Below are 70,283 nucleotides of genomic sequence, written 5' to 3'. Positions count from 1 at the left end.
AGCTCACAGCAATCTCCAACTCCTGGGCTTGAACGAGTCTACTGCCTCAGCCTCCCAAGTAGCTGGGACCACAGACGCCCGCCACAACGCCCGGCTATTTTTTGGTTGCAGCTGTTATTGTCGTTTGGCGGGCCCGGGCTGGATTTGAACCCGCCACCTTAGGTGTATGTGGCTGACGCCTTAGCCGCTTGAGCCACAGGCACCGAGCCCAAAGGCTTAAATCTTAAAAAAACATTATAATTTTAGGAGAAATTATGCTACTATATCAACTTAGTGCTCTGTGGGATCTCTCTATTCGTCTGCAAATCAGATGGCAGATAAAGAGTTAATATATATATATACAAAAAGCTCTGGCTGCTAAGCATCAGAACAAAAAAGATCAGAAGCTAGCTTAGACAACTCACAGAAGAACACATTCAAATGGTGAATAAATGTAAAAAGATGTTCCGTCTCCCTAGGAGTCAGGGAAATGCAAATTAAACAACAATGAGATATCACTTTGCTCACATCAGACTAGCAAATCAGTTACATGATAACACCTACTCCAGACTGGGAAGGGCTGCTTTTCCCCACACCACCAGCAGCTGTGACCTTGTTGGAGAGCAATCTGGCAGCATATATCAAAATAAAACAACTCTCTCTATATTCTTTCACCCGACAATCCCACACATGGGAATCCATCCCATAGAAATAAAAACACTATATACGTGGATGTGAATGTTCATATCAACAGTGGTCATGATTACAGTGGGGGGAAAACGTAACTGCTAATAGGTAGAAGAACGATCGAATACATCGTGGTCCATTGCACGTATCATGGCATAGTACGTGCCCATTAAACAAGAAAAACTTAAACCTCTACTGACTTGAAATTTATAAACGGTGGTTCTATTTTTATCAGAGCTAGGGAGAGAAAGCCACATACATATGTATATATTTAGCTATGACCATGAGCATGGTGAACTCCATAGCATATCATCACTCTGCTAGCAACCTTACCTGGGAAGAGGAGAGTCAGGGGGTACCCAGGGAGAGAAGAGGAGGAAAAGGGACGTTAAGAGAAAAAGCCATAACTTCCAGGGAGGACAATTATTGTTGTGTTTGAAAAGGGCAAACATTTATCTCTATGTAAATCTATTCGCTAAAGCTTGTTCATCGTAATATTTGAATCCTCTATATTCATTACTTGAGTTTTTTGACTGCTTCCATAGATTTCTATAGCTGTATTAACGTTTCCCACCAAGTTGTGGATTTGTTTTCTCTTGTAATTCTATCCGTGTCAATAGTCCATATTTGGATCCTATGTTACCAGGCACAAACAAGCATAAAGACTAAACATATTAATAGGGAGCTTGAATATTTTATTATCACTATGAAATACTCTTCTTTGTCTTTCCAAATAATAGCGACTGATTTTTGCTTTAAAATCGATTAAAATCTATCTTGCCTAATGCTACCCTTGCTTGCTCCCCTGCTTTCTTTTGCTGGCATTTGTGTGGTATAACTTTTTCCGTCTCTGTATTTTCCATCTTTCAGACTCTATTACCCTAGTTTCGCTGTCTCATAAAACAGCATACAGCTTGACTTTTTTAGCTGTTTTATTTTTTTTAAGTTTTTATTAATTATTATTATTCAACATCTAGAGTTAATAGCCCTATCTTCTCACTAAATGAAACGAGGCTCTTAGGATGCACGTGCTTCTCTCGCCTAGCTCCTTCCCTTGTTTCCTACCTCTATCCCATGTTATCGTCTCAGATTTTAGTTTGTCATTATAAGCAAAGATATGGATTTAGACCTAAAAATAAGTTTTCCTGGTTCTTTCCCTTGCTCACCTGTGCATCTTATATCTTACATTTTCTCCCCAGATTCATCTTCCCCTTACTAGAATATATCTTCTGCACCAGTGTTTTCTTAACCAGGGGTCATATGGCCGCCCTTCCCAATGTGGTGGGGTTTTGTATCGTCACAGAGAGGAGAAATGCTACTGGCGTTTAATGGATAGTGGCCAAGGACACTAAGAAAACTGCTGTGTGGGGATCAGGTCTCACAACAAAGTGTTCCCTCCCAAATGGCAGTAGTTCCCTGCTGAGAAATTCTATTCCATGTGGACAATGTGCTACAAACTTTTGGAATCTCTTCGTGTCTTAAAATATCTTTATGATGCCCTCACATTTGCCTGATAGTTTGGTTAAAGAATCTCAAATTCACACATGTTACATCAGATCACTTTGACGATATTTTCTTGTCTGATATCAATCTTATTTTTATTTCATCCTGCATACGTTTTTTTCACTTTAAAGACATTCAGAGTTGTCTCTTTATTTTTAAAGTTCTAAAATTACACTGTGATATACTTAGATGTTGGTATTTTTACGTCCTTCCTATAAATACTCTCCCCTAAATATTTCCTCTCAATATGAGTATTTCTTAAGTTCTAAGAAACTGTCTTAAATTATTGCCTTGTTTTAGGGACTGTGCTTCCTCAGTTTTCTTCTCTCTTTCCATAATTGACAGCAAGCAGATAGTGTAACTTTGGAATCTGTCTTTCACATCTCTTAACACTTTGTTCATTCTCCTCCCCTACTTATTATTTTGCACTGTATCCTGGGAGAATCCCTTTGTTTGATCTTCTGTGTCACTAATTAGCTCTTCAGTTCATTTTGCTGTTCAACCCATCTTTTGAGATTTTTATTTCAAAAATCGAATTTCTTAATTTGCAAAACATGTGAGTATTTTTTTAAATGGATGCAATCAGCTCTGTAATTTTTCTGAGACATATAATGATACTGAACCCACAGTTTGGTTCTGTTTGCTCTCTTAACTCTATTTCCTCAGGTGTAAGTTCTTCGGTTTGTTGAATATGATGTTATTTCACATGTTGGATGTCTCAAACATTTGGTGACTTTTGGCTGCTCTTACATTTTAATTTAAGATTTCTTGTCAGTCCATCTGTGAGTGCTTTGCTGACCATAGTTTAACTCCAGGGAGAGTAAAAAGACAGAAATTTGTTTGCTGTTTTTGGAGGCTCCTGTTTCTGAACCCAACTATCAGGACACACCTCTTCCTTTTCAGTATTAGCATCCAGACTCACTGCTGTCATCTGGGGGAGACACTTGTCTAACTTACTATTAAGCCAAAGCAGGGCTGCTTCTCTTGGACCACTTTAAATTAATCATGTCGCCACCCTTGGAATGGCTCCCATTATTTATTGCTCTCTTTTGTGTCTTTTAGGCCATGTTTATTTCTCTTTAATCTCATCTCTTACAGTTTCTAAACCAACAGGGGCAAGCCTTCCTAATCTCTCATTTGGTTTCAGAACACACATACTCATTTCTGTTATTTCTAGATATTTGGGGTGGGGCAAGGCCCCTGCAGGTATTCCACCTGCCATCCTGACCCACTCATCCATAGATCACGTTAGTGAGGGGAAAAATTCATAGTAGCTGCCACTTACTGAGACCCTATTCTGTTTGGGGACAGGTGTGACCCTGCTATGAGTTAGAGTCCTTCTTTCCTTTCCAGCAGAATCTAAAACAAATCCAGGCCTGCCCTTGTGGGAAAGCAGCCACAGCAGAAATACTGAGCTTGTATGAAGAGCATGGCAGAGGGGGAAAAGCAGAGGCTCTGGAGTCAGAGGGACCGTTTGCTGGCTGCATCCCCTGAGCAGTGACTGTCATAGCAGCAGCAGCCCTGGTACTCTATCAAGTAACAGGCATGTATTGAGCATCTGCGATGCCCCAGGCGCAATCCCTCACACAGCCTAGGGGTAGGATAATTATGAAAAACCAGGCCAGAAGGGTAAGCCTTAGCCTCATCACCTATTAAACACTAGTGACAATACCTAACTCAACTTTTTGGCAATTAGCATTAACAAATATGATGCTAGGCATGTAGGGCACATAAATAGCTATTTGCTGAAGAGGCAAAAACAAAATAGTGTACGTAAAAATGCCTGGCACAGATTAGTAGGCACCTGCTAAGTGGAAGCATATTACCACTATTAGCATTGTCCTTATTAGTATTCGCTGAGATAATGACACTCAAGGATTTTACATTCTTGGTTTCAACTATGACTATGCAAGAACTCCAGCACCCCTTCCACCTCCAGATCTGTGACATGGACTGATTTATAACTTTGCTAAGGCATGAATTTGAACTACAAGTTGAAAGGCTGGTGAGTAGGAGTGGAAATGTGCCCAGCATCTGTCTCCCAAAATGGCTTTATGTTTTTATTTAATATATGGGGCCAGTTAACTCTCAGCACTACCCTGAAAGACAGAAGTCATTACCTCAGTTTTATAGGATGATAAGCCTGAAGAAGTGACAAGCTATGGTCACAGGGCAGTGGTTTAGGAATCTGGGCCAAGCAGTTAGGTGGTTGTGATTCTTTCTGACTCCAGAAACAAACTCTTTGAGCCTCAGTGTTTTTCTTTGTTAAATGGGCTTGATAGTGCCTATTTTGTCAATGCTGTTGGAATTCTACTCATCACTCATCCTTCAATGCCTGGTACAAATGCACAGTGGCTACTGCCAAGCATTTGAACCCTTCAGGCTGACCTGTCACCACAGGCTACACCTTCCTCTGTTCCTTTATTCACCAAAGGCATCACACATTGCTTGGAATCAGCCAGTAACATGTGTATCTGCTTCCATAACCAGATGGAGAGAGACTTAAGAGAAGTACATGAAGCCACAATGAGGTGGCTTCCCAAAATCTTAGGCTGCCCTCTGAAAATTAAGTGATTTTTAAAAAATGGAATGGAGGCCGGGCTCAGTGGCTCATGCCTATAATCCTAGCATTTTGGGAGGCCAAGGTAGGTGGACTGCCTGAGCTCACAGGTTCGAGACCAGCCTGAGCAAGAACGAGAACCCATCTCTAAAAAAACAAATTAAAAAGAAATGGCTGGGTGTTGTGGTGGCTGCCTGTAGTCCTAGCTATTGAGAGGCTGAGGCTAGAGAATCGCTTGAGCCCAGGAGTTGGAGGTTACTGTAAGCAGTGACACCACGGCACTCTACTCAGGATGACAAAGTGAAAGTCTGTCTCAAAAAATAAAATAAAAAATAAAATGGAGGGTGGCACCTGTGGCTCAGAGGGTAGGGCCCCAGCCTCAGCCAAACTGCAACAAAAAGTAGCTGGGCATTGTGGGCGCCTGTAGTCCCAGCTACTTGGGAGGCTGAGGCAAAAGAATTGCTTAAGCCCAGGAGTTGGAAGTTGCTGTGAGCTGTGATGCCACAGCACTCTACCCAGAGCAATAAAATGAGACTCTGTCTCTAAACAAATAAATAAATTAATTAAATAGAATGGAAACGGAGATATAGAATCTCACCTATGTTGATTGAGTAACAACTCCAGCTCCAAACTCACCTTTTCATACCCTGCACTGTAGTGCCCGAGCTGACATTTTTGAAAACGGAACGTCTGCTTGGCTGACATCTGCCTCTTCGTCTCTGCTGCTGGGGATGCTCAGGGGAGCTGCAGGTCTGGGAGAGGAAAAGGACTTGCTCCGTCCATCCTGTTTGCCATCTGTGGGATTCCTCTGAGCATCCCTTACTCACCTGGGCAGCAGCAGTATCTTTCTGTGACACCAGCCGAGTCCAGTTTTTTCAATACTTGCCGACCATTTTCTAAGTCTTAATAATTCCTTTGTTCCTTTCATCCCTAGAGGTGGTAGATGCTTCCTGCAGACACTACCCCCATGAGAACTTAGAGTTCTTTTGATCCTTTTTTCGGTACCCACTTAACGTCTTTAAACTCAGTTAACAACTCTTTATAGTGATGTGTGTCTGTTCAAATAACTAGTGTGGCTTTTTCTCTCCTGACTAGACCCTGACTGACACGTCCCCTTGAAGGGGTTAGAACATCTCCGAGGACAAGATGCGACTGTACACCTAAATAAAGACATAAAATCTGCAAAGAAAGAGAGTGCCCTTCAAAAGTGGATTAGTACATCATAGAAGCATGGGCTAGGGAGAGTCAGAAGCATAAGTCTCACCAGGACATCTTCAGCAGTGACAACAGAACAAAGCATCAACACCTGTAGCCTGGATGACTATAATGACCTCTTTCATGGGCTGACGGCATGGGTCCCCCAAAATTAGTATATTGAAACCTAATCCCTAACATGATTGTATTAGGAGGTGGGGGAGGTGGTTAGGTTAAAAGGGTGGGGCTCTCACCATCAATGCCCTTATAAAGGAGACTCCGGAAAGTTCCTTTGTACCTTGTGCCGTATGAGGAAACAGCAAGGAGATGGCCATCTCAGAACCAGCAAGGTGGCCCTTGCTAGACACCGAATCTGATGGCACCTTGATCTTGAACTTTCCATTCTCCAGAACTGTGAAAAATGAACACGTACTCTGTATATGTACCGCGTATGCAACCCAGTCTATGGCATTTTGTTAACACAGCCTGAAAAGTCTAAGACAACCTCTGCTGGAGGACAGGACCAGTATCTGCAACCAGTTGGGTTTCTTGGTTCTTGAAGCACAGGAGCACTTTGGTGGTCAGGCATGGTCTGGATGAGCAAAGCAAGCTGTTCATCTTGCATAGCTTTGGGGAAGAATTTGTTTTGAGATTGGCACTGGTTACCAAATAGAGTGTGTAGACACCTGCCTTAGAAACACACACACATGTGTGTTTCAGTGAACCTGCGGTAATGGGCTGATTTTCAAAGCACAGACTGTCACTGATTGGTTGGTTTCAGGGACAGAGTAAGTGAGATGAGCTGCCATCATCAACTTAAACCATGAATAAGTTTAAGAACAATTCTGATGGCTACTTATTTTTTTTTTTTGAGACGGAGCCTCAAGCTGTCCCCCTGGGTAGAGTGCCATGGCATCACAGCTCACAGCAACCTCCAACTCCTGGGCTCAAGCGAGTCTCCTGCCTCCGCCTCCCAAGTAGCTGGGACTACAGGCGCCCGCCACAACGCCCAGCCACTTTTTGGTTGCAGCCATCATTGTTGTTTGGCGGGCCCGGGCTGGGGATTTGAACCTGCCACCTTAGGTGTATGTGGCTGGCGCCTTAGCCGCTTGAGCCACAGGTGCCGAGCCTGATGGTTACTTATTAATGGGATCACTGAACAATCCATCCTTTCCTGTGAAGGTGGAGGCTTCTTAATATTCATATCCTACTTCCATCTTTGAATCCCACTAGCTGTTCTCAACACAGTCTGGTCACAGCAACTAACTAGAGCTTTTTCAAAACTCAAATCAGATCACGTCATTCCCCTGCTTACAGTACTCCCATGAATTCCTGTTATACATTAAAAAAAAACCCTGAAACTCTTCAAAGAGGGGCTCACAAGGCTGGCATTAGCTGGCTTCTCCCTACCCACCTCTTCTCTTTGCTTCTGTGATCCAACCACCCAGCTCAAGTCATGATCTTTTATTTTAATCTCCCATGTGCTGTTCCTTCTACTTGAAACGCCCTTCCCTTCACCCTTAGAAAACTCCCATTCATCCATCAGGTTTCAAAATAATCATCACCTCTTCAGAGAGGGCCTTCAGGACTATGCTATCTCCTGCTTTGGCTGCTGGAATGTGGGGAGGTAAGCCTAATAGTTCCCCTAGAACATGTATCACAGTTTATAATCACATTTATTTGTTTATATGCTGTCTGTCTCCCCAGTGTTGCTCTGAATGCATTGAGGACAGGGATCATGTTTGTTTTGCTCACCAGCATATAGCCATCGGCTACCATACATTGAATTAGCTAGCATAGAACAGACATTTGTGGAAAGAATAGATAAACTATTGCACAGAGCTCTTCCTACAAAGACAGGAGCCTCTCCATATGGTCACCTCCGCCAGCCAGCCCTCCATGGCCAAGCCCTCTGGCAAGAGTGGGCCTTCACCTCTTCTATATTGGCTCCCTCTGTTTTTCAACAAATGAGTAGTTGCTCTGGACAAACCAGACTGATTCAATAAAACTCAAGAATGTTCTTTGTTCTATTTATTTCTAAATAGAGGTAAAAACACGTCCGCCTGCCCTTGGTATCCAGACTTGGAATTCTTCTCTCCTTCTGTTACTGGTAGCATAGTTCTCAGAATCAGTACTCTCTTAATTAATTGAAGTTTCATAGGATGTTTAAATGTTTGGGGTCATTACTGCTGAATGGTTCATTAATAATTAGTCCAGAACCAATCAAAGATGAGTTGGATTTGTGATTTTTAAAATTTGCTCTTGAAGCCAAAGTGCCAGTTCCTTCCATATGTGAACAAGAGCACGAGGAGAAGGCGTATGTCCAAATGAACACACTGGACTTCAGGAAAGCATAATGTATATTCCACATATTACCTTGAATTCAAATTGTCATGAAAACCAAAAGAATAGTGTCTGTCCATGTTGATGTGTAATGAAAATGAATCCCCACTCTTGGAGAAAAGCTCTTTGAAGCAAAACCAAACAAAAAGTGTTTTTTACCTCTATTTAAAAATAAATAGAACAAAGAAAAGGTGTCCACTGTAGCAAAGGAAGTGTAGACCAGTGAAGGAACCCCGAGCCCCAAACAGGCTCTGAGCCCCAGGACCCAGCTGTAGTTGGGGAGGATGAAGGCCAGGGCTAGTGTGACAGAGGGGCCCTGGGTTGGCAAGGCTGTCTTACTGTCCCCACCCCAGCAACCACACAACTATATACATGTACACACATGCACACATCTGTATGGGCCACTGCTAACAACCCCTATTAACTGAATGCCTACTCTGAGGTAGAGCCTTTACTCAATTTACCTCAAGTAACCCCTTCACTGGCCCCATGAGTTAGTTCCCACGGTTTTCCTTATTTTACAGATTAAGATAATAATTTTCAGAGAGATGAAGCAAATTGCCCCCTGGACCCATAATAAGGATGACAATATTCAGCCAGCACAATCCATACTGGATTGGTAAAATATTGAAATTCTTCCCTATTAGTGGTAAATCATATTTGCTTCAGACCTCTGAGTGTCATCCCCATTTCCCTGGCAGCCCTGACCTCTTCCTTTGCCTCTAACCACTTCACCTGCCCACATTCCAGTAACTAAAGACTAAGGCCTTGGCTTACTGTGGGGAGGCGGATGGGGAGTGTTTAGGGCCAATGCTTCGAGGGCTGGCTGTTCTAATCCATAAGAGCTCATTATGTCTCATTGGTCGCTACATATTTTACATTTATTAATTAGGACTGTTTGTTTCTATTGTAACCAAGGTTTTACTGCCACACAGATCCTGGGGCCAAGCTGACCGCTAGCTGGGGGCTCATCTCCGATTCAGACAGACGCAGTGAGTTCTAAGACCAGTCACCCAGAGGAGTCTATAGCCTCCTTGAACTTGAATACAAAAAGCAGCTAAATCCCCACCTAGCTTGGTTAATTACCATTTTCTAAGAAATTACCCAGGCACTGCTCTGTGTCTGCTGTGAGCCGACTGAGGAGACTTGCCAGGGGGCGCGCCAAGCCCAAAGAAATGACCCCAGACACAGAAGGTCAGTACCAGCTTGGTCAAGCCGCTCACTCGAGATGTGTAAGTTATTTTCTTCAGCTTCCTCTTGTGAAAAATCGGAGGAATTAATAATTATTACTAATTCAGGTGGTTGGAATGAAGGTTAAATTAGCTGCAGTATGTAAAGTCCCTAGAAGTAAATAAATTGATATCAAATCCTTAAAACAATCATTGCCCCCCACCCCAATGTTATATTGGTAAGCGGTAGCCATAGTTTTCATTCACCATGTGTGCTAAAAAATTTTCAAATCTCGTTGACTCTGCTTACCAAATGCCCTCTTGCTTCACACCACACAGACAGACAGACAGACAGACAGACAGACACACACACACACACACACACACACACACACACACACACACACACACGCTTTTTTCTTTTGACTATGATCTCCTGTGCCAGCAGAGGGCGCTAGTCTCCCGCCGGCCTCCTGCGCACGCCCTGCTGGGGGGTCCCAGCCAACAGCTGCCCACGGTCTCTGAGTCCTCCGCCCCTTTCTTGGGGTTTTCGCTCACACAAATACATGATAACCCCCCAGTTCCTGGAAGAATGATCTTCTCAAATTAAGTTATCGTGAATTATGTGAGCCCCCAGCCTGCAAGAGCTGATGCTAGACTGGCTGTCTGCCTCCTGCCCTTTTCTTCCCGCTTAGAGAACCAAGTCATCATGAATTTTCTTAATGATGCTCTATTCGCCTGTTGTAGCCATTTTTCTTCTCTTTCTATCTGAGGCAGAGAGTTGTCTTAAGGGAGACGGCACGGTGTTGCAGAAAGGACAGCGGCCTTGAAATTAGAACTGGAGGTGAATACCGGTTTCACCGCTCAACCAAATAACGCTGGGAAACTCCCTGTACCTCAATTTCTTTATTTGTAAAATAACAATAGCAACAGTCAGTACTTCATAAGGATCAAATGGGAGATGATGTAAAGATTTTAGCACATAGTTATCTGTATCCAGGCTTAATAAGTGTGGATTGAAGAATGACATGTCCAGATGTCAGGTGAGATAAAGACATGCACTTTGAAATCAAGACTGACTGGGGTACCAGCCAGGCTGTGCAGTCTTAATGCTCTGTTTTGCATCTCTAAACCTCAATCTTCCTCACCTTAAAAATGGGCATTCTACTATACCATAGGAAGTTGACAGTTTTAAGTGTGATAATGTATGTAATAGACTCCAAAATAAATCCTGGCACATGGTGGACCCACAATAACTGCTAGTTCGATTTCCTTTAGCAGATTCATACAAGTTTTGACATTTATGAGCTACCATATATAATTCCTTCCAGTGAGGTGAAAGAGATTGTATTTTGGGTTTAATTGTGTCAGAGGGGCCATGCTTAATTTATACATGTTTAGAAAGATTCAAACATATGTCAAGTTCACAGGACCTTTTTGTTTATTCAACGATGCAATAAATATTGACCACACAATACACTGTAAGTGCTGGAGATACAGCTATGAACAAGACAGGCAACATGCTTTTCATCATGAAGCTTACAACTGATGTGGAAGTCAGAAAACGAAAAGTAATAATGTGACATCCAATGCCAGAAAGAAGATTAGAGCAGGTTAAAGGAACAGAATGGGATGGAGGGGCTGGATTATAGGAGATAGAGTGGTCAGGAAAGACTTGTCTGAGGACATATCAGAGCACGACCTGAACACAGTGAAGAAATAGGACATGGGATGATCAGGGGAAGAACATTCCAGAAGAGGGAACAGCAAGTACAAAGGCACAGAGATAGAAGGAAGCTGTATGTTTGAAGAATGAGAAATTTGACTATAAGACTCAAGCAGTGAGCTAGAGGGACAGTGGGAACAGAGCAAGTCCAAGAAGTAAAGTGTGAGATGATTTAGGGTCCTACAGACCATGGTAAAGGTGTTTATTTCTATGTTGCTCACTACTCTAACATTCTAACCTATTACAGCTCATAGGGATGCTGATGGGAATGACAGAAGCATGGATGTCACAGGGAGAAGCAATGTAATTGCAGAAGCAATGTTTCTGAGTAGGTGACAGGAGATGAAATCTAGGGTAACCTGCAGAGTTTTGCCCTTACACAGGAGCAGGGTCCTGATGCAGGTGGACTGGTGGATTTGGAGATGAGAAGATGAGATCGTTTTCTCCTTGCTTTTTTCTTTCTTTCTTTTTTTTTTTTGTTCACATTCAAAGAAATAAATGAGGTCCTCAATTAAAAGTGAAGAGTTGAAGGCAGGAGGAAAGAAGATGCAGGATAGTCTCTGGGCAGGTGAGAGTGAACTGACCAGGGAAACAGTAGGATGGCACCATGCTGGGAAGGACCCATCTAAACCAGAAGTGTTCTGTATTTTTCTCCAGTCTCTTTCACTTGCCGGGCACCCATATGGCATTGTTGGTGAGCTGGGTTTGAGCAGAATTGGGATTCTCCGGGTGAATAATTGGCGAGAAGGGGGCATGGTAGTTGAGGATGGATACAAGGGAGTGATTGCAGTGAAGACCAGCGTTCTAAGCTGGTAAGGAAGGAAGGGAGGTCCCAAAGGGGATGACAGAGTTTACAAATGTGTACAGTCAAGCGGATTAGAGAACTAGGAGGGGTATTTCGATGTGTTCTAGTTTCAGATGTGATTTTAGGGGAACTAATTATAGATAGTTCACTGGCGCGATAAATACTTATGGAAAGCCTAGTATAATTTAAAATTTTTTAAATTTACTTTTTACCAGAAAGTTATGTGCCAAGCACAGTGCTAAGCATTCTGTATTTGCTGTAACTCATTTAATTCTCACAACAGTCCACCAAGGCTGGTACTGTTATTCTCCCCACTGTAAAGATGAGGTGACGAAGGCTAAGAGAGGCCTGATAACTAACCCAAGGACACACAGCTTGTAAGCAGCAGACAGGCCTATCTGATTACAAAGCTGAGGGTCTTCACCACTGTGCTCTACTATGTGCTAGACCAGTGGTTCTTAACCTTCCTAATGCTGCAGCCCTTTAATACAGTTCCTGTGAGTCTCGACCCACCGGTTCAGAACCTCTGTGCTAGATGTTTGTGTTGGGTTTGTATAATCATGAAATTCATTGCAGGTACTCCTCCTATTTGATCTCAGATGGAAAACAGGGTGTCTGACCTCAGTTGCAGCTAGAATGGAGGTAGAGGGAGCTGGAACTTTGCATTAGTGTGTAGTCTTTGTGGAGCAGTCAACCAAAATGCCTGCCTTCCTTAGCTAAGGCAGACATGTTACCAGAGCTTGGCCCATTAGACTCTTTCCAGGGACTCTACTTTGATCAAAGAAAGCTCTCATCAAGAAAGTGGAGAAAAGGATGGAACTAACTCATTTTGACTACCCAAACTCCCAGTGTCTCTGCTCTTTGTCTTTTTCTAAGCCTGATTCTTCAGCTTCAGTCACCTCTAGCCTGCCAATAAAATCTTTTTCTGAAGAAGTTAGCCAGAATTGGTTCCTAAGACTTCCAATCAAAGCATCTGCACTGGCATATCAAGAAAAAAAAGGCAAAGTATTATAAAGCTTACGTGGATGGATTTATCCATTCCTTGGATAAATTCCTTGCATTTAGCAGGGCCAGAACTAGGATAAGGCAAGTGAAGCATGGGGGCACAAAATGTAAGGACGCTGTCACTCCCGGTGATGTATGAGTGCAGGGTTGCTGCTAAGAAACAGACCCTCCCCCCCCCCCAAAAAGTTAGTGACTTAAAGAACAAAGAAGATTATTTCTCTTTCATATAAAAGCATGAGGTGAGTATCCCAGGTCAGCAGGGGGCTTTCTGCTCCATTCCATCATTTGGTGCCTCCTGCACTGTGGCTCTGTCTCCCAATAGGTCACCATCATCACAAGGTCAAGTCTGGGTCCAGCCGGTGAGAGGGGAAAGCGCAAACTCTGCCAGACCTTTAGCAACGTTAGCCATCGCTAAGCCTCAACCTCCCTCAGCATCACTTTACTCACCGGTAAAACAGGACTAACGTGAGTTATTATGAAAGTTGAGAGATGCAAAAATCAAGAAACACAAAATCTGCACAGATGGAAACAAATGAGGCCCACCCTGCAACAGTGATGCTGTCCACTGTGTTTCTTGGGAGTGAAATGATGGACCATAACACAATCTGTCTCAAAACTTTAGTAGTGACCTACATAATAATCATCCTAAAATGTTCTGAGGATCAGATGAAACAACATGTGTAAAACTGCTTCCAAGACTGTGAAGTGCCATGTAAGTGGCAGTCATGAATGAGTCTCTTTGCTGACTTATCAGTTCTTTATCTGAAAAAAGGACAACAAAATACCTACCTTCCGGGATTGTTGTAAGGATATTCAAGACAAAAGGATTAAAGTATAAACTTGGGAATCGAGCAGGCATAGCTTGGCGTCTTGTTCTGCCCATCCCCAGCTATATGATTTGTGACTCTGTCTGAGCCTCAGTTTCCTTATCTGTAACATGGGGATCAGCACACTAACTACATCACAGGGCTGCTGTGAGCATTAAGAGAGATAGCAGGAGCGAGTCTGGCGCTGCGCCCGGTCTTGTTCCGCTCGGCAGGTGCAGTGACGAATGCCACATCCCACGGCTCCCTACCAACAGTGCAGCTGAGTTGTACCCTTCTGCCTCTGCTCAGCGCCCACAGGCAGCCCTGGGTGCCGGTATAATTAGCTCCATCGCGGTGGTGAGCAGCGCGGCCGCTCACAGCCTCTGACACGACTGTCACCTCCCACTCAGTCCCCCAAACCACAGTTATACCCAACGCTGAGTGTGCGTTCAGTACCGGCGAGGCACAGAGTGGAGTGAAACCAGAGGACAGCTTAGTCCTCACAACCTGATTTGGCACAAGGAACCAAAGCCTTTTCCTTCACTCTCGGACTGAGCGCTCCCCCCTCCCTAAAAAAAAAAAAAAAAAAGTTTGGAGTTTAAAAAAAAAATCCGTCTCTAGTGTCTGCTGGGAAATCACGTTCCTCCAGACGCTAAGCCCGCGGGGAAATGCATCTGTTTCTTTAAGAGGCCTCTACTGGGGGGCGGGGTCCGCCGGCGTTTTTCCCCTTACTGGCAGTTGGGCCCGCCCTTTCTTAAATGACAGATAGACAATCCAATTGAAGAAATAAAATTCAGCGTGACGGCGAAACGGAGCAATCAGAGCCCGGGCCGGCCTGCGCGGGGCGGGGTCCCAGGAAGGCGGGGCAGGCGGAGGCTGCAGGAGCTGCTGAGGCGAGACCCCGGCGCGGGAGCTGGGCCTAGGTCAGCACCCTGGTGAGTGAGGGGCACTCCAGCGGTCCGGGCTCGCCCGGTGGTCGAGAAGGACTGGACCGAGGGAGGCAGGGAGGAGAGGCCGGGCTGGGGGTTGCGGCCTGCATCTGCCCCAGGAGCTCAGGGGCTGGAGAGGCGGGCCTGAGCTGGACCGCGCGGGTTCCTCTGGCTCCCGAGGGGTCGCGGCCCAGCAGAGTCCGCAGGGCGCGTGGGGAGACCGGGTCCTGGACCCAGAAGGGGCTTCCGGTGGGGGAATAGGGTGGGCCAGGCGGTGAGACGCGGGGGCTGGGCCGGGCAGCGGTCGGAGGGAGAAGGGAGGGAGAAGGGAAGAGAGTGGGTGGGAGAAGGAGGATGGGAGGGGATGGGAGAGGACTTGAAAGGAACACTGAGAGCTTTGGGGGAGGGGTGGCACACGGCCTAAGCCCGGAGGTCGAGCTTGCCCTGGCCCACCCTCTCGCCCCGACGATCCGTCGTCGCCGCTTACCTCCCAGTTCAGGCCTGTGGCTTCCTGCCTGTCACTTGCAGTGTGTTAACTGGTCTACCCACAAGCGCTGGGGCAGGTCTTCTGTCCACCTCGCTCCCTGCCGGGAGAAATCTTTTCAAAAGGCAGATCATATCTGGACACTAGGGTAGGAAACTGGCTGGCTTTCCACCCCTTGCAGAGTCAGCCCCAGATCATCACTCGGGCCCTGGAGATCCCAAGGACCTCTCCAAGTCTCAGTCTACTAATCCCACTTGCTCAGTGTTCTCCACACATTGGCCTCTTTTTGTTCTTTCTACATCCCAAGATTTTGCCTTCTTCGAGGCTTTTCACTTAGGCTCTCCCTGGGCTGCCCATCAGCCCTGGCTTAGTTTGGTCAACTCCTCTTCATCCTTAAAATCTTTGCTGTGGTGTCACATCCACAGGGGAGGCATCCCTGGTCTCTGAACCCTTGACCAAGTCAGTTCTCCACTTTCATCACCCTATGTTCCTCTTCACAGTACTTGCACAACTACAGTTTCACATTTATTTACCAAAGTATTAATTCCTGTCTATCCATCCCACTAGATAGTAAGATCCACAGGGAAGAAGGTAGTGGATGACTTTGCTCCTTACTGTGTCTCCCCCATCTCACACAGGGCCAAGTACTACAAATATCTACTAAGTAAAGGAATGAAGGCTTTGGATTTGGCAAGAGAAAGGGGATGCGAATAGTGGTTGCTAATGTCCTACCTGTGGGGAAGGGAAACCAACATTTGGAAAACCAACATTTGGAATACCTTTTATATGCCAAGCTCTATTCTAGATGATGTCCAATAGAAATATTATGAGTCATATATGTAACATATATGTAATGTTCTAGTAGCCACATTTTTTGAAAGGCGAAATTACTTGGAATATATTTTATTTAACCCTATATATTCCAAAATTATTATAACATGTAATCAATATTAAAATGTTACTAATGGGACATTTTACATTTCTTTTTTGTACTAAGTTTTTGAAATCTGGTATGCATTTTACAGTGAGAACAGCCCATCTCCCTTAACAGTTGCCAGTTTTCAGGTGCTCAGTAGCCACATGTGGCCTGGGACTGTGGTATTGGGCTGCAGGTATTGTGTATACCTGCTGGTGTTTGATTCCTTCTAGAGTTTTTTTTTCAGATAACTGTTGTTATCTGCATTATTACTTATAATAATAGTGATGCGCCCCTAAGATGTTACTTGCCAGGGATTATCCTAGAATCTGTTCATTTTCAATCTGATCTTTTTGTACTTCATGTATCCACTCCGGGCCAAGGAAGTTTGGGGATGCAGGAAGTGAAGACCAAACTTGTTAAAAACAGTCACATGGGTATGCACAGATACTAGCTTGTTCCATGCTGAGATAACCTGTCTGGATATACAGTATCACCTGCCGAGGTGGCTCAGGAAAAGCATGTTTGATGCCATTGAAAAAAAAATCTGCAAGGCAAGACCTTCTTTGACTCAGTCACCATACCTCAGCCCAGCCTGCACTAACTCAGCCTGATCCCAGGGCTTGGTAGAAAAACTTATACACACTGCTGCATCTCAAAAATGTGGCAAACACTAGGTTTGAGTTTACAGTCTGGTATTTAGTTCCCCATTGCTCACTGGTGAGGCCATTTGATTGGAGAGTATAAATCACAGCCTTCATCTTCAGGATACATACAATATACTCGGAAAGACAAGACCAGAGCACATAAATGACTAGATGTTGAGCAAGGCATCATGTGGTGTGATGAGAAACCAGAGTCATTGGTATGCCAGAGGCTGCATAGTGGCTGTCGTGGTCAAGTTGCATTTGTTCTATTTTTTTTTTTTTTTTGAGACAGACTCTCAAGCTTTCACCCTGGGTAGAGTGCTGTGGCGTTATAGCTCAGAGTAACCTCCAACTCAGGCTCAAGCGATCCTCTTGCCTCGAGATCTGCACCCAGGTTCTTCTATTTTTAGTAGAGATGGGATCTTACTTTTGCTCAGGCTGGTCTCAAACTCATGAGCTCAAGCAGTCCACCCACCTGGGCCTCCCAGAGTGTTGGGATTACAGGTATGAGCCATTGTGCCTGGCCAAGTTGCATATGTTCTAGAAAATGTTGAATTTGAACTCTACTCCTCTGGGCAGTTTGCCTGGTCCCCATATGGAGGCTTGGTTTATTTACTTACCTGCCTGGCTGCTGAAGGCATTTGAATTTATAACCCCATTAGGCATGCTGATTTAATTTGAGTCACTAGAAAAGATTTGCTGAGCACGTGTTATGTGCCAGGCATTGTTGGCCGCTGCTGTGGAACTGACTATAAAATTTTCGAAGGTTCTTCCTCTAGGAAATTGTAATAAATAATAATATTACAACTCATAAATGCTTTGCCTTTTATATCGACTTTTCTCACCAATTGCCTTCATATATGTTCTCTCATTTTATAATCAATATACAAAATATATAGCTCAGTAGGTAGGGCTTTTCGGGTTGGGGAAACGTGGTTACAGTGTTTTTGTGATTTTTACAAGTTCACACAGTTAGGTTTCTGTATTATGCTTAATGCTTTATTGTCCCACTTAATGTTCACAACAACTTTTTAGGATAGGGTTGGTTCCAGTTCCCACCTTACAGAGATAAGGAAATTGTTAGAACTGGGATACAAATTCAGGTCTTTCCTACTCTAGAACACAAGCTCCTAACTGTTAAGCTATGCTGCTCACTAGAAGGTCAAAGTTGGAAGATATCTCAACAACATCCAGCACAACCCTGGTGTAGATCAGGACCTGGGTGTAGAGAGGCTTGTGTTGTGACAAAGCTGTGCCACAAGGGAAGGACTAAACCAGAGGGGGGCCTCGGCCTTCTTTTGTCCCTAACAGTGGCATGACCTTGCCAGCTTCTCTGGACCTCAGTTCCTTTATTTATATAGTTGGAGGGCTTGCCCTAATTTTACACTGAGAAGAACAATGCCGTGTTATTAAGGTCAGTACTGAGAGAGTCAGGCCCATAGCCCGAGCTTTCCCTCATAACCCGGGACTCTTCGCAGGACACAGCACTGCCTCCCCACGCAGGCTCCACCTCCCTTTGCAGCCAGGGTAGTCTCTGGTAGGCTTCTGAGTAGAGAGGGACAGTTTTCTAAGTTCATCTGTATTTCCCATCTCAGTTTCTGTTTGCTTCATTTCCCAGAACTGAGGCAAGTGGCCTGTAAACACTAACCCTTTCTAAACCCATCTTCTCTGTTAATTATTGTAGTTAGGGATTTGGAGAGTTCTAGGCCATCGATAATCCTCTATGAGGACTGTTTCTGTTCTCTTTTCAAGGCCCTGGAGGATACTTTAGGTCACTTTAGATATGGAATTCTATGGACTTAGCTGTGTGCCGGGCACAGTGCTGCAAACTGGGGAGAAAGTAGTAGGTTGAGCAGTAGACACAGGCTTCGTGAGTCTGCCCTCAGAGTCCATGAGCTAAGGGTTTCAACCACCACCCGTTAAAATCTTCTGTGGGAGGAGCTTTTAGATGGCTTGGGGTGGACATTGATGATGCTCAGCTGAGTTAAGAACCACTGTTGTCGAGCCTGCTTCTCAGACTTTAGCATCCCTCTGAACCACCTGAGATTTGCTTGACTGCAGGTTCTGATTTGGTGGGGTCTGGCTGTGAAAGTGCTTCCACATTACTTCGGCAGGCTCCCTCATGCCAGTGGTGCTGGTGTGCAGATCACACTTTAAGTAGCCAGGGGAGAGACTGCGCACAGAATTGTAAATCAGTAGGCATGTGTACGAAGGTACGTGTGGGAGACTGGGAGCACAGAGGAGGGTACAGTTAATTTTACCTGAGGTGAAAGGATTAGGAAGGCCACATAGAAAAGTGATTGTCTTAGCTGGGCTTTAAAGGTTGAGTAGAAGTTTGACCGCTGGACAAGGAGAAGGGACTAATCACACAGCAAAAGTACAGACTTGGGAGACCATGGTTTTCAGGGAACAGGTGGTCTGGTGAGAGCATAACATTTACAGGGGTGAGTCTGAAAGCCATGGTTGAATGCTCTCTTGAGGAGTCTAAGCACTATTCTTTAAGTTTAGAAACACAATGGAAGGTGTCTACCCAGGGTAAGAAAAGACCCAGGCTGGTCTTAGGATTGAGATAAACAAACTCATACAGTTCCTCCACCCCCACACCCATCCTCACCACACTTTTCCTCCATGTAAGTTAGTGGCTGTTAACCATGTTTGGGTGATGTGTCCAACACATTTCAACAAAAAGGAGAAGCCTCAGCTGCTGTTAGCATGGTGGTCCTTGCCAGGGTTTCTAGCAATAAATGTAAGAACCTGAATCTCTGCCAGCTGAATACACCTTCTTCTTTTATCTCAGAACTTCATTGTCATTCAGTGGACTGACCTAAGGAAGTTGAGTCATTTCTTAGATGAGAAGAGTTCAAAGAGGGAAGCCCCTAGTGAGATTGTGTTCTTGATTAGAACGAAGGTGTGACCTATAGTTGGCTTCCTAGTGAGGGATGCATTCTATTGCAGGAGACACAAACTTTCTCATGCCTCCTCCCTGAATCAGAAGCAAAAGAACAGAACAAAAAGCACACATCATCCTTATTTTTAAGGGAATGGGGAGAGGGAGGGAAGCTGGAAACCTGGCACTTTCTATCCAGAATTCCTTCCTAATGGGAGAGGATCATCTTTCACTTCCTTAAAATGGGCTCTCTGACCCTGCTGTCAGAATTGGCTCCTGAAGCAGTCACTAAAACTCCATGGGGCATTTTGTAAGGTGCTGGTTTTATAAGCACACCTTCCAGAAACCACTTGGAGATGGCGCCACTGGAGACACTGATGTTGCTATTTCTCTCTCCCCTGCCCAGCTCCGTATTTGAAAAGCTCAGCTTTCATGCTTGTGCCTAATAGTAGAATTATCTTCTTCATACTACTGTGTGCCCTTCTTCTGTTTTGTGGCATTTGGAATTTTCTAAATCATATTGTAAAGATATCTGTGATGCTTTAAAGTGGGCAGGAGGGAGAAGAGTGGAGAGTTTTGGATCCGGAAGGGGCGCCTGTAAGCCTAGATGAGGAACTCTAGCTCCCTTATCCTGGCTGTTTGCTATTGAACTACGGTAGGGTAGAGCCAAGAGGCTATTTATAACCCTGAGAATTTTGCAATGTTATTGAATTGCTTCGACCTAATTTCCACTTCCTTTCTAAAATGAAAATGAAGAGAGTAAGCAAATACGTGGTGGAAGGGTTCCCTCCAAAGAGATCCATTATCCTGGAAATATTAACTAAAGAATATTATTACTTTCCCATCCCTGGTTCATAGGAGTGGGACAAGTCATAGCCTTTGGATTTAAGCAAACACAGGCACTTGCTGAGCCATAACTGTACGTCAGATGTTGTGCTAGGTTATGAGACAATAGGGTTATACCTTCCCTGGAGGAGGAGCTAAGAAGAGAGATGTGTAAATGTGTAACTGTAATAGAGTAACTGTAATAAAGTATGACAAGATCCTTTATAGTGTCATGAGCAGCACGCTGTGAGAACACGGAGCCCCCTATTCTATTTAGTTTTTCCAGGGAAAGGTAGAGAAAGCTAAAAATGGTACAGAGAAATGACACCTTAGCTAGGCTTTGAAACTGGAATAGGCGCTCTTCTGACAGTCTATGAAAGGGAGAGAATGTGCACAGGTACAGAAGAATTGGAAGAACTCGGTGTGCCTCAGAAAAATAATAAGCAGTCCAGGGAGGCATCTGGCTGGACTGGGAAGGACTGAATGCTACACAAGAAAAGTGGACCATTTTTTTATTTCTAATTTGTCACAAACCAGTACTTCTGTAAAATACAATAACAATGACTAGAAAAATGAAGGGGTCCTATTTTCTGTTACATTAGTGAGCTCTTGTTACACAGATCTCTTAGCTTCGGTGTGCTTTAGCTTCAGATACGTAAACCCACAATCTCCTCAGAGCATCTGCTGTGGGCCAGGTGCCGAGCTACTTGCTTTCATGTGGCTTTCTAATAACACCAGACAACCTGGGATTAAATTCTGGCTGTGCCACTTACCAGCTACGTGACAGTGAGCATGCTGCTTAACTTCTCTGTGCCTCCATTTTCTTCTCTGGAAAGCAGGGATAAGTAAGATACCACACTGCCTTGTTGTGTGGATTAGATGAATTAATATATGTAAAGCCCTTAGAATAGTGCCTTAGCATTATGTAATTGTTAGCTGATGTCATCATTGTTGTCATATCATCAAAGTATTGTGTAGGGAAAGAGAAATAATTTTGGACTTCCAAAAGCCTCACCTTGAGACAGTTCTGAGACAGGTATAGAAAGAGGTGCAAGGAGGACAAGTGTCTTGGTCCATCTGAACTTTAGTCACTTCACCTGCAAAATAGGAGTATTCTTTGAAGTTTCTTTTTTTTTTTTTTTTTTAAGAGACAGAGTCTTACTTTATGGCCCTCAGTAGAGTGCCATAGTGTCACAGCTCACAGCAACCTTCAACTCTTGGGCTTAAGTGATTCTCTTGCCTCAGCCTCTGAGGTAGCTGGGATTACAGGCGTCTGCCAAAACACACGGCTATTTTTTTGTTGCAGTTTGACCGGGGCCACCCTCAGTATAAGGGGCCAACACCCTACCCACTGAGCCACATGCGCTGCCCCTATTTTTGGAGTTCCTATGAGCATCAACTATAATGCTACAGAAGTGACTAATCAACTGTGAAGCGGCAGTCTATACATTACTATCAGATGCAATGTGATCGCGAAGTCACTACATAACCAGTCTGTTTTAAACAGACCAGACTTACCCAAGTGGGTTTTCCGCTGCTTAATTCAGCCATGGTTAGTGAAGTACTGACTTGATACCATCATCTTATGCCAGTGACACTGCTGTCCTGACCTCTGTTTTAGGGTCCCCTTAGAACTTGGTATCAGTTTTAGTCTTAGACTTTTTAATTGCAATGAACAGAAACACAGGCTAGCTTAATTTAAAGGACTTTGATTGGGTTGGAGGGAATTTTAAATACCCCAAACATGGGAAGTGCCACCATGTAATCTGGAAAGTCATCGGGCAGTGACTTTTCCCATCTCTTTCTGCGATTTTGTGGTTTCTGGCCTCAGTTCATCTATGTATTTCTAGATTCTTCCTGCAGAATCACTTCCTCTGCAAGGCTCTTAGGTTTTACTTCTGTATATCTTTGGCTTATGAGTGGCTTTGGCTGGCCATGCTGCCTACTCTGAGGCCCACTATGACCATTCTGCTCTAGGGCCCCTTATCACCCAGCTCCCTTAGACTATGCCTTTCAAGTGCAACAAAAAAGTCCAGCTAACTTTAAATGTCCATTTTGGTCTCTTCAGCAACGGCAGAGTTGGGAGAATGTCATTCAATATAAATACGCCTACTGGGTTTTTTGGGAAGGGAGAGAGTTGTTAAGAATGGGGGCTCATTTTGTCTCTCACATAGTCTTGGTGATTGCAAATCTCCATGCTTTAAAATGGTGTCAATTTTTGGAACACCCAAGAGTCATTCAGGGTTAGCTTTTCTTTCTTTCTTTTTTGAGACAGTCTCGCTATATTGCCCTCAGTGCCATGGTGTGACAGCTCACAGAAACCTCAAACTCTTAGGCTTAAGAGAGTCTCTTGCCTCAGCCTCCCAAGTAGCTGGGACTACAGGCACCCGCCACAGCACCCAGCTATTTTTTGTTGCAGTGGTCATTGTTGTTTAGCTGGCCTGGGCCAAGTTTGAACTCGCCAGCCTTAGGTGTATGTGGCCAGTGCCCTACCCACTGAGCTACGGGCGCTGCCAGGGTTAGCTTTAATAACTAGATAACCAACCTAAAAGTGTCCCGTGGGATCAGAAGGAAGCCATTAACTAGAAACCAATGAGTTTTACCTTATACTATTTAAGATAGTATTCAGAAAGGCGTTAACAAATATAAGGTTTGTTTTCTTAGCAGTACCATCAAAGTTAAAGGCAAAGCTGCTTTTGTGAGGACTTTAAAATAGGCACCCTCATTTGGATTTTTTAAGTTCCACTTAAGAATCATAGACTAGAGACTTAGGAGGTACCTGAGTCACTCAACATCTTTTAATATAAGAAAACTGAGATTTGGGTTTTACTCATCACAGTAGAGCTAGGTTTAGGCCCTGAGTCCTTTGGCTTTAAATCCAGTTGCTTTCTAAAGCTGGGGAAATCATGGCAGTCCGGTGCTCTTTCTCTGTACCTTTACTATCTACTTGTTTGAAAAATAAGAAGAAATCAAACTAAATAACAAATTGGTCTAAAAAGCCGTAGTGTACAATCTCGTGTATATGAAGTACAAAACCAGGCAGAGCTCATAGAGAGTGTTAGACAGAAGTTGCCTTTGGGACTGGGGTGGGGGTGGGGACTAACAAGAGGAGGCAAGAGGGAATTTCCTGGGGTGATGAAAAGGTTCTTGTTTTGGGTGTAGTTACAGGGAGATGTATGTGTGTTTCTATTTACACACATACATACACTTAAGTTCTATGCATTTTATTGTATGTAAATTATATCTCAGTTTTAAAAGTGACCTTACAATGGTGCAGTCATACCTCCTAATTACAGCAGATTCACCAATGAGGATAAGGGTGCCTTCCCTAGGCCTCCGGAGATTCATTACACCACCCCTGAAATCGGAACGCCCTGTCTTGCTCTGTCACTGGAACAGAACAGAAGTTATGCTCATGGGGCTGTTTCTTTTCAGAGGTTATACATGAAAACTTCTGTTTGGAGCTGTGGCTTGGTTTAGTTGCAACAGACAGAAATTCAGGCTAGCTCAGGGGAAAGCATAGAGCACTGGCCAAAGTCAGCTCCAAATCGTGTTTCCCCTTTACTACTTCCTGGCTGAGTGAACTTGGGCACTTAACGAAACACTGAGATGTAGTTTTGCCAGCTTCAAATGGAAGTGATAATCCTATTTTGACTACTTCATAGGTCAGCTGGGACGTGACAAAGGACACGACAAAGTGTAGTAAGTGAAAGCACTTTGAAAACCATTTCTTTTACATTGTCATGTTCTATCATGATATTTTTGACAGTTGACTTCTGAAGCCACCCACCCTGATTAGAAAATGGTCCTGGAAGATTCCCTCTTGCTGAGGCTTATGGGTTTATTGAGGGTGGGACTTTTACCCCTTTTCACCAAAGAGGTTTGTACATAGCAGACTGTGAGAATTGATATCTGTTTGGGGGGGCTAAAAAATTGATAGTACACATGATTAACAGCTTAGCAACAGCTACGCTCTGTGTGCCAGAGGGACAGGCAGTCTCCATTAGTGACGTGTGGATTGTGAGTGAGTAGCTAAAGCAGAAAGGTCTTTTTCTTTCTTTCTTTCTTCTTTTTTTTGAGACAGAGTCTCACTATGTCACCCTTGGTAGAATGCCATGGTGTCACAGCTCACAGCAACCTCCAACTTTTGGGCTTAAGCGATTCTCTTGCCTCAGCTTCCCAAGTAGCTAGGACTATAGGTGTCTGCCATAATGCCCAGCTATTTGTTGGTTGTAGTTATCGTTGTTTGGGAGGCCCGGGCTGGGTTAGAATCCGCCAGCTCTGGTGTATATGGCTGGCGCCTTAGCCACTGAGCTACAGGCACTGAGCCCAGAAAGGTCTTTTTCGTGAAGAAAGAGACCTCTCCTGAACCTGTAGGCAAGGAGTATCAACATACATTGAAATAATCCATCAGTTGAGTGACTTCCCTTGTCAGACCTTGGAGAGAGAATGCTTTAGCTACTGCTTGGAATACCACTAAACTATGAAGAGTTGCCTAGGATACCAGTCACATGGGCCCATCTTCCAGACTTGTTCAAATTGATTTATTTTCCTTTATTTTGGAGAAAGATGGGGGAGGGGTCAGAGCTACTTACAAAGCCTTGTTCTCCTATAGAGGAGCCTTTGTTAGATCTTTACCTTCCTACATTTGAACCCTTAGCAGCCCTTGCTCTTGGCAATAAGGACTAAAATAGCATTTCCTGTCCCAGTTCTCTTGGCCATTTTCTGAATGTCATCCCACACAGAGGAGGCTCAGCATTGTATCCTTTAAGGGAAAAGGAGTGGTAGCAATGAGTAGAGAGGAGGCAAGAGAGCATAGCTTGGCCCTGCTGACAGTGGGATCTTTCCACAGGACAGGAGTAGCCTGGCTCCTTCAGCTAACCACTCAGCCATGAAAAGGCTGTCTATTCCTGTCTGTCTCAGAGCATATGCTTCTCCCCTCCCAGGTCTTCAGATAGGAATTTACAGTAAATATGCTCATCTACCACCAAGCCCTCTTGACCTTTAAAGAGTCATGTTGGCAGATCTTGCTAGTGGCTGATCTGTAGATGATAGATAGGTTTTCCCATTTCTGCTCACTGATTTAATCTCAGTAGACAGAAGCCCAAGAAGAGGTTTTGTGTGATACGATCTAGAAAAATTCAAACCAAGTTTAGTCGTCCTTTGGTATACAAAGGGGATTGGTTCCAGGACCCCCACATGTAATCTGTCCTTAGGAAAAGTGGGCCCTCCACATATGCGGGTTTCGCATCCTGCAAATACCGTATTTTTTATCTGCATTTGGTTAAAAAATCTGTGAGTAAATGGACTTACACAGTTCAAATCCCTGTTGTTCAAGTGTCATCTGCAGTTCCTTGTTACTTTAAACAGGATCTGTCTTCAGACTCCAAAATATATAACAAGAGTGAAAAATGAAGGCATACTCTGCAACTTTTTTTCTTATTCTGATTTTTTCTCCTCAGGCAGCTGTGTCTGTGTCTTAGAGAAGTTTGGCCCATTGGGAACAATGCCACCACCATCAGACATCGTCAAAGTGGCCATTGAGTGGCCAGGTGCCAATGCCCAGCTCCTTGAAATTGACCAGGTACGCTTCTCTAATGAGAAGCAGTTTTCAAGGAGAGGGAGCTGGGGAGTGCATGGCAGGGGATATCTCAAGGGTTGGGGACTTTTGGCATCAAGAAGAGAACCAGCAACAGGAAGGCTCAGCTTTGGGTCTGGTCCACCTTAGGAAAGTTCAGTCACCATTGCTTGGGAGACGCTTCCTCTTCCTCTTCTATCAGGAAAGAGGTCTGTTCTCATTCCCCATGAGGTTCATTCTCATGTCCCATCTCTTGATCCTGCTGGTTAGAACCTTGGCATGAGTTGAATGTGGTTGCTAGTGAATAATCTCTTTTTCTTTCAGAAACGGCCCCTGGCATCCATCATTAAGGAAGTTTGTGATGGGTAAGTTGAAACAGATCTCATTTCCAACAGAGCAGCTCAGACAGAGAAGCATTGCTAGACCTTGAAGGAAATTCTGCAGGGGATCCCCAGTTAGGCAGGACCCCAGTATGGGGTTCTTGGGGACCATTGTCTGATGAAAGAATACAGTTGATGAGGCTGGCCCCAAGACCTGTAAATCTTCCTTTTTTCCTTTTAGTTCAGGAGTGCCCCACTGTGGTCCTGGTGGGATCTGAGCACTCCCTCAATTGTATGCACCTCATTTTGTGTGCAAATCTGTACAGAAGGCTGAGGTGATTTTTTTCAACATCTCAACCTAAAGCTTTGGGTTTTTTTTCTATTATACTTCAAACAGGCCTCAAGCAACTTTGGGAAATCATTTATTTGCAGTTTTTGGACAAGCTCAGAGGAGTGGCCAAATGTGATGTATTGTTTTTCTCTCACACAGGTGGTCATTGCCAAACCCAGAGTACTACACCCTCCGTTATGCAGATGGTCCCCAACTCTACATCACTGAACAGGTTAGTAGAGGGAGAAGCAGTCAGTACGGGCCTTGCTTGAAGTGAACATCTAAGTATTCATCTCACTTAGCATCCAGGTAGCTTCCATTTGTTGGATAAAGAGCTATTCACTAGGCAGATTAGGGCCCTTCAGCCCTTGTCCTCCTCTGGTGGCTGGGAAATGTGGCTTTTTTCTGAGAGCCCACCGTGCTTGAAGAGGATCTTAGAAGCCCTTTGCAGAGGGACAAAGAGTTTGTCTGAAGAGACTTAGTTATAACTACCTTTAAAATGATAAATTGGTTTTTTTGATTGAACTTGCTTATACTATTTTAACATTTTATCTGAATTGCTTTTTGTTTTTTGCTACCCAGACACGCAGTGACATTAAGAATGGAACGATCTTACAACTGGCTATCTCCCCGGTAGGTATTCTTCTTCTTCAGGAGTTTATTCATTTAACAAACATATATGAGCACCTACCGTGGCCCAGACTGTTCCAGAAACTAGGACTATGGAGATTACAAAGTCATTCTTGGTTCTAACAGCCTACCTGGGAGTAAACAAACGAATATAAGGGTCTGGAGAGAAAGTTGCTTAGGGAGCTGTAGGAACTTAGAAAAAGGACCATCTAACTCAGCCTGGGCATTTCTGGGAAGCCTTCCCAGAGAAGGGGATGCTTAGCTCAGATGTTAAAAGATAAACAAGAATTCGCTAAAGAAAGAAGAAAATGAAAGGTATTCCCAGCACAGACAAGGGCATAGAAGGCTGGAGTACTGGGTGGCCAAAGGCCTGTAGCAAGCCTTGAGAAGCTACTAGATATTGAAGGCTACTGGGTGGCCTGCTCATGGGTTTGAACTTTCTCCAGAAGGAAACCGGAGACGTTAAAAGGTTTTAAATAGGAAGGTACATTATATTTGGATTTAAGTTTTAGAAAGATCATATTAATGACAGTGGGGTAGATGGGCTAAAAAAAGGAAGGTTGAGGGTGGCGCCTGTGGCTCAAAGGCGTAGGGTGCCAGCCCCATATGCCAGAGGTGGTGGGTTCAAACCCAGCCCCGGCCAAAAACTGCAAAAAAAAAGAAGGTTGATGGTAGGAGGAACCTTTAAGAAGCTAATGAGGATGTTAACATACCCTCATTAATTAACAGTCCCTTGTGGACATGAGAAATATTTAGGAGGTACCATTGCTGAATATATAACATGCTAAGTGTGAAAGGAGAGAGGAGGAATAAGGCTGACCTGGTTTCTGCATGAGTATGCCTTACAGGTCACTAAGAAATCAACCAGAAGAGTAGAAAAGACACCAAAATTGTGAAGTGACTGAGGTGCAGAGGGCAGGGATAGAGTCAGGATGGAGGAACGTGTGGTCTGTAGTTTTTAGTGAGCGGGGAGATTGAGTAAAGTGAGAGAACAAAAGCTGTCTACTGACCCAAGAGGTCAGAGGCCACTGGTTATCAGTAACAAAAACAGTTGTGGTGGGTTAACCAGGTGGTCAGATTGCAACAGGTTGAACAGAAGAAAGGTAAATAAAGCGAGGACCTTGAGGCTGCCCCTGTATCAAGAAGCTTGGCTTTAAAAGGAAGTGGTAACTCAAGAGGAATAGAGACTCAGAAAGATGTGCTTTTAAAAATAGGTAAAACATCAATATGTTTCAAAAATCAAAATGTTTGACAAAGACATAGTGAAAGGTCTGGTCCTGCTCCTGTCCACATCTACCCAGTTCCCCATCTCTCTGACCCTTCACAGTTGTTAACTTCTGTTGCAACTTTGTGTCCTTGAGAATGAGGAAGGTTGAAGGTACTGAAAAGGGAGTAATCAAAGGAATAGGACCTTGCTGGGTCAGGATGGACCTAAAGCCAAGGTGGGAGGAATCGCCTTAATTGCTCAACCCGTGAGAAAGATGATCAACATGGTGCAGCTTTGGTTACATCTGTAGAAGGGCAACCAGAAGATTAACCTTATATTTTTTGGTACAGAGAGACCTCCCTCTGCTCGTCTGAGAGGAGGGTGGTATGGAGTAACATCAGCTACCATGTACTGAACACCTGTATTTTGGTGAATACTCTGTATGTGTTATATTACCTGATCCTTAAAAACACTCAATGAGATGAGTACCCTTGATAGTCCCATTCTGCAGATAAGGAAACAGAGACGTAGAGATGTTAATTAATTTGCCACTTTATATATACCTAAAAAGTGGCCGAGTAGGCTCTCAAACCCAGCTCTGTCTGACTCTAGGCCCATATTCTTACCGTCACACTCTTCTGCTTCCCTCTCTTCTGAACACTTCTCATCTTAAGGACTTCATTCTTCCCTCCTAAGCTCTGGTAATTTAATATGACAGTTTGGGAGTTCGTCGCTTTTATGGAAGTACCGAAGCATTTCACAGCCCTCCTGCACCACACCGTTGGCTTTGCCAGAAGCACGTCTCTCTGGAGCGGGAGGCGGGAGCCCAGAAATGCTGTCTCAGGAGGAAAATTGACATTTGGAGTTGGAAATTTCTAAGTGGGATGCAGACCAGTGCTCTTCAAATTGTTGTATTCTGTGACCTTTTCTCATGGTACAAATTTCCTCCACCATAGAGATAGTGGGAATGTCTGTATCGTAGAGAGCAGTATGCTGTGAAGGGCCATCTCTGTAACAGGAGAGGCCAAGGGGAGAGGGCCAGCAGGCCTGACTCCTTAGCTAGCAGCAGAAACTGGGCTTCAGCCAGTGAGGAAGGGGAAAGACTGTGGGAGTGTTTTTGCTTGTAGGTTCTTCTTTCCAGCAGAGAATATTAAATTAATGCTAAACATTAAAATAGAGAATGATGAATGGTACACAGCAAGGCACTGCCTATGAAGTTAATAAGTTCAGCAAAGGGAAAGACCACAGAAGAGGGATTGTGGCCACGGCTTGCAGAAAAGGAGGCAAGGGTCCTGCTAGAGAGAGTTGCTAGGAGGAAGTTTTGTCTCCACCAGCTATCATCTTCAAGAAACTGTTTTGAAATTAACTATTTCTGGCTCTTGATATTCTTGAAGTTTCCCCAAGACTATCACTTGGAGCAGCAAAGATACAGACTTTGAGAGAAAGTTTGTAAAAAGAAAAAAAAAGGTCAGGCTTACTGCATTTTAGAATTAAAAGGGAACTTAAAGGTCATCAGATTAAATTCTTCACCTAATGCAGGAATCCCTTCTATAGCATCTTTGACAGATGGTTGCCCAGATGGTTGATTGCTTCCAGTGACAGGGAGCTCAATAACTCAACAGAAACCTCATCCACTGTCTGACAGCGTTAATTGACAGAAATTTTTCCTCTCTGAAACCAGTATCTGTTTCTCCATGATTGACCGTAGTTAGTGGGTCTCCTAGATCTCTCTTGTATTCTCCTGGCAGGAATTTTTTTTAATCCATGGACCATAGTACAGAAAAGATACAGATAACTCCACATTGGTTTGGCATACTAGTAACTCCCTAACTGATCCAGTAAATGTTTGTGTAGTAACTCCTAAGTGGTGTGAGAAGCTAGTTCTGCCTCAGGTTCTGATGTCCATAGAAAGGCCTGTATGAGCTCTCCACAGAGTGGTAGTCTGCTGCAAGGAGCAGATGGCACAAAGCTTGTCCCTGGCTTCACAGTCCCGGGCTGCACGCCAACTGATGGAGAGAACCCAGTCATCCAGCATGGAGACCCGGCTGGATGCCATGAAGGAGCTGGCTAAGCTCTCCGCCGACGTGACATTTGCCACTGAGTTTATCAACATGGATGGCATCATTGTGCTGACGAGGCTCGTGGAAAGTGGAACCAAGCTCTTGTCCCAGTGAGTATTATGGAGGTCTTGTCCTGAGGGACTTCAAGGATTAACTGTACTCCACAGGGCATCCTAATCTCATTTCCACTGAGTCAAGTTAAGGGGCGTATTGAACACCACCTGTATGCAAGGTAGTGTGCCGAGCACAACAGTCCATACAGAGGGCTCTGATTATTGTAGTCCTAAATCTTGTCTAGCTGGGCTCTCACAAATTAAGTAATAGTACAAAACAGTACTGTGCCAAGTGCATGGTAAAAATAGGGGATACAGAAGTCGGGAAGAGAGAGATCTGTCCATGACAGACCTGCTACTTTATGGAAATTGCTTGATCTGCTGAAGGTTATGAACATACTGCCCATTATCTCCCAGAACAGGCGTCTGTCTCTTCTTAACCTCCCCTACTCCAGGCCTTTCAGGTGTGCACGCATGCGTGCACAGACACAAAGACCTACGTTTGTGTTTACCACAAGTTACCCTTATCCATTCACCATCTCCCTGCCACACATTCACACAGGGAAGAGAAGATCCAGAACTTTGTGATACGCTATGAACCTTTATAACACTCCAGAGTTAAGATGAATGTGGTGGGAAATGGTGCCTTGTGATCAGCAATGAATAAACAGACGCTTGAGTTCTCATCTAAGCCTGTGGAGCCTAAGTTGGCAGAGAGGGAGTCAGAAATCTCTCAGCTGACGGATCAGCTATTAAAAATTTCAGCCAAGTTGAGCAACTAATCATAGGTATTTGTTTTAAGTCTTGGCTCTCCCAGCTGTAGTGAAGTCCTGAAGCCTTCAGCTGCCATCAGCACTGACACAGGAGTTCTCCAGTTTCTTAAGAGTGCAGGGTTAGATTGGCCTTACTTTTCTCCTCTTTAACCTAGGGATAATAAAACCTACCTTGCAGTATTGTAAGGATTATCAATAACGAGAATGTGTCTGAATGTGCTTTGTAAAGTGGGAAATTGTATGTTAATTCTAGAGCACTGTACAGATGTATAAAGGATTCAGTGTATAGGGAGAGACAAAAAGAGAGAAAACGTTTTAATCCTTATCTTCTACCAGTAAGGGCTTTTATATATCATCATCTTGCCCTCACCACAGCCCTGTGAGGTTAATGCAGTGAGACTAACTTGATTTTACAGAGGATGAAATTGAAGTTTAGAAAGACAAAATTTGCTTGGTCGGTAAGTGGTTGAACAGGAATTGAACCCACGTCCACGCTTTGTGCTCTTTTTCCTGCTCTCTGCTGCCTTTTGGTTGAAACATTAACAGGGGACACAAAGGCCTGGTGTCTTCTGTGGTCTTGGGAAACAGATAAGTGAAGTGAAGCAATCTGAGGAAGGAAAGCTTAATCATCCAGCAGCCCCCCCGCCTTTTTTTTTTATTTTCAGTGATAGATACATGGGCTGAATCTGTTCCACATCTGGCCAGGTGTGCACATAGGCACTTCAGTGGCATTGACTGATTTTCCAAGGGGTGTTTACATTGAAATCCGTCCCTTTCACATCTCTGTTCCCCAGATCTGAATCTCTGTATTATTTTGTGTGTGTGTTGCACATGTCTCAGCTACAGTGAGATGCTGGCATTCACCCTGACTGCCTTCTTAGAGCTCATGGACCATGGCATTGTCTCCTGGGACATGGTTTCAATCACCTTTATTAAGCAGGTGAGGCCTCCAACAATCTATTTTTCTTTCCTATCTCTGTTGCCAGTTGTTCTCTGGGCTTGAGGGGAGATAGGGCAATACACCATTCCCGCGAAGGTAAGCTTTGCATTCCCTGGGGCCAGATTTTTCATCCATAAGCCTTGGTCTTCCTGTGGCTCCCAAAAGATTTACACCTTGTAAACTCTCAGGGCCTGTACAGAGGAGATGAAACTGGGTTCTCAGAACTGAATATGGTCAAAGTAGAATTGGATTATCAGTGAGACTTGGGATAAAACCAGCCAGTCAACAGTACTATCCCGAAGTCTTCTGATTGGCTTCCTGAGCTCTCCCTTCTCTTTGGATAAAAAAGTGTTCATTTCATTTGCAAATCTGCCTTCCATTTACAAATCCTCAAGGTAGCCTGTGTGGATTATCAGACAACTCTGGTGGGCAGGAGGGGGCACTTCTGGTCTAGCCCTCCCTTCTTCTGCAAGTCTGTGATGTTTTAAGGGTGCATAGGGAGAAAATATATGGTCATGAGAAGAATACATGAAGGTAAACTGAGATCCCAGTATCAGTCATATCTTTTGCTTTTCTATACTCCACTTTCTCGCACCTGAACCCTTATTTTGGAAAAAAAAATAATAGGATTAAGCTTTCAGATTTTGAGGAAACACAATTGCATGGACATTGTAATCTGTGGGTGAGTTGCCCATACCTGGGGAATTCCTAGTGCATTGGCTAGGGTAGCCATAAACCAGCCCCACTATCCGCCTAGCAACAACTGCCCAAATGTGGATATTGTGCCTAAGAGGAAAGAGCATCAAGGGCTAGAATCACATACCAAAGCTGTCCAGATTTCTTGGGCCCTGAACTTTCTGGCTGATTTACCCCTCTCTGGTCCAGATTGCAGGGTATGTGAGCCAGCCCATGGTAGACGTGTCAATCCTTCAGAGATCCCTGGCCATCCTTGAGAGCATGGTCTTGAACAGCCAAAGTCTGTACCAGAAGATAGCAGAGGAAATCACCGTGGGCCAGCTCATCTCACACCTCCAAGTGTAAGATATGTTACCCCCTCCCCTCACTTGTCTGTTCACTTTTCTCTTATTTTGTTGAAGTCTTCCAATCCTAACTCTGCTTTGCTTATACTCCACGCTGCTGGTCTACTTGTTCATTCATTGCTTCTTCCACACTACTGCCAGAGTTCCTCCCATAATTCACACCTGATCATGTATCCTCCTGCCTAAAATCCTCTGTAACTCCTTTTCCACCTTAGGCTGAAGTGAAGGTTTTCCCAATCTTCCTGTCTACCCTGGTACCAGACAGTTAGATATTTTCTCCCCTGTGGGCCCACAGTGTCTGTACCTATGATAATTATATAAAATATTTTATTTTTACTATCTGTTATCCGTTTTAAACTTTGCATCCATGGAACAGAGGTGAACCATTATTGTATCCCTTGCCTTAAGTACAAGCTCAATTAGTGTTTGTTGAATGAACGCTTACTGAACTAACAATACACAATGGGGAATAGTAAGTATAGTATCATATAAGGCGTAAGTTCAGAATATCAGTTCTAATCCAGACTCTACCACATACTAGGTCTCTGCCTTCAACAAGTTACCTAGTCTTTTCTGGCCTAAATTTACTTTACTTAAAAGAGTAAAGAGTAAAGTAAATTTACTTTACTTAAATCACCCCCACCTCTCAGACTGCAAGAATCAAAGGAGATGAAATAGTCTAGGAGAGTGGCCAGCCCATGTTAACTGTTTACCAAATGCGGGTGGTTTTTTTGTCTGTTTGTTTTGCTTTTTTTTTTAAGAAGCTTATCACATCTTAAAATGTTTCACATATATAAAAATACATATGACAAATGATCTCATTGGAGCACTGTTTCTCTCCTCTCCATTCAACTCCACTTTCAAGCAATATACAATATAAGGGAACTGGACCTTCCAAAACAAGGCTGGTAATATAGCTGATTCCTTTCTGACTCTTGCTCACTTCCGTTTTGTTGGTTATTACCAGAATACTGCCAGAATTCCATGCCAGTTCAAGGATTTGAGAGGTTACAGCAGCTTTCACTCAGCTGTGCTCCCACCCTGTTTTTCTCCATTAATCCAAGTAAAAAGAAAGCACAGTGATTTGTTTTTAGCTCTGATTTCTTGTCTTTTTTTTGTTTTAGAGACAGAGTCTCACTTTATGGCCCTGGGTAGAGTGCTGTGGCATCCCAGCTCACAGCAACCTCCAGCTCTTGGGCTTAGGCGATTCTCTTGCCTCAGCCTTCTGAGTAGCTGGGACCACAGGCACCTGCCACAATGCCTGGCTATTTTTTGTTGCAGTTTGGCCGGGGTTGGGTTCGAACTCACCACCCTTGGTATATGGGGCCAGCACCCCCTACTCAATGAGCCACAGGCACTGCCCATGTCTCTTTTAAGGAATTCTTCAGCCTCAGCTTACATACCCAAAGAACCAACAAGGTTGATTAAAGTGAGAGGGACATTATAAACTCCAGATGGCATTCTGATTTTCCTATAACCTCGCACCTACCTTATTTTTTTTTTTTACAGGTTTTTGTTCATAGCATTGAACTTCTCTGGGGATTTTGGGGGAGAGTTTTTTTGTTTGTTTTTTGGGGGTTTTTTGGTCTCAGAATTGAGAATGACCCAGTTGCCTCCCTAGGGACAGTAGAGGAGCGTGGCATTTAAGGGTCACTGGTGAATATTTTCAGCCCACAGCTGTCACCAGTACTTATGTGCTCTGCTGTTTGGGCTAAGGGACACTTAATGTCCTCCATTAGACTCCCTATGTGCCCCCTGCCAGACCAGGACCCAAAAGCCTATCAGCTCCTCTTGGGTTTGATACCACAGAAGGCACCCACAACATGGCAGGTGGGAACATCTTGTCAAGTGCCAGGATTATAAGATTTTAGAGGGTTTTTTTTTTTTAAATAAAATAAGTTTGTATTCAAAGACTTAGAAAATACAGTAAAGCACAAAAAATAAATTATTTGCCCTTTGTGCCACCTTCAGACATAGCCACTGGTAAACATTAAATTGACTGTCCCTCCAGTACAAACTTGGGATCTTACTATATATACTATGTTTACCTTAATCTTTTTTGACTGAACAATATATCTTGAACATTTCCCCATGTCAAAGAGTCTTCTAAAAGGGTAGTTTTAAACTTTTTTGTATCCCAATGCCTTTGAAAATCCATTACAACTATGGACTCTTCTTAGGGAATAAATATCACATAGTTGACTAAGTACATAGAACAATTTCTCTCCCATTTCTGGAGTTAACAGATACTCTAAGCCCATCCTTGAATCCCAGGTTAAGAATATTTACCCTAAAGATGATTTTTAATATCTACTATGATTCTCACATATATGAACAGAGTTGCTAATGTGAATATTTGAATTTTTTACTATGCTGTCCTTTTTTAAAAATAGTACTTTAATGAAACACCTAGTCAATAAATCTTGCACAGAGCTCTGATTACTGTCTCAGGATACATTCCTATTAGTGGAATTGCTGGGTCAAGAGCATGCCCACTGTTAGTACTTTCAAGACTCGGCCTAGGATTATGATTTGATTACAGTCTGTGAGTGATTATCTAAATCATCTCTAAGCATCATCTTCTGTTCAGTCTTCTAATCTCCCTCTGCCTTCTTTCTCCATTGACACAGCTCCAACCAGGAGATTCAGACCTACGCCATTGCACTGATTAATGCACTTTTTCTGAAGGCTCCTGAGGACAAGCGACAGGTCTGTGGCTGCTTCTATACACTTTTAATCTGGGATTTTCTAAGAGAGTAATTCTCACCCTACCCACTCTTTGCCATGCAGAGAGCAAAAATCCAGCCATTTTTCCAAGAGTCTTTCCTCTTAGCCCTCTATGGCTGGCGGCTTTGATAGGGAAGACTCAGGAGAAGAGCTACTTGGGGAAACCAGCTAGGTCCTAGGTCAGAGCAGAGCTGTTAAATAAAATATTTATTTTATTTAAAGTGAGAGCAGGCTGGGCACAGTGGCTCACGCCTGTAATCCTAGCACTCTGGGAGGCTGAGGCGGGTGGATTGCTTAGGCTCACGAGTTTGAGACCAGCCTGAGCAAAAAGCAAAACTCTGTCTCTACTAAAAAATAGAAAAACTGAAGCAAGAAGATTGCTTGAGCCTAAGTTGGAGGTTGTCGTGAGCTATGATGCCATGGCACTCTATCTAGGGTGATAGTTTGAGACTTTGTCTCAAAAAAATAAATAAAAAGAAAGTGAGAGTGAATATTTTCCACTTCATAGGCCATATGGTCCAAGTAGCAGCTAGTCAACCTTGCAATGGCAGCAAAAGCAGCCTCAAACAATAGATAAATGAATGGATATGGCTGTCTCCCAGTAAAACCTTATTTACACAAACAGGCAACCAGCTTAATATGGCCAACTTTGCTAACTTTTCAGTCCAAGACTAAGAAAGAGGAGACTTTGTGGATCCAAAGTCTTGCACTGAATCCAAGCAATCCAAAATGAATGGGACTTAGCCCTAAGTTTCACGTATAAAGGTCCTCTGATCCAGATTTTCCTATCATTCCCTAACTTGCTAATAGCTCTGCCTTTTTGCACCTCAGTTTCCTTATCTGTAATATGGGAACAACAACATCTGCCCCATTTATCTCACAAGGATATCATCAAGGAAAAGCTAGTCGCCTATTTTACCCAGAAGGAATTAGCTGGGTAGTGTAATAAACACTGACTTAAGAATTGGGTGTCATGGCTCAAGTGGCTAAGGCACCAGCCACATACACCTAAGGTGGCGGGTTCAAATCCAGCCCAGGCCCGCCAGACAACAATGATGGCTGCAACCAAAAAAAGAATTGGGTGTCTTGGGAGACTAAGTACTTCCCCTGCTGTGGCCAAACCAGTCTTTTTAACCTGTGTGAGTCTCATTTTTTCTTTCTATAAAACCAAACGGCTGGATTAAATGATCTCTGAAGGCCTTTCCAACACTAACATTCTAGATTTTCTGAGAAAAGCCTGAATAGTATATAAAAGTTAGACTTAATTCTCTGTCAGTGTTATGGGCTCAGTAAGATAACACCCAAGTGGGATCATGTTCTAAGCTCTTGGTAGAGTCTAGAGGCAAGACTAGGAGCATCTGTGGTTCTGTTTGTCCTTGTCTTTCTGGATGGCTTGGCTTTTTTAATGTCTCCCTTCCCTGTCCATGTTGAATGTAAGCCAAAAGCTCATTGTGTCCGCTTCTCTCTGTGCTTTTTGCTTTCTGCTGGCAGGACAAGCACCTTAATCCTCTAGACCTGCCTGTCACTGTAAGTAGCACCACTGTGTGGAGAGGGCTCCAGCCCTTCCAGGTGGGGAGGTCAAAGCTGGGCAAGAATGTCATGGTCTGATCTAGATATTCAGGGTATGCCAAGATCTAGGGAAAGGTCACATGTGTTGTGAATCTCCTTTGTCAGGACACTTAGGGAAGTACTGCATATTAGAGTCACAGAAAGGATTAGGGGTTACTTGCCCCAGGGAGTGTGGCCCAAGTTTTCCTTTGTAACTTGCTTTTTCATGGGTTCAACTAGGGAAGATCAGGTTCAGAAACAACCTGTGACTTTCATCTAGACAGATATGTCACCTTCCAACTTGCCTTCGCAAAAGAGTAAAGGTAAACTCATGCCTTTTTTGGACCCTTACTAGACTGTAGGAATCTGAACAGGTTAGACAGTTGACAAAAGAGAGTTTAATGTTCATTTCTTGGTTAGAGGGAGCTTTGGAGAGGTCAGCTTTCTGAGGATGGTAAAGAGGATAAGTGCCTCCCTCGGCACCACAGAGAATCTTTTGGTCTAACTCCTTTACATTCAAGCTGTAGACCACTGTCAGTTACTCACGTTGTGAGTTGTGCGCACAAGGTTTAATCTTCACTGACCGCCTATTGCTACTAAGGAAGTTTCTAGGCCACCTTCCTTTTCTGCCAGCTAGTGTGTGCTCAGGGAATGCAAAGTAAAACTTAATGTTCCTGGCAGTGTCAGCCATTTGGAATATGGCTAGAAATCTGGAGGTAAGAGAGGCCTTTTAGCTCTGGGGAAAAATGACAGAGCTCATGGATATTACTCCACAGGAGAGGTATGACAGCTCCCTTAGGCCCATTGATTTAGAATTATCTATAAAAGTAAATGAAGGCAGCAGTTTAGAAAGTGAAGTCACACTAATTAACATTAGTAAGAAGTGATGGCTGACACGGGAAGGAGGAGACAGAAGAATTATGAAAAGCTGTCAGAAAAATTAAAAGCATTGTGATCTGGGACCATTTTGTTTAGGGGAAAATAGCTTCCCATTTCAATAGCTCCTCGGAGTATTACTGTGTCACAACACAGAATAATAACTGATGTTCTTTTTGATGAAGCCAAGGCCTTGGTAATGATTAAACTATAATCACTGGAGCTGCTTCAGAAATAGACCAGGATATATAATATATTTTTTAAAGATTTACATAGGAATCATCAAAATAATGGTTCTGAGAGAACCCTTAAAGCTTCACTCCCTGGAAGATTCATTGATATAGGGTGCTTTATTTCCTGGATCTGCTAAATAAATAAAGCATTACTGTCAAATTCTGAATGAAACAGAATTAAAAAGGTGAACCTATTATGAAAAATTACCCCAAAGCACCCAACACGTTGTTCCCTCAGCGAGTCAGAATTGAGTCATAGACTATGTACTGATGTAGAGCATCCGTGCCCCTGCCCGTCTGCTGGGGGTTGGGGGGTGGGGAGCTGGAGTCACTGCTTCATTAGTGTCCCTCCCAGCCTTGGTGCTGGGGTCTGTCTGCAACAATGCATGTGGCTTAGAAATCGTCATGCTGCTCTGTGCTCCATGTGCAATGTCTATTGCCTGGCATTCTTGTGACACAAATGTCTTATCTTCAAGTGGTCCACATCTGTCTTTGATGATGATGCGGTTGATTATGCCATTAGGGAGGGAGACCCTATTTGAGTTAATTTACACTCACAAAAAAGAGTGAGGAAATTTTTCAGAGTATAAAATATAGTTGATGGTAGATTTTCTTTTATTCACCCACTTTTCATTTGAAAAGAAAAAAATTTGAGAAAGAAAAAAAGCCGCAGAGCTATGACACCACTGTCCTCTTGATAGTTGTCACAGGTGTGCATCTGCCACCTTGCCTTATATGAATTTATTTTTCTCCATAGGATATGGCCAATGCATTTGCACAGAAGCACCTTCGGTCTATAATCCTGAATGTAAGTTCCTGGAACACCTGTATTTTGTTACTGTTAATAGCAATTATTACTATTATTATAGTTATTGTATTTTTATTATTAAAATTACTATTTTGGAGAGGACATGCAGAGGGAGCTTAGCAATAAGTACTAAACACTTGTTAAACTGGCAAGCTTTTTCTTGTAATCTTCTGTAAGCAGAATTGTCCCTAGGAAGTCATCCCACCACGAATTGCAGCACCTCCAGGGAGGGACTAAGGCCATTACACTGTTACCCTGCTGCTCCAAAATTTTTATCCAGAGAAATTATATTAAAATAGGCACAAAAGAGGGAAGTAATTCATCCAGCTAATACCAATCATAAATCTGAATTGTGCAGGGCACTGACAGGTGTTTGCTTTCAAAGACCTTCCTGTCTCAAGTCGTAGTAATCATAGCACAGTGTGGTCAGTGTTTGTGATCTGGGGGAGCAGAATCCTGCTTAGAAGGAGAGGGCATGAGGAAACCTGTAGAGGAATGTGTTCAGGTGAGCTGTGCAGGGTAAGCAGGCAGACTTATCTACCTTACTACCTTACAGGAGGTTCAGGCAGAGGGTAGTAGGAACCTAGCTGTGTGCAGTTGGGTACAGGGTGGCGCAAGGAGCAGATTTGTAATGGGGCTGGAGAGGCAGAAAACACTTGGTCAAGTAAGGCCTGAATTTAACTCCTAAGGACAACTGTGGGATTAAATTAGGATGGTGACATAACCAGATCTGCATTTTAGAAAGATTATTCTCAGGGGTGTCTGATAGGGGAGAGTAGATGGTGGTCATGGTGCAGGGATCTGGAAGGAGGTCTAATTCCCTGTTTCCTGGTGGTGATACAGGCTGGAGGAGGCTGAGGCAGGGGCTGGGGAAAAGAGTCAAGGATCCAGATTAAAAAGAAACAATTTTATCCGTTGTCAAAAACAATGGAAAACTAGGAGGCCACAGTGAAGAAAATGAAATGAAAATCTAGAAACAAAGTGTAAAAGACGTGGACTTTGGAGTCAACCAGCCTCCCTGCTCTGCCATTTTCCTGTCTTTGATCAATTCACTTAACTCCTCTGGGCTTTGGGTAGCTGATCTGATGTGAGGACTGAGTGAGCTGATACATACAGGGTGTCTGGCACGTAGGTAAGCACTGTTCTAGTATAGACAGAACAGAAAGCCAGGGTGCTGAATCGAAGAGGAATCTCTGAACACTGAGAAGCTGAGTGGTCAGCTGTGCTCTAAACATGAGGGGTCCACAGACTCCACCTTGCAGAACTAGCTTCTTTCTTCTGGCCACTTCACCGGTTACACCCAGCTAACAGCCCGGCAGGAGGGACCTCGAGCAATAAGAACATTGCCCACACGTGACAGGGAGTGCACAGGCTCTTACGCATTCTATCCACACTCTTGAGCAGCTGTCCTGGGCACTCTCCTCTGCATGTGTAGGGGTGAGGATGCCCTTTTAAGGGAAAGTTAATTATGTTTGAGACTTATTTACCTCAGTGGGGTTAGAAGATCAGCTCATTTCTGAACAAACCTTGTAAACAAGTAAAGATTCCATAGAAGAAGGCAATTCAGCATCAAGACTCAGGACTCAAAGGGTCTGGCAGGAAGTGGTTAGTGCAGGGTCGCTGAACTCCAGGGATTTCACTGTTAGGCCAGAGAGCTTAGGCCCAAGATGCTTGACAGCCAGGTAAGACTTCAGATAAAAGCCTTGGTACTGTAACTCATCAAAATGGGTTTAACTCATTAAAGAGCCATATTTCTTTAAACCCTTGATGGCTAGAGTAATTAATTACCTTCCCATTATGATGTCTGTTAAGTTTGAGAAAGGAGATTAAAGTGAATGAAAACCGAGATCACAGTAACTTCCACCTCTGTCCAAAGCCATTTATAAATTATGGTGAGAAGTGAGGAGGAAAGAACAGGGGTAGACAGGTAGGGAAAACCATGGTGGTGGAGAGAGGGAGCAGGAGAGAAGAAAGGCTCAGAGTGAGGCAGAAGGAGCGGTGTGAAGGGGAAGCAGTGGCAGTGGCAGGGAGGAGACCCTGGGCCAAGCCAGAGACTTGAGGGAGATGAAAGAGAGAGAAACTGCTGGGGGTGGGTATAGAGCAGAGAGCAAGAAAGTGAACTTGTGTTGTTGAGAGGAACCCTGAGACAGAGCTAAGAGGAGAAATCTCATGCTTGAGAGACAGCAGGAGCTGGAGGGTTGAACACAGTCACTGGTTCAGGGGGAGGGGCAGGAAGTGGAGATGGGGCTTGAGTACATTAGTACTTGCTATACTCCAGGCTGGACATGCTACTCTGTGTCCGGAATGGTAGCCACTAGCCATGTGTGGCTCTTGAGCATTTGAAATAAGTCTAATGTGGCTGAAGAACTGAATTGGGGATTTTAATTTCAGATTAATTTAAGTATCTATTTGTGGCTTTTGACTACTGTATTAGGCAGTGCAAATCTAGAGAAAGAAAGAGACAGAGAAGGGAGAGAGTCTCCCTCCAGAAGGGAGAAGTCTGGAGTCTCCAGTTGGCAAAGAGATCTAGAGATCGGGCAGCACTTGTGGCTCAAAGAGTAGGGCGCCGGCCCCGTATACCAGAGGTGGTGTGTTCAAACCCAGCCCCAGCCAAAAACTGAAAAAAAAAAAAAGAAAGAGATCTGGAGATCTGGAATAGGGCCGTCTAGTGGAAATACAACACAAGGTCTCTGTGTGATTTTTAATGTTCCAGTAGCAGCATTATAAAAGGAATAGGGGAAATCAAGTTCAATAATATATCTTATTTAACCTAAGATATTTAAAACATTATCAATATGTAATAAATATAAGTATTATCAATGAGGTATTTCACATTTCCCTTTTTCATAGTAAGGCTTCAAGATCCAGTGTGCAATTATACTCAAAGCACATCTCAGTTAGGACTAACCACATTTCACGGGCCTAGTGTGCTGTGCAAGTCTAAAGAGATTGACCTTTTCTAGAGCCAGGGCAAGCTCTAGAGTGAGCTGATCTGGTAACCTCTAAAGTGAGCTGATCTGAAGTTAGAGGGAGCTTTAAAAAGGCCCTCGTCTAGGGTTAGACATCCCTGGAGTAGTGCTATTTGGTAGTACTTTCTGTGCTAATGTTCTGTCTCTGCACTATGTGATGCAGTAGCCACTAGTCACATGTGACTGATGAGCACTTAAAATGTGGCTGATGTAACTGAGGAGCCAAATTTTTAACTTAATTTAGTGTCAACTAATATAAATGCAAATAACCACATCTAGCCAGGGGCCACCATACTGAACAGCGCAGCTCTGGAGGCGTAGAGCCACTGAGTAAGAGATCATGAAGGACACGAAGGTGGTACGTGTGGGAAACTAGCAAGAGGCTCATTTGGGCAAGAAAGCACCAAGAGTGGCAAATTCGTGACAGCGGGTGAGACAGAGCAGCGAGACATCTAAGAGAGCAAGAAGGAAAGCGGGATGGTACAAGAGTGAGAAGAGGATAGTGAGACAAGAGCATAATCCAGTGTTGATGAACCAGGACAGACAGAGGAGGAGGGGGCCATCAGAGGGAAAAGGGGAGGTGGTGAACCTACAGGGAGGTCGGGGCACAGGGCAGGAGGACGGAGTCAGAGAGGGAGAGGGACGTGGTGTGGGGGAAGTGGGAAGAGGGGAGGGTGGCATGAGGGGTTGGTGGGAGAGTTGGACATTCCTCCTTTTGGAGGTGTCTCAGCATCATATAAAGAAAATGATCTTTCTAAAGTTCCTTCACAGAGTGAAGCCATCCAAAACATTTTATTTTTCTAAGGGAAAAACAGCTCTTCCTCCACACCTACTGTTCATTGTCTTGGGTTTAGCAGTCCTGTGGAGTGGCTGATGGGAGTAAGGCCCAGCTGCTGAGCTTCCCTGCCATAGCCTTGTTGGGGTGGCCTCCCCCCGCCCTCAGTCTTTAGTGTGGCTGGTGCAGCCCTGCCCTCCATCCCACTTCCCCTGCCCCGGGGAGAAAGAGGACGATGGTGCCATTCAGGCATGCAGTGAATCATCTCTGCCTGAACCAAGCCCATTCATGCTTCAGCCCTTTGAGAACATGGAGTCCCTGGGTGTGGCAAGAGAGCTCTGTTGCCTGCCTGGCATACTCCCTTTTTCACTAGCACAAATGTGGCTCTTCAGTCGAAGGGTCAGTCAGTTTAGTTCCCTGCTGTCTGCCTTTACTTTTTCTAGCATGTGATCCGAGGGAACCGCCCAATCAAAACCGAGATGGCCCATCAGCTATATGTCCTTCAAGTCCTGACCTTTAACCTTCTGGAGGAAAGGATGATGACCAAGATGGACCCCAATGACCAGGTAGGTGCTAAGTGGGACACAGCCTTCCTGCCTGAAATTGTGTGCTGTTTTCTCCTGGTTGTGACATAGTCCACCCTTAGTCTCTGTACCAGGCATTGTGCTTGGTTTTTGCAGAAGTGGTTAGATCTGCCCTGGATGATTTGCATGTGGAGTGATTCTGTGGGCCAAGGCCATTTCTGTCCTGCTATGGTAGAGTTGACGCCTCTTAAGGTGTTGATTGAGGCCAGAGATTGGCCCAGAAAAACCTGATCTACTGTTTTTTTCCTTTCTTCCCTCAGTTAGCTGATTCACCTGCTGTCTTTCGCTTCTCAGGCTCAAAGGGACATTATATTTGAACTGAGGAGGATTGCATTTGATGCAGAGTCTGACCCTAGCAATGTTCCTGGGAGTGGGACTGAAAAACGCAAAGCCATGTACACCAAGGACTACAAAATGCTAGGATTTACTGTAAGTACCCCAAAGCATAGATGTTCTTAGGCTTCCTCCTCTGATGCGAAAGTAGAGGGTCTACCCAGACAGAGCCCTGACAACCCCTCCTTCATCATGGTGGCCCTGGAAAAGATGACAGTAAGAAGCTGGAGTGGCCCTGATGCTTGGTTTGCTTTGGTGGTGGGGAGTTTATGTGCCCTGTTTGGCCCCATGAAACAGATTTATCATAGGAGGGTCAAGGTGAGTAGAAAGGGGACCTGTTCTCTCACCAAAACAGCGAGGTTCTTTGCAAAGCTATTGTGAATATTTTGTAATAGAGTATGGCTTGAAGATAGAGTTAATTTGATTGTTTATTGCACAACTTGTCAGTGCCTGGCACCATGCTAGATGCTGGGATGCGTGATGAATAGCCATGGTCCAGTGCTCTGCGAGCTCACAATTCAGTAGTAGAGATGGGCATGTGAAAGAGCTGGGACAGGGGTGGGTGCCACATGCTAGTGGCTAAGAGGGTGGGGATGGGAGGGCACAGGGATATACTCAGTCTCAAATTGGTATCTGTTTTTCTCCAGAACCACATCAACCCGGCCATGGACTTCACCCAAACTCCTCCTGGAATGCTGGCTTTGGACAACATGCTGTACTTGGCTAAATTCCACCAGGACACCTACATCCGGGTAAAGGCAGGGGCCTGGCCTTCTCAGTCGCAGTGCCACATCTCTCGCCTTCCTCCCTCATTTCCCTCATCTTCCTCATCTCTTCTCTCCACAGATTGTATTGGAGAACAGCAGCCGAGAAGACAAACACGAATGCCCCTTTGGCCGTAGTGCCATTGAGCTCACCAAGATGCTCTGTGAAATCCTGCAGGTTGGGGAACTACGTAAGTCTCTCAGCTCCCTCTTCTCTTTCAGCCATTTCTTGTCATCAAGAACTTGGTGACACTCAAGACTGGACAACCTTTTTGTGGGTTATTTCTGGCTTTTTTAAATCACTGCATGAACTGATAAACTGATCTTTTTATTTTGTTTCTAATTGTTCAGTTTTAAGAGGTGGGGTCTTGTTCTGCTATCCAAGCTGGAGTGCAGTCGCCTGACCATAGCTTACTGCAACTTTGAATTCCTGGCCTCAAGCAATCCTCCCACCTCAGCTTCCCAAATGCTGGAATTACAGGAATGGGCCACTATGCCCAGCCCTGATAATTCCTCTTGTCCTTGTTTATAGAGATCATGGCTGTTGCTTTGTTTGAGCTGGTAGTTTGAGGCATGTTCAAAAGCTACCCCATGCCTATGGATAAGGGCTAGCTGAGTCTGTAACAGGGTAGAGAGAGGAGGACCAAGGAAAGGCAACCTGGAGAAAAAAGCTAAGGAAGTAGGAGAAAGGCCTATCCCGCATTGCTGTTCACCACAGTCCTTGGGCTTTTTTTGTTTCCCAGGACTTTGTTGCAGAGAATCCAGTTTCTGGACATGAGCTCCCAGACCTCCACAGGCAGAGGCTTCACCCTTTCCCTGTTTGCTTCCACAGCAAATGAAGGACGCAATGACTACCACCCGATGTTCTTCACCCATGACCGAGCATTTGAAGAGCTCTTTGGAATCTGCATCCAGCTGTTGAACAAGACCTGGAAGGAGATGAGAGCAACAGCAGAGGACTTCAACAAGGTCAGTGTCACTGAGTTCCTCTGAGGCCTATAGAAGGAGACAGTCACATGGTAGTCTCTTGATAGTGGTCCAGCACTTGGAGAATCCCTGAGCAGGAAAAGCAGCTTGGTCTGCAGTGCTGCCGTCACAGGGCTGAGGAGTGACCTCAGTCCCATCTGGTTGTTATTTCCTCTGTAACCCAGAGCAGGTGTCTTCTCCTTGCTACCCCAGGCCTCATTTGCTCATTGAAACATCAGCACCTGCTCCTCCTGTCCTTCTTGGGGACAAGAGGGTGAGCATAGCAAGAGTAGCTATGGTTACTGAGCACTCCCTGTGTGCATCCGCTGAGTAGTTCTGCACACGGGGAATGTCAGGGGAGGTGAGAGTGGCTGGTGAGGTGTGCACATCATGAGTATTTAGTCCATAGTCATCCTCTGTGCTGAGTACACACTTAGTGCAGAGCACTAGGAATGATTTTGAGTGTTTTAAAATTGATCATCTCATCATAAATAGCTTGGAAAGTGTAAAGAAGAAAAAGTCACCTTTAATTCTACCACCCAATGACAATCGTTTTTATCTTTTTCTCTACTGTTTTTTTCCTTTGGGTTTTTCCTACATTAGTGAGGTCATAGTGCACGTACAGTTGGTATCCTATTTTTTTTTTACCACCCCACTGTGCTTGCCCTCCATGCCCCATCTCATATTCTTTATGGCAGTACATATCAGAAGATGTGTCTTTCTTTCTCTAACTCTAAAGGTGAACAGATGGAGGTCTGAGGATGGTAAGTGATCTGTTCAAGGAATAGAGTAAGGGCCAAGTCAGAATCTAAACCCATTTTGACTCCAAAAAGCCGTGCTCATTTCCCTACATCATTAACTAATGGAAATATACAAGAAATAAGGCATCTGTCATTGTCAGTCATTTGATCTGAATAACTACCGGGAAGGTGGACCTTATTCACCCAGCAGATGTCTGCAGCGCCTGTCTGCTTAAGACACCAGGGTGGGAGAGAGTACAGTGCTCCAGAATCAGCCTGTCCATCATCAGAGCAGTGGTGTGAGTTGTTTGCCCTTTCTCCCTCATAGGTGATGCAGGTAGTCCGAGAGCAAATCACTCGAGCTTTGCCCTCTAAACCCAACTCTTTGGATCAGTTCAAAAGCAAACTGCGAAGCCTGAGCTACTCCGAGATTCTGCGACTGCGCCAGTCCGAAAGGATGAGTCAGGATGACTTCCAATCCCCGCCAATCGTGTAAGTGCTGTCCCAGAGGCAGCCACCAGCCCTGCCTTCCTTCCAGGGCTCCACTGTGCCCGTGACCTCCTCTTACTCTGGTGCATGTCCACCCCAGGGAGCTGAGAGAGAAGATCCAGCCTGAGATCCTCGAGCTGATCAAGCAGCAGCGCCTAAACCGGCTCTGTGAGGGCAGCAGCTTCCGAAAGATTGGGAACCGCCGGAGGCAAGGTGAGAGGAGGTGTGGGGCGCAGGGCAGGTCCTTGCTGACCATGCTTCTTTGTGCCAGGAGGGGCCTGCCTGGGTGGCTTTCTTGCCCTTTGTTTGCCCAGGCCTGTGCCAGTGCTGTCCCTGCTCACCTGCCCAGCTTCCCTTGTGTTCTAGAGCGGTTCTGGTACTGCCGGTTGGCACTGAATCACAAGGTCCTGCACTACGGTGACTTGGACGACAATCCTCAAGGGGAGGTGACATTCGAATCCCTGCAGGAGAAAAGTAGGTTCATTTCTCTGCTGATGTGTCATGGTGGCTGGAGACCTGAGTTCTGGTTCTGCTATTTCAAACTGATAATCAGGTCTTGTGCCCATTTTCTCTCAGCAACTATTTCCTTATCTGTGGTAGATCGTGTCTACCTGACCTACCTCAGAAGGTTGTTGGGAGAAGTAACAAGATCACAGAAGGGAATGTGGTGTGCAGATCGTAAGGGGTGGTTCAAGACCAACTCGAAAGGCAGTAGTTGAGAGCAGGAGCGCTAAAGCCAGACTGCCCAAATTCAAGTCCTGGCTTTGTCCCTAATTAGTCGTGAATTCTAATTAGTTGCAAGATAGTTCTTCCCTCTGCCTTGGTTTCTTCTCCTATAAAATGGGGATAATGGGCTCTGTGCCTGTAGCTCAGCACCTAGGGCGCCAGCCACATACACTGGAGTTGACAGGTTCGAATCCAGCCCAGACCTGCCAAACAACAATGACAACTACAACCAAAAAATAGCCAGGCGTAATGGCAGGCGCCTGGAGTCCCAGCTACTTAGGAGGCTGAGGCAAGAGAATTGCTTAAGCCCAAGAATTTGAGGTTGCTGTGAGCTGTGATGCTACAGCACTCTACCCAGGGCAACATAGTGAGACTGTCTCAAAAAAATTAATAAATAACAAAATGAGGATAATAGCCATACTTCCCTGCTCCTGAGAGGACTGAATGACTGAAGTATACCAAGCAGCCGGAAGAGTGGTTGGCAGGCAGTTAGTCTGCCTGTCAGCAGCTGCCATTGCTGTTGGCATGGCATTTTCTTCTTCATTATTGTGAGGAGGAAGTGAAGTGACTTTTCAAGGCCCCATTCCTTGAAGAGATAAATAAAGACCCATGAAGTGACTCTCAGTTAGCTTTGACATAGCCTCACTCCCAGGAAGTGACCGAGGAGGAGGGAACAAGTCCAAAGCCTCCTTATACCCTCACCTTGCTGGAGCTAATACGACCCTTTGAATCCGTGGGTCCAGGGCGTACCCTCCCACATTGACACGAGCACTGACCCACTTGCAGCATTAGCTTCCAGAAACTAATGTCCATCATTTATCAGTTCCTGTTGCAGACATTAAGGCCATTGTCACTGGGAAAGATTGTCCCCACATGAAAGAGAAAAGTGCTCTGAAACAGAACAAGGTGAGTAGAAAAGATAGTTCAAATGATTGTCATAGTGATACCTGGAGAGTATAGTGTGGGGTGTGATTTTTTTTGGTGCATACTTGCTCTCTTCCCCTCTCTTTAAGTTATTCCTGAATTTTTCTTAAGAATTCTGATTATAGGCTCAGCACCTGTGGCTCAAGTGGCTAAGGCGCCAGCCACATACACCTAAGGTGGCGGGTTCAAATCTAGCCCCGGCCCGCCAAACAACAATGACGGCTGCAACCAAAAAATAGCCGGGGGTGTTGTCGTGGGCGCCTGTGGTCCCAGCTACTTGGGAGGCTGAGGCAGGAGACTCGCTTGAGCCCAGGAGTTGGAGGTTGCTGTGAGCTTTGATGCCACTGGCACTCTACCCAGGGGGACAGCTTGAGGCTCTGTCTCAAATAAAATAAAATAAAATAAAATAAAAAGAATTCTGATTATACACAAAACAGGTAGAACCCCTATATATGCACCACCCAACTGCAGCAACTATGGCAAAGTCTGTCTGTCCTAAAGAAAATCTCAAGTATCAAATTATTTCATCTGTAAATATCTGTAAAATATAGGGGCTTTTTTAACATAACCACAATGCCACTATCATGCCTAAAAGGAAATAAAAAGTAGTTATTCAATATCAACTATTACATTGATTAGATTTCTATTGATTGAATTTCTTCTGATTGTCTTATAAATCTCATTCTCTGTATAAAAACACATACATGTTTACTTGTATATACATACACACTCATGCCTGTCTTGTTTAAACTAGAATTCAAACAAGGTCTTAATTAACATGTTCCCCTTCAACTTTTCCGTCTTTTTTTTTCTTTGCAGTTTTATTAGTTGAAGAAACCAGGTTGCTTGTTGGGTAGTTTCCCAGCATCTGAATTTTGCTGATTATCTCCCTATGGTATAGTTTAACTTGTTCCTCTGTCCTAGATCTATAAATTGGCGGAGGGATCTAGAGGTTTCATCCGGTTCCAGTTTGACATTTTTCTGGCAAGACTGTGTCATAGATGGTGTTAAGTTCTATCAAGGGGCACATAATGTCTGCTTGTCTCTCTTCTTGTGATGTTAGCAGAGTGTTGATACTCAGTGCCTCATTCCTTTTGTAAACTAAGTTTTGCAAACTCCTGGTATTTTAATGTAGTCATCCCTTTGCATTTATGAGCTGAACTACTTCTCTGAAGAGAAACTTGCCCTTATCTACTATTGGATTCCCAGTGATACAGTTAACATAAGAGAATAAATGCTTATTCTTTCTTTATGTACCTACTTTTGAAACAATGAGTTAGTTCCCTGCTATCATTCAGCATGACCAATTTTGTGTTTGTTTTGTTTTTTACTATGAACTCAAGGGTTTCAGCAAATTACATTTGTTTCCCTTACAGTCACATATTTTGTAGATGCTCAAATTGTCCCATCTTTGTATAAAGTTTGCTTTTGTTGTGGTTTTTTAAACTGTGACATTCTGTGCCAATTACAGTTTGATAAAAAGAAAAATCAGTCATCTTGGTAATATAAAATAAAAGTTTTTTTTTTTTTTTTTTGAGACAGAGCCTCAAGCTGTCCCCCTGGGTAGAGTGCTGTGGCATCACAGCTCACAGCATCCTCCAACTCCTGGGCTCAAGCGAGTCTCCTGCCTTAGCCTCCCAAGTAGCTGGGACCACAGGCGCCCGCTACAATGCCCGGCTATTTTTTGGTTGCAGCCGTCATTGTTGTTTTGGCGGGCCCGGGCTGGATTCGAACCTGCCACTTTAGGTGTATGTGGCTGGTGCCTTAGCCACTTGAGCCACAGGTGCCGAGCCTAAAATAAAAGTTTTTAGGATAACTTATGGTAAGGGACTCAGACAGTCAAGGGTTCTAAGTGTTCAAAATGACTTTTTTCCCCATCTTAAAAGCATCACCCTTTTAAGGTGGAGATGTGGGGCCTCATCTCCAGCCATACTTGTGTACATGCCTGAGGAGATTGGTGACATTGTGTCTCAGTCAGCACATTTGATGATGGTGCCAAGTTACTAGGACTTTGGCCAAGAGCTTGGTGTACAGAGCATAAGTTGTTCCATTGCTCTAGGTAACTGAAACCTTTTTTCCTTCAGGAAGTACTAGAATTGGCCTTCTCCATCTTGTATGACCCTGATGAGACCTTAAACTTCATTGCACCTAATAAGTATGAGGTGAGCAGTGTGGCACAGCTTTGGACAATAGAATGACTCTCCAGCTGGAGGGGAGGGGTGGGTGGGCCAGGAACATCCCCATCAAGGTCGGTGACCACAGCATATCATGAAGCTTGTCAGATGCTGAGGATCTGCCACCTGGTGGGCCCTTGAGTCCTGATCTGGGCTGTCCACATTACTCTTCAGCAGCAGCCATAGGTTGTCATTAGGGGTCAACTAGAAACGACTCATTTGCCTGGGATAAGGAAAAGTCTCCCCTTTTCAGTTTCTCCGTGGCCACCTACCCAAGTAAACTTGACAGATCTTCCCTCCTTGGAGCTCCTGGTCATGCTATAGTGGATCCAGGCTCCACTTTAAGCCAGATGGATCCGATTCTTCTGACAAGGGCCTTATAGGTCCCTCTGCAGCCTGGAAGATAACTGGATATTAACTGAGTCTCTGCAGTTGAAACCCTATGTGCCTGGGAAGCTCTGAGAGCCATTAGTTGGGACTAGAGGGAGTGCTTTGGGAAGAGGAGACACTTGGGCAGGGCCTCAGCTGCTGCTAGCGGAGTTTTGTTGGAAGGAAATAAAAAACAAGCAGGAGGGAACCAGGTGATCATAGTTGTGGAGAAAGGAAAACTGGCAGCAGAGCAGACAGGGGGACTTAGGATTATTGAAAGGATTTCTCTGCTATTTCCTTGTAGCACGAGATCTTCCAGATCAATTTCTTTAGTACTTAGTTTTTAACGTTAGTTGACTGGGCTTTTTTTTAATTTACTTTTTTTGAAACAAAATTGAGATCCCATAGGGATTCCCATTTGTGTCCTTTTTTCACCTAATATGTTTATCCCCCCCCCCATTTCTAATTTTGGGGGCAACTTCAGGTAGGTGATGCCCCAGTAGTCAGGTCTCATTTTGCTATATTCAGTAACTGTACTTTATGTCATATTTCATATCATTATAGGAAGTTTTAATGTAAACTCCCTCTTAAAAACTCTCTTAAAAAACAAATGATCGCCTGCTAATTTGTCTTTGTTATTATTCTACATCAATTTTTGTCCATATTCAATAGTTCAAAGGGACTTTGGGGAGTTCTATCAGAAAAGAGACCTTGTGTAGGCTTAAAATCTATGTATTTAATGTGTATAAATTATACCTTAGTAAACTTGATAAAATGGAATCTGGAAAAAAAAATGTAGGGGGGCCCCTTGGCAGATCTCCTGTTGACTAGGAGCTACCATGTGACATCTTTCAACTTGCTCCCCATAGTACTGCATCTGGATTGACGGCCTCAGTGCCCTTCTGGGGAAGGACATGTCCAGTGAGCTGACCAAGAGTGACCTGGACACCCTGCTGAGCATGGAGATGAAGCTGCGGCTCCTGGACCTGGAGAACATCCAGATCCCTGAAGCCCCACCGCCAGTCCCCAAGGAGCCCAGTAGCTATGACTTTGTCTATCACTACGGCTGAGCCTGTAGCCAGAGACAGTGGTACCCAGAAGGGATTTGGAGCCCAGGAGAAACACTCACAGTCTGGTGCCTTGTCTTTGCTTGTACAAAATCTGTAGTGATTGTGGTGGTCAGTAAATGCCAGCCTTTCCTCAGACCCACTCGGACCACCCAGAGTTTCCTCTTGGTCCCTGTCCACTAAGAGTCATGAAGGCAAGGTGCTCCGTCGCCATCAAGCCTGGGATTGGGCCATGAGGAATGAACAGCAGATGCCCTTGCCTTCCAGCCCGAGAAACTGCTTCTTGAAATGGACTTAACAACAGCCACTTACCTTTACTTTCTAAGCCTGCTCTCTGCTTAGCTGGATCCCCATGTGAGCAAGAGCTGGCCCAGGAAAGGCTGCCTACAGGGGACATATGTGCTGGGCATGTTGAGAGCCTTGAAGTGACTGCCTTTCGGTGACCAATACCTATGTCTCAGATCTTAGTGCAGGCCTTGGGCCTTTGCTTTGTCTTTTTCATGAGGGCTTACTCCAGCCTCATATGGTGCCAAGATGCTGCTGCTTCTGATGTTTGGCTCTAACATCTCTGATTTCTAGAGCCACCACATCTCTCTTACCCTTGCGGATATCAGGGCAGATGGAAATTTCTCTCCACAAGCTCTTAGTCGCAACCTGGCAAGTCAAAAGACCTCCAGGCTAAGTCCTGCCCTCTTAGTCTCCAGGAATGCTGCAGGAAAACCCTGGCTAAGACCTGGGCCTAGACTGTGGTAAGGTCACTAAATTCTACTCCCTTACTCCCACATTTATATCTTTTCCTTCCTCGGGGAGAAATCTCTCACCTAACCTGAATTGCAGCCCCCTCCAGTTTGCTTTCTTTTGGCCTTCCAGACCCCAGGAAGTTTGTCTTCCCTTTTTCTCCTTCCTAGTGCTGTGGTTTCTGCCATTGGCCATGATTTCAGGGAGCTGGCTGAGGTTGGCGGAGGCCACAGCTGTGCCAATGGGGCTTCCCTGGTGCTGCAGCACTTGAAAACCACACGCACAGCCTCTCTCCTCGGATATGTTAACACAGTGGCATACAGTATTGGTAGCCTGGCATGGTAGGCTACACACTACCCAATGAAGAGTGTACTATATATTTTCTTTACTATAGGCCATACTTATACAGACTTGTATATATATTTATATAAGACCTACCTATCCTAGGATGGAATGTTGGGGGAAAATAGAATTTTGTGGGGTGGGGGGGATTTACACTTTCAGTTGTGAGCCAAGATTGTAACCAGAGAGCAGCCAGGAGCTTCCTGTCAGTAACCATGTTTTCAATAAATACTCTTTCATGTACAAACTGTAGTTCCTACTAGCAGCTGTTTCTGTGCACTTGCTTTCTGCCCAAGGGTGGAGATTTCACCTTGGCAAGCCATTTTCAGTGTGTCTGGGAGACTGGAGCGCTCCAGCTGGAGCCCCTAGCCACCTTCCAAGAGTCTTCCTCCTCACCACTCACCCTGCCCCCATCACACCCCCACACAGCCAAACACTCACTTGCTGGTTAAGGATGCTCACAGATTGTTGCACTGGGACAAAGTGTTTTCTGCTCAGCCCTGCTGGGTACAGCAGGGGAAGCATACTGTACACCCCCATGAACATGTCCTTCCTCTTCTCCTTGCCAGGGACACAGCCAGAGAATAGCTGGAGTACTTCTGCCTTACAAAGAAGACATGGTCTCCATGCTGTGTGTTGCCTGTGCTTAGTGCCCAGCCTTCCAGCTGGTATTTTAGGCTGTTTGCTCCAAACCTTGGCCTTGGTAGCTGTGAGACTTGAATGAAAGCGGTGATGAAAATAGATACTTTTTCTTGCCTCTAAGAGAAAAGGGAGCAAGGACAGGCTCTCTCAAAAGGCACAGAAAGTGCATGTAATACAGGCCTCGAGTGAATAAAGCCAAGACCTTGGGCAGCACTGGGTGCCATTGTAGGTGCTTGGGAAGCACTGAATGAACTAATGCCTGTATGATGCCAGCTGGCGGTGGTGACAGCAGCAGTTTGCACAAAGCACTACTTACACTCTGGCCATGAGCCTCCTGTTCAGAGGGGCCAGGAAGCCCAGCTGAATCATTTGCAAAGATCCATGTCTGCAGGCAGTCGTGGTGCCAGAGAGCTCAGGAGGAGGCTGGACAAGGAAGGCAAACAGCACAAAATTGTGCCTGACTGTGCAATCCTAGCTTGCCCTTGCCTAATGGTCTCCTCCATAAATGCTTCCCGGTTTAATCCATTCTGCAAGATGAAGAAAGTCTGAACTCCCTAGAGTGGCATTTTGGGGCCACTACAACCGACCCCTTGGCTACTTTAACCACCACCATCCTGGGCTCTAAGTAAGCCAAGAGCCTCTCACCTCCTCCATTAAGATTCTTCCATTTCCTTTACCTGGGATGCTCTTCCCCATGCATCTTATTAAAATTGGTATAATTGTTATAAAGTTCAGGCATACAGAGAATGTTTTGCAAATGTTTATTGTTACTTCTGGATCTTAAAGTTTAATGCTCCTGACATCACCGCCCAGCTGGTATGAGCTGCCAGAAGAAAAAGCTCATGAAGTACTTATCTTCGTGGTTCCTTCCATGGGTGCTCAGCACTGGAGTGAACATAAGAGAAACAATTCGTCCAAGAAAAATAAACAGGTGACCTTTGTAGGGATGCGAGACACTAGTAGGAGCCGGAGCTCCACAGTGAACCCTGCTTGAGCGGAGGAGACGCGTTGACAGCACAGCGATGTGCTCAAGTTTCGCGCGGCTTTGCGGAGTAGGGAACTGCCCGAGGTCTAGGCAGGGGAGAAAAAGACCCCACCACCGTCACCGCCCTCCCGGCTCCGCCCCGTCCCCAGCGGCTTCCGGCGGAAGTCCCCTCCCCTCACGCGGCGTGGTGTCTGCGTCCGGTCTCGCACTTCCGGCGGGGAGATCCGGGTCGGGAGCGCCCACGGGGAGGTGAGTGGGCTTGCGGCTGGGCCCCCAGCTCGCTCCCTGAGACAGGGAGAAGGGAGCCGGAGCTGGAGCTGGAAAGTGGGGTCGTCCCCAGGGCTTTGCGTGCGGCGACGTGGGGCCCGTCCGTGCTCCTGCCCCTCCCTGGGCGTCAGTTTCCCGACCTGTGGAGGGGACAGGGGTCTCCAGGCTCCTTTCTGCGGGGCACATGCTGCACGCCCGTTAGTCTGGTATTTACTGAGCACCTGTGATGTGCTGGGCCCTGACCCAGGCGAGAATCTGACAAGTCCCTGCCCACCGAGGCTGCTTCCCGCGTCGGTGGTGGGTTGGGCAGTTAACACGTGAGCAAACAAGGAAACGTCAGCTGGTGGGACGCGCCACGGGAATGGGGCGGGGGTTGGCAGGGGTGGTACCTTGGGGAAAGTATTCAGCCAAGCGAAGGTCTACGAGTGTTGTAGGCAGAGAAAACAGCACGTACAAAGGACACAGTCTTGATGTGTTTGACAGATAACAGGAGGTGCTGGGGCAGTGGTAGGAGAATGAGGTTGCAAAGGTCGGCAGAGGCTAGACCGTGGGAGGCCTTGCTTGTGGGCCGTGTGGAGGAGTTGCGATTAGTCTTAAAAGGGCACGATGTACTTTTTGTGTTTAAGCTATCTTAACACAAGATGCTTTGTGGATCCTGGTTGTAGGGAGGAAAGGAAACAGAAAGACCAGTTTGCAATCAGTACGTGAAAGATCATTGTGGCCCAGGCTGTGCTGTGAGAGCAGACAGGTGGGTGAAGAAGCATATTGAAGGTGGAATTGACAGGGCTGGATTTGAGGAATGAGGGAAAGAGGGTGTGGTCAAAGGGGACTTCATCACTGATTTTAGAATTTGGCTTAAGTAACTGGGTGTATTATGGTGGCATTTACTAAATGACTTTGGGTTGGGGGCATGAGTGATAAATTTAAAATTTTAGGGCATCTTAAGTTTTAGATCTACCAAAAAAATGGAGTTAGATATACTAGTTTGCCACTCACAGAAAAGGTTAAGGCTATTGTAAAGAATTTAGGAATCATTGACAAGTTGACTAGGTGAGATGAGATTACTTAAGGTAAGAATTAAGAGAGAGAACAGAAGCCAGGGTCCAAGCCTAAGGGACCCAGTTTTTACAGACTGAGTTGAAGAGGAGATGCCAGCTAGTAGACCAAGAAATCCAGAAAAGCAGAAGCCAGGAGAGTGTCCTGTCATGGCATCCAAGAGATGGTTTTTCAAGGAGGAGGAAGTGGTCAGTTGCATAAGATGAAAATAGAGGCCTGACCCTTAAAGGGGGTCTGGGAGGTGGACCTGGTGACTCATTGGAGCAGTGGAGACAGGCTGAAGTGAGGATAAGAGGTGAGGGAGTGGGGCTGATAGGGCAGGACCCTATGGGGGAAGTTTCACTATCAGGGGACCAACAGGGGAATAAGCCTCTACCTTGAGCCAGCACTGTGTAATCTACCTGATGCCACTGACTGTCCTCCCCAGGAGGGAGATGGTTTTATCTTTAAAGTTGGAGAAACTGAATCCAGAGGTCAGGTAACTTAGGGTCACACAGTAGTGAAGTGGAGGTACCAGGATTTGATCCTAGGTCTCTAACTCCAAAACCCATAATTTTAAACACTAAACCACACTGTCCATGTGGCTTCACTATGGTAGTGGTGGAGGGTGGGAAATGCCATATTTGGGCTACTTTTGAAGATGGAGTTGACAGTGTTTGTTGATTGAATATAAGCTGGGGGAAAAGAGTGGAGTCAAGGATGGAGGGAAGAGGAGCAGGTTTGGATGGGGGGTGGGCAGGTGTGAAAAACAGTCCGTTTCAGATACTCTGGGTGTGAGATATATTGGAAATTTTAGTTCATTGCAGAACCCTGGGAAAACTGCTCTGTATTTACATATAAAACAGTTAGGTTCTAGGTTCACGTCATTATGACTTGATCTTTCACCTATGTGGTATCTCCTGAAGGATGCAGAATGCTCCTTAGTCATTTGGGGTGTCCCTTCATCGTCTCTGCTCATTAAATGCCAAGAGCATCCTCGCAAAATACCACCACAGGTTTTTATGACTCCTCTGAAAAGTACTCTAACCCTAGGGTGTACTTTGGGCAAGGTCTTGCTCCACATCCCTGTCTGTTTGCCCTAGGGGAGGGGAGATGATAATGCAGGTTCCAAAGTACAGAACAAAATGTAATCACTCCCTTCAATATGGACTGGGGGGGGGGTGTCTGATCACATGGTTGTAGGAAGACTTCAAGAAGGAGGTGGCATTTCAACAGAGCAGTAACATCTTAAAAGAGGAGACAGGCAGGAGGGGATGTTGCCAAAGCAGGTGTAATGCTGGACCCGCTGCCTCTCAGACACAGTCCGTCCACCCAGTCTCCCCAAGCCTGGCAATGCTTTGGGCACTTGTTAGGTCTGGCTGGATTGTGGAGAGGCCAGGAGTGGCACCACCTCTGTAAGAGTAGTTGTGAGAGCTTGGGCAAGATGGGTATTGGTTTCCTGGTCGATTTTTAACCCCTAAAGATCAGATCAGTGTCTTGAAAATTGCGTGCATGCTCTGTCACTGAGCATCAGATGGATTGGAGAACATACATTATGCCAGGGGTACCTAGGTCTGTGGCCACGCTAGTCCCTCTCTTTGTGGAGCTTACAGCCTTACAGGGGACAGACACTATTCAGATTAGGCCCTGCACAGTGCTGTGAAGAAGTAGAGGAGCTTTGAGAGGCACCTGTGTCTCAGGGGAACTGATCAAGGGAGCGTGGGGAGCCAGAGCGGGGGACTGAGGAGCTGACAGTGGGTAAGATCAACGAGCAAGGACTGAAGGGTGGGCTTAGCATCCTTTCCATTCCTTCAGGCGGCAGGAAGCCGTCTGGTGTGTTTGGGGAACTGAGAGGTGGGGCCAGTGCCCGGACAGCCTTAAGCTGAGGCCAAAGAGACTGGTGGGACCTGGTCAGGGGCTCAGGGGCCCCAGGAAGGGTTTGGGCCTTATCGGAAGAGTATTGGAAGCTGCTGACAAAGGATTTTAAGCAGTGGTCTGATAATGATCAGATTCACGTTTTTTAAAGGTCGCTTTAGTGGTAATTCGTGGAGAACAGCTTAAGGCATCAAGAATAGAGGTGACGTGGGAATATGTGAGCAGCTGGGCCAGGTGTGGGCTCTTTGCTGCCCAGTCTGCTTAGATCTGCCCCCTGTGGGTGGGGACAGCCAGAGGCAGGTCCTCAGGAGCTAGAGTCACAGAGCTTTCACTGGAGCCTGTGTCTGTACGTTAGCCCCAGAGCTGCCTTTTCTTTTTTCTAGCAGCAGACCTGGAGGCCTGTGAGCCCTGTATCCCATTAACCATGGAAAGGGTCAGCTCAGGCCACCAGCCCCTTAGGTGAAGACTCCACCTAAGGACTCCACCTGGGCCTCTATTGACCATCTGGAATCATGGAGGCAAGAGAACTCCTCTAGCTGGGAGACGGTCTTGTTGAAAGTCGTGGTTCAGCTCAGCTGGCTCTTCCTGCGATCTGTCTTCAAGAGAGGTGCCTGCCCCGCTGACCTAGGAGCAGCTTCTACGGATGGGGAGGTGGGCCCTGGACGTGGCCTTTGTGTGGAAGGCAGTATTGACTCTGGGGCTGGTCCTTCTGTACTACTGCTTCTCCATCGGCATCACCTTCTACAACAAATGGCTGACGAAGGTAACTGGAGGCCTTGCCAGTGCAGGGGGCTGGAGCCATGGCTGTGATGCCTCTTAATGTTTAACAGCAGGAGGGCATGGGCTTCAAGCAGCCAAACTAGAAGCCATTAATACTTGGTGGTGAAACAGGGCCCTCTAAGCCTGTTGTGCTTGTGGTGGGGCGGGCGGGGGAGGTGTCCCATTAAATGTTTAGGTCAGGGAAAATCAGAGGCAGGGAGATACTGAGAGATGACCTGGGGAAACTTAGGGGCTCAAGGCAGCAGCTGTTTCCTGCCTGGGAGAGAAGTATTGCAGTATTCTGATCCCTGATGCAACGTATTAGCCTAGCATGGCTCTGTGGGCAGGAGCCAGGTGTGGGGCAGGCCATCTAAACCAAGCCTGGGGTGTTTGCTTTGGGCTCCATACAGAGCTTCCATTTCCCTCTCTTCATGACGATGCTGCACCTGGCCGTGATCTTCCTCTTCTCTGCCCTGTCCAGGGCGCTGGTTCAGTGCTCCAGCCACAGGGCCCGCGTGGTGCTGAGCTGGACCGACTACCTCAGAAGGGTGGCTCCCACAGGTATGTGTGGGGGCAGGATCTCAGCGAGGGCAGGGCAGGAGGGAGGCTGCTGGGAAGCCAAAGGCCACACACAAGAAGGAAGTCCTCCCTCTTGCCCACCCTGTACTCTCTCACCCTCCCAGCCTGGCCTCCCCTCCCCCCAATACTGCCAGAAGGTACCTGATAGTGAACTGGCAAGGTCTCTGCCCTCACAGGTACCATGGAACACAGGGATAAGAATTGAACCAGGGTCAGTGTCTGGTGGCAGATTTCCTAGGTCAGGTGTTGAATAGGCTGAGGTCTAAAGGACAAGTGGGACTGGCCGGTCCTGGGGGGAGGGGTGCTCGTGATGAGGGAGGTTTAGTGCAGCATGTAAGTGTCTGAGGATACTGGGAGCTCAGTGGGAGAGGGGGCAGGAGAAATGGAGAGTTGGCAAGGGTCATCCGGGAGGCATTTGTGTTCCATCCTCAGGGAGGAGGGTTTTCAGGAAGTAGTTGACAGGATCAGACTGATACTCCTCATCAGGGGATAGTCAAAATACTTCACAAATGAGAATGACAGAGGTCCCAGCTATCAGGATGAACTCCAGCCCTGATGCTGCAGCAGTCCCCTGCCTTTCTGGCCCTTTTAGTTGCTGGGTGGAAAAGAAGGCCTGAGGCCCCCAGAGAAGGAGCCAGGCAGGTACAAAGCGGGAGACACAGAGACACCTCACGCTGACCTTCTCTGGCTGAGTGCCCACGCTCTCTGGGGGCCCCTTGTCTCCACAGCACTGGCAACAGCACTTGACGTGGGCTTGTCCAACTGGAGCTTCCTCTACATCACCGTCTCTCTGTGAGTATCAGCCATACCCGGCCACCTCCCTTCAGCCTCAAGCTGTCCATCCAGCTGACTGCACACCCAGCTGATGGGTTGCCCATTCTTCCCTGGTGGGACCAGCCCTTGCTCTCTCAGCTCCTCCCTGGCACCCAGCAGTTCTCCAGTAAGTCGCCAGCCCCTTCCATATGCCCAGTGCAGAGGGGATGCTGTACCTGGTGGCTTGGGGAGGCCAGGGAGCTCCCCGGAACCCCGATGGTCATGGCAGGGAGAGCGAGCAGCAGCACAGTGGGGATAGGAGTGGCTGAGCCGGAGTGGACCTCACGTGGGCATGGGGGGATGCAGGAGGTCATTCTTGCTGATATTTTGCTTCATAGACACAGCCCCTGCCTCCTCTTCTTGTCCTGTTCTCCCGTCCTTCCTTTCCTATCCTGTTTTCTGCTGAGGGTGAGATAAAGAACAGAGCTTGGCATCAGACCTGCAGCCTCTTCTCCCTAGTGATAATCAGAGGCCTCCTAGTCAGAGATTTGTTCCGATTAAAGGTCGCTTATCAGCCCAGATGTCTCAGGCCAGCTCCTTTTGATCTTTGTAGCTGGCTTGCCCTCAGGGAAGCCAGGGAGTGCCCCCCTTTCCAGCCCACTGATTTGTGCTCTGGGCTCCTTTCTTGGTGGTGGGCTCGAGCAGTGCATTGTGGGCAATTTTCCCTTCTAGGTACACAATGACCAAATCCTCAGCCGTCCTCTTCATCTTGATCTTCTCTCTGATCTTCAAGCTGGAGGAGCTGGTGAGGCCCCCAGCTTTGCTTTTGTCCCTCCTGCCCCCGCAGATGCTAAGAATAAAAGAGGGAGACTGAGTAGTGGCCTATCACTCTGTGTGACAGAGGAGACAGGCCCAGCCCAGGTGGCTGTAGTTCCCTTTTCTGAGAAGGGTTTTGTCACAGAGGCAGTATTCAGAGAACATAGAGATGGGCGTGGTGGGGTAATGGCTGAGGGAGAAAGCACTCAAATTCAAGGACTGGGACAGAGCAGAGCCTGGAGTCTCCCTGTCATACAAGGCAATGGCCCTTGTCTACTAGGTCTAGGAAGTAGGGAGGCCACTTAGGGGCATAAGACACCATCAGAAAGCACTTCGGTATTGAAAACGATAAAGGATATTGAGTGAATATGTATCGGCTGAGTGTCAGTCCTGCATACCACAGTGGGCAAGGACTGTCCAAGACTCTCTGGGGTCAGGCTGAGGGTAGAGGGTTTATGGCCCAGGGGCAGCCAAAATGGCTGCTGGCTCCAAACTCCAGGTGTGATGAACTCCTGCCTTTGAGACCCCCAAGCTAGCTGCCACTGCTCCCCATCCTATTAGCGCGCAGCACTGGTCCTGGTGGTCCTCCTCATCGCCGGGGGTCTCTTCATGTTCACCTACAAGTCCACACAGTTCAATATAGAGGGCTTCGCCTTGGTGTTGGCAGCTTCATTCATTGGTGGCATTCGCTGGACCCTTACCCAGATGCTTCTGCAAAAGTCTGAACTTGGTGAGCAGGGGCTGCCCACTCCCCAGGGAGAGGGGTGTGGGCACAGGCAGGGTGGAGGCAGAGTAGGGGCAGTCAGACCTGATGGCTCCACTGCCCCCTGCCCTTCAGGCCTCCAGAACCCCATTGACACCATGTTCCACCTGCAGCCACTCATGTTCCTGGGGCTCTTCCCTCTCTTTGCTGTCTTTGAAGGTACGTTGGGCCGTCCACTCTAGGGGCACCTCAGGATAGCAGATTCCAAATCCCTGCTCTGAATCTAGCTCAGTGGTAGCTGCAGAGGTTACAGAGATCAGAGATGCCATCATCCTTCCCTGGCAGCACGTGGTTTGGGGGCTGGACATGCATGGAGACTAAATGGCTGACTTCCAGCATGGTAAATGTTATATACGAAGCATATATAAAATACAGGGAACAGTAATGACAGTGAATGGGTACAGAGCTCTAAAGAACACCAGGACTATTGTAAACATTTTAAACAGTAACTCATTTAACCCTCTCAGGAACCATCTGTGGCAGTACTATTATCCCCATTTTGCAGGTGGAAGAAACTGAGGCGCAGAAGAGATAACATGCCCAAGGTCCCATAGCTCATAAATGAGCCTGAATTTGGAGCCAGCAGTCTGGCTCCAAGTAGTTCAGCCCTACTCTTAACTGCTGTGCATGACACTCTAAGAAGCTGGGAGTTATGAATTGTTTCAGGATGACAGAGTAGCATAGGTAGAGTAGAGGCTCCCCAGACTGCAGATTTTGGAGGAGTGGGATTTTGGCAGGTAGGGAGTGGCATCAGGAAGTAGGAACAGGAGCTTGGGCCATGTCCAGACATATAACATCAGGCTGTGTGCTCAAGGTGTATGGGTCCATCCCAGTGTGGACTTCCAGGACTTGGGGTGGGGGACAAGGGGACAGTGTGAAGGAGCCTGGGGATGTGAGCAGTTGTTCCCTTTCACTGTCATCTTCCAGAGGAAAGGAGAGGCAGGAAGAATTGTGTAGACTGGGAGGTACAATGCCATCATCCTCTCTTTGATGTTGTGGGATTAGCCTTTGTTCCCTGTCTGTTTATCCTTCCTCCCAGAATCCCTTCTGCCCTCAGGGTCATTACAGAAAATTCTGTCCCACATCCATTTAAGTTTCAAGCAGTGAAGCGTCTCCAGCCTCCCTGTGAAAATTATTCTGCATCCCCGTTGTCCAGGAAACTTCCATTTGGGGTTGGGTTTTTTTTTTCCTTTTTCAAATCTCTCCCCATTCCTTCTTCATGCCCTCTTGTACCAGACGCCACACTCTCCCTCCCTTCCTGGGTGTTTACACTGTGCCCCATCTCTGCAAAACCTTGTCTGAAAGCCCATGGTAGTCGTCACTTAGCAAAGCTGCATGGATTTAGCTCCTTTAATCTTTTCTGGTAAATTAATCCCCCAAGCGCCTTCATTACTTATGTTGCTTTTCCCCGAATTCCCTTCAATTTGCCGATACCTTTGCAGTACTGCTGAGCCCAGCACCAAACAAGATGTCCTACATTGTGAGGCTGTTTTGCCTGGGGGGGACTGTCATTCTGCATTTCTTTGGTGCTTCCCTCCAAATATCTCAAAGCACTCGTCCAGCTTCCAGCTACCACAGGTATCTCTGTTGTGCCCAGTTCGGGGCTTCCCTGGCCCCTCCTGGTCCACCACGGGGCCTTTCCTGTGGGAGGGACCCGGGGAGTCATGCTCTCAGATGGACAGTGTTGGAGGGGCTCTGACTCCTCTGGAAGTCTAACCAAATCTGGGGGCTGTGTGCATGCGTGTATGTTCCTAGAGCAAAGAGCTGTGGCTTCCACAATGTATTTATATGTGTGTTTTCTTGGGGGAGATGTTCGTGAAATCATACTGCTTGTTTGAGAAATGCCAGTCTGGTCCCAGTCCCCTCATTTTTTCAGAAGGGAAACTGAGGTCAAGAAAGGGGACATATCTCAACCCACGTCCCACAGCTTTGTATTAGCAAGACCTAGATTAAGGAGGTTTGTAGGGACAGAATTTTGTCCCTGTTTATAGGTGGCCCAGGTGAAATATAGACCAAGGAACTTCCCCAGGGGCCAAGGCATTGTCAGTCCTCACTTGATAGGCTGCTCTGCCTCTCTTTGTTCCATTAGTTTTCCTAGCTGCAAAGGCCATGTGAAATCACCACTCCCTCCAGAGACCAGAAGAGAAATAACGGTCTGAAGGAGCAGGGTAGTCCCCCATGACTTTGTTAGCCCAGAGGCTCAGAGGAGTCTTCCTGGACTTGCATTGCCCAAGGCTCTCTGTCAGCCAGCACTGCTTCCCTGGTTTCCCCATCTCAGGCCATCTGCATGGGGTCCTTTTGTACTTCCCATCCTTTTTCTCAGGGCCTCAGACAGTCACCAAGTGCTCAGTAAGTCCTCACTGTGACTTTGGCAGATCTCATCTGGCTGACAGGGAGGGCTGGCTGAGGCAGCCCAGGACCTGGCCTCCCGCTCTCTCTCCCCATTGCTTTCAGGTCTCCATTTGTCCACATCTGAGAAAATCTTCCGTTTCCAGGACACAGGGGTGCTCCTGTGGGTTCTTGGAAGTCTCTTCCTTGGCGGGATTCTCGCCTTTGGATTGGGCTTCTCTGAATTCCTCCTGGTCTCCAGAACTTCCAGCCTCACTCTCTCCATTGCTGGTATTTTTAAGGTACATACTTGGGGGTGACCCTGGTCCTGTCTTTGAGGGGAGCCCCCTAACAGTTTTTCAGCAGCAACCTCTGTCCCCACACTCACACTGCAGGGCTGGGGGGAGAGGAAACAGAAGTGCCCATTAGGTGCCAGCACTGTATGCTAAACACTGAGGCCCCGACCCCGGTCACCCCAGGCCTATGAGTGGACTGATCATGCCTCTCGTTGAGGAAACAAGAACAGCCTCCTGCCCAAGGCTACAGGGCTAGAGCTTCAAGGACAGGTGTGCCTCCACTAGGCCTGGGGTACATTTATATACCTTGAATTCCGTCTCTGGTCATTTGGCAGTGGCCTGGAGCCATAGGTGGAGAAGCCCTCAGCCAGACTCATCTGTAGAGAGTTCCACGATTGACTGGCAGTGTCTACCGCAGGCACAGCCAGGGACAATTACATCATGAGTGGCGTGGGTAGCCAGTCTTGCTTTGCTGCCGCTAGGCAGCTCTCTTCCCTGTCGCGCCCTACTCCCTCTCCTCACTTCTCCCTTCTTCTCCTATATTTCTTCTTCCCTCCTCCTTCCTCAGGCCACAGAGGGGTTTTCTCTTTGACCAGGCAGACAATGATAGAAAACAGTATTGCCTCAACCCAGAGATGCAGGAGGCACAGCTGTGCTTCTCAGAGTCAGTGGCCTCACCCGTCCCATTTGGAGGCCCTGTTTAGGAAGGCCCCTGGGGCCTATGTGTGTCCTAGAGCCCCGTGTCATGTGCATTCTCATATGAAAGCTGGGGGCTCCCACCAGTCAGTGCCTTCTGAAGGGTACCTCTCTATTCTGTGGGTGCTTTGTGGGCTGGATACCCTGCTCCCCCAGTCCTAGACACCCTGCACCCCCAGCCCTGGATCTGGTTTGCCTCTTTATTCCTAACAGAATTCTGTGAGAAGCACCTCTTTTGTTGTATCTCAGTGACACAAAGAGAGGCCAGCAGGGAAGTGTAACAGGCCGTGACCTTGGCCTTCCTGCCTTACAGGCCAGCCTGCCCTGCCTGGGCCCAGGAGTTCGGGTGGGTCTGTATGGGTCTTCTGAGTGCCCGGGGCCCCACCCTGTACCCTTCTTGCACAGGAGCCACATCCTCCTACTGATCCCTTCCCCTTCCTGCCTCTCTACCCCCAGGAAGTCTGCACTTTGCTGTTGGCAGCTCATCTTCTGGGTGATCAGATCAGCCTCCTGAACTGGCTGGGCTTTGCCCTTTGCCTCTCTGGAATATCCCTGCATGTTGCCCTCAAAGCCCTCCACTCCAGAGGTAACCGGGAGCCCCTTCCAGGAGCCGGTTTTCTGATGTCATTTCCCCCATGACCCTTAGCTCTTCTGGTTTCCCCTTGACCCATACCTGGCCCCAGTCCTGCCAGGAAGAGCCAGGTGGCTCCTAACCTCCCAAGGCAGTTCTGGTCTGGTGGCTGTCTCCATGGTTCAGCTGCTTCTATATCCCTGTCACTCGAATTCAGGACATGCCTGGTGGCTCTGCCATTGCCACTCCTGGGAAGATACAGGGGTCATCTCCAGAGAGTGGGTGGGAGCCTGACTCAGCTGACATGCAAGCCAGCAAAGCCACTGTTGGGTTCATAACTGTGGTCTCTCTCTATCCCAAGGTGATGGTGGCCCTAAGCCCCTGAAGGGGGTGGGGTCCAACCCCGACCTGGAGCTGCTGCTCCGGAGCAGCCAGCAGGAGGAAGATGAAAATGAGGATTACTTTATGGCCCAAGGGCAGCAGTGAGCAGCCAGGAGGAGCAGCTCGGAGTGACCCCTCCCCATACCATCCTGTTACCAATACTTACCAGTGGCTCAAGGCCCAGGTGGCTCTTGATAGCAGTTGGGGACATTGGCCACAGAGTCACCCAGGTTTGACCATGTGGTAGGACTAGGTCAGAGGCTGTGGCTCCTCCTTGCCCTTTAGAGCTTGACCAGTTGGGTGGTGAGCACTAGGCCAGCCTGGGACCTGGCTGGAGCTAGGCCGGAGCTATGCAGGAATCCCCACAGGAGAAGGGAGTGGCTGGTTCTCAGCTGTTTGACAGGCTCTGACAGCTAGACTAGTTGCAGGGGCATAGTGACCTTCCAAGGGTTGGGTTTGGACTGCAGAGCAGCTGGGAAGGGGACCTAGAAAGGTCAGGGCCTTATTACCTATGGGTGGCTTTTCTCAGAGAGCTGATTTATTTATAGTTTTGAAATAAATGCTTCATGGTTCACTGGCTGCCTTGTGTTGCTGGAGATACGGGACCAGGGACTGGGCAGTGTGGGCCTGGTCTCTCCCCTCCTTTCCCTGCCTAGGGCCTTCTTCAAATGCCAGGTCTCCCTGGTCTCATGCTGCTGTTCCAATGTGAGTGCACTCTCTGAGGCCCTGCCACACCTACAGTCAGGAAATAAAGGCAGACTCACTGAGCACTGTATTCTGGAGACTTTACACATTTTCATACTAGATTTGAATCCAGGCTCTGTCACTAGCTGTGTGACCATAAGCAAATTACTTAACCTCTTTGCACTATAGTTTTTTTAATCTGTGAAATGGGGATGATAATATCTATCTAAAAATACTTCAGAAGATTGAGTCAGTATTAGCAACAGATAGTTATGTAAGTGTTTATTTTAATCCTTTTAACAACCAAGAGACCATAGCCTAGAAAAGATAAAAAGCTTCTTAAAATAAGCGGCCAGGCTGGGCTTCACATCCAGGCCTGTGCCTCTCTGTGTGCACTGAGCCATCTGTCTCCTGGAAGGGTTTATGGGCCCCTGGGACCCAGGGCCTTCTACTCAGCTCCCTGGAACAAGTCCTGCCTTTTCTTTAGACTACAGTCCTCTAAAATGGGAGTGCTCTGGACCTTGGCCTGCTCCACAGGGCTGGGTCCCCTGATGGTGGACACCTGCTGGCCTGTGGGGCCAAGAAGATCCAAGCAGAAGTGCTTTTAGACACTCACAGCAGGTGGCGCCATTGCACCACACTACAGCTCCGGGAGCCCAATCTGACTTGCCACCACTATCCAGACCCAGGGGGGAAAGGGTCTATGGAAGACTACAGTAGTGAAACCTAGGATAGGACTTATTATAAAGTTATTCTAAACAGACTGTAGTTACCAAAGCTCACTTGGTTAAGGTTAAGAGAACTTGAGTATCTCAGAAACAGGTCTGCAAACTTTCTGCAAAGGACCAGATAGTAAATATTTGGGGTTTGTGGACCATATGGCATCTGTTGCAGCTACTATGCATTGTAGCATGAAAGCAGCCATAAGTGATACAGAAACAAAAGGGTGTGGCTATATTCCAGAGAAACCTTATTTACAAAAGTAGGATTTGACTTGCCAGCTGTAGTTTGCCAAGTCCTGTTGTGTTTAACAGAAGAATCCTTAAGAATTATGGACTCCAACTTCCAGTTTCGCAGCGAGGGAGACTGAGGCCCAGGAGGAGGCAGTGATTAGCCCAAGGCCTTCAGATCCCCTGTACTCTGGAGGAATTAGAACCTGTATCTGCCTCTAATACAAATTGCCAAAACAGACCAGGCTTACGGAGGTGGAGCACCAGGGGTGCTCCAAAGTGGCGCCTTATCTGGCTCCTGCACTTCTGCCCCCCTTGGGTTCTGTAAGCTGGAGGCCAGGATTAAAGGAAGCTTCTGCTCCAGCCAGATGACGGGAGAGCAGCCGCCTCCATCTGCGAGGCTGCCTGGGCAGTGGGGAGAGCCTGCCAGATCCCTGCTGGCTCAGGTGGATGAGAGCCCCCCCTCCCCGACACAGGGAGCAAGCGCTGCTGTCTGGTACAGTAATTACAGGGTACAGAATGGGGGCCCTTACCTCACACATGTTGGGTTCGATGACAGCCCCTCATTTAGTGGCAATTACCAGCCAGGCCTGGAGGAGGGCTCCCTCTCGTCCTCCTCCCCCACCCAGTCCGCCCAATCGCCTGGCCTCCCAGGCCAGACAGTGTCCACCCCCGGCTTTGAGCCCTACAACCACCCATGCTGTTTGCAGCCACTGCATCTCAGGGCTGCAGCGTCGCCATGGCAACTCGGTGCTTGCACAGGTTGCGGGAAGCTGAGGATATGACTTGTCTCCAAGGCTGTGGTGTTTGTCCCCACACAGCCTCCAGCTCTAAGGCTTCTGCAGAAGGGGGAGGAGAGGAGGGCTGACCTGCAGGCTCGAGCTTTAAATGCTTACATGCCCACCGCCTCTCCCAGGAGCCTGCAGTGGAAGGAAGGTTAATGCCCCCAATATATGAGGATGACTGTAGTTGGTGCTGTGGTAGGGATGAGGACGGGCTAGAGTTTCCCTGTGGGAGAGACCCAAGCCACTGAGGGGGACCTGGCGTACCTTCATCTTCATTCTGATACCCTTCTCTGCCTTGAGGGCTCAAGGGATCATCTCCATCTGTTTGTGCTCCATTCTGCTGTGAAAAACCTGAAAGTCCCAGTGGCTTGAAAGTAGAAGTACACGGCACCCAGAGAATTCTCTTCATGCTACTTGCTTTCTGCATCGTGGACTAGTGATGAACTGAGTTGGGTCCCCAGTTTGCAGTCTAGAGGACTGAGGGTCGGGACTCCCAGATCATCCATTTAGGTCAACAGCTGGCCACACAGCAGGCACTGCTGGACTCAGGGAAAAGGCATTTGTCCTTGGAGCCATCTTTAGCCCGGGGAAATGTTGAGGCAGGAGGGTGGGGAATGGAGGAAAAATAACAGAGTAGACTGTTCACTGGGCACACTCTAGGCCCTCCACATAGGCGATTTAAAACATTCCAGTAGGGATCGGTTTGCCTAATTCATAGCTGTGGAAACTCAGCTCATGGAGGTGAAATGTATTAGTGGCTAAGAATGTGGCCTTGGGATGCTGTAGACTGAGATCTGTGTCTCCTCTTTGCCCTGTGGTCAGTGGTGTGATCTCAGGGGTGTTGCTGATCTTCTCTAAGCCCGTCTGTTTCCTTGTCTATGAAGAAGAAATAATGATGCAGCAGAACCTCTGGAAGTTGACCACCCAAGGGACTGTAACAAACTGGTAGAGACGGTCAGCATGGGGGCCTAGGCCTACTGTACTGACACGTACGGGTGGTGCATGTTCATTCATGAAAATTAGGTCAACTTAAGGATGTGGTCAGCGTAGGGAGCCAGCCAGCTGTGGGGGTTCTACTGTATATACCTCCTGATGAAGCCACTGTAAAGATGAGATAAGGTAAGTCAAGCCGTTTGCACAGTGCTGGGCACATAGTCATTACCACTTAGTAAATGCCAGAGAGGAGGCTGTTGCACGACTTGCCAGATGACAAAGCAAGTGAGAGGAGAAGCCGGTGTCGGAGCCTCTTGATGCCCCATCCTTGCTACAATGCCTTCCACAGAGGAGGCATCTAATAGATTATTTTTTGTGAAGGAATTTCTGATAGTGGAGACCAAATGATTTTCCTTGTGAGAAGAGGCTACTCCCTGCCACCACCACCCATTCCTGCCAGCCTCCAGCCTTCCAGCCAGCCTTTGGAGCTTCACCCTAACTGCACAGCCCCGACACCAGCCAGGCCCCTTCACCCTAGCTTTGTATTAACTTATTAGCTCAACGTATGTTCCTGTGGTTATTTACAGTCATGTTGGCAACTAATTTCCCAGAAACAGGTCTACAACAGTCCTGCTG

At 46.3% G+C, this 70,283-nt stretch overlaps 2 protein-coding genes across 11 annotated transcripts; both read left to right on the top strand.

Annotated features, from left to right (window-relative positions):
• Nucleotides 1-14,630: 14,630 nt before the first annotated feature.
• Nucleotides 14,631-53,800, top strand: ELMO2 (engulfment and cell motility 2). The gene is made up of 21 exons (XM_012803935.2): nucleotides 14,631-14,712; nucleotides 25,928-26,049; nucleotides 26,368-26,408; nucleotides 26,854-26,926; nucleotides 27,277-27,327; nucleotides 30,520-30,701; nucleotides 32,258-32,357; nucleotides 33,243-33,394; nucleotides 36,028-36,106; nucleotides 39,539-39,589; nucleotides 43,777-43,899; nucleotides 44,212-44,346; nucleotides 44,898-45,002; nucleotides 45,097-45,205; nucleotides 45,847-45,983; nucleotides 47,049-47,212; nucleotides 47,310-47,422; nucleotides 47,576-47,683; nucleotides 48,759-48,841; nucleotides 50,944-51,021; nucleotides 52,272-53,800. The coding sequence occupies exons 2-21, from the start codon at nucleotides 25,972-25,974 to the stop codon at nucleotides 52,470-52,472; spliced, it is 2,163 nt and encodes a 720-aa protein (XP_012659389.1). The 5' UTR covers nucleotides 14,631-14,712; nucleotides 25,928-25,971; the 3' UTR covers nucleotides 52,473-53,800.
• A 1,559-nt stretch (nucleotides 53,801-55,359) lies between these two features.
• On the top strand, nucleotides 55,360-66,874 carry SLC35C2 (solute carrier family 35 member C2). 10 transcript variants are annotated; one of them, XM_023511970.1, is made up of 10 exons: nucleotides 55,360-55,425; nucleotides 58,740-59,116; nucleotides 59,523-59,673; nucleotides 60,420-60,483; nucleotides 61,177-61,249; nucleotides 61,822-61,990; nucleotides 62,099-62,182; nucleotides 64,478-64,653; nucleotides 65,800-65,929; nucleotides 66,276-66,400. In XM_023511970.1, exons 2-10 carry the CDS (start codon nucleotides 58,997-58,999, stop codon nucleotides 66,398-66,400), a joined length of 1,092 nt encoding a protein of 363 aa, XP_023367738.1. In that variant the 5' UTR covers nucleotides 55,360-55,425; nucleotides 58,740-58,996. The 10 variants fall into 10 exon arrangements, 7 of the variants coding, with proteins under 7 accessions (XP_023367738.1, XP_012659407.1, XP_023367742.1 ...); XM_012803953.2 differs by having other exon boundaries at nucleotides 55,379-55,425; nucleotides 58,737-59,116; XM_023511974.1 differs by having other exon boundaries at nucleotides 55,389-55,425; nucleotides 59,594-59,673; nucleotides 66,276-66,874.
• The last annotated feature ends 3,409 nt before the right edge of the window (nucleotides 66,875-70,283 follow it).

The sequence above is a fragment of the Otolemur garnettii genome, unplaced genomic scaffold (genome assembly GCF_000181295.1).
Source record: "Otolemur garnettii isolate 467f Iridium unplaced genomic scaffold, OtoGar3 scaffold00023, whole genome shotgun sequence".
Classification (NCBI taxonomy): domain Eukaryota; kingdom Metazoa; phylum Chordata; class Mammalia; order Primates; family Galagidae; genus Otolemur; species Otolemur garnettii.
Note: the sequence above shows the minus strand (reverse complement) of the source record. Positions and strands in the feature narration are given on the sequence as shown.

Coding starts and splice junctions, on each gene's coding strand:
- SLC35C2 (XM_023511969.1), top strand. CDS start 58,997: ATGGGGAGGTGGGCCCTGGACGTGGCCTTTGTGTGGAAGGCAGTATTG. Junction 60,484..61,176: donor CTCTACATCACCGTCTCTCT/GTGAGTATCAGC, acceptor TTTCCCTTCTAG/GTACACAATGACCAAATCCT. Junction 64,654..65,799: donor CCATTGCTGGTATTTTTAAG/GTACATACTTGG, acceptor CTCTACCCCCAG/GAAGTCTGCACTTTGCTGTT.
- ELMO2 (XM_012803935.2), top strand. CDS start 25,972: ATGCCACCACCATCAGACATCGTCAAAGTGGCCATTGAGTGGCCAGGT. Junction 32,358..33,242: donor CAATCACCTTTATTAAGCAG/GTGAGGCCTCCA, acceptor TCTCTGGTCCAG/ATTGCAGGGTATGTGAGCCA. Junction 43,900..44,211: donor AGATGGACCCCAATGACCAG/GTAGGTGCTAAG, acceptor TTCGCTTCTCAG/GCTCAAAGGGACATTATATT.